This window comes from Pan paniscus, chromosome 13 (genome assembly GCF_029289425.2).
Source record: "Pan paniscus chromosome 13, NHGRI_mPanPan1-v2.0_pri, whole genome shotgun sequence".
In the NCBI taxonomy this organism is placed as follows: Eukaryota; Metazoa; Chordata; class Mammalia; order Primates; family Hominidae; genus Pan; species Pan paniscus.
Window position 1 is genome coordinate 66,032,541 of NC_073262.2, and position 72,089 is coordinate 66,104,629.

The following is a 72,089-nucleotide window of genomic DNA, read 5'->3' on the forward strand; positions in this document are numbered from 1 at the left end:
TCTCCTAATGTGCATGTTACAAAGAGGCCTTTATTAGAGAGGACATGAATGGAGTTCTGAGAAAGACTACAAAAGCCCGACACTGCAATTGGGTATAATGGGGTGCTTTATAGGGAAGGAACACTGTCTTTTGGGTATGAAGCACAGTTTAATACGACATCTATTGCAAGGAAACAAAGGAGTTATGTAGCTCACAAATTAGGGTATTCACATCTAGATATACTAGTGATGGAGTATAGAGAACTTGGAATTCAGTGTAAAATGATCTTGTCATCCAACATAGTACTCAGTGGAATGTGGCATTCCTTGGATGTAAGTTGTGTAGTCATCAAAATAGATTGTACAAATAACAAATAACTGTCACTTTGTGACTCTATAGCAATTAGCAACCAAAGATAGTAATTCTTAGTGGCACTAAAAATAAGATGAGACATCTATGATTAAGCAGGAAGTGACAAATGCAATTCAAGACACTATATATTCCGATTTTCTTAAGTCTCTCGCAGAAAATTAATAGAGGATAATATTTTTAAGAGGAATAAGGGGCATAGCACATACAACATGGAGCCAGTGATTTATTGTTGAAGTTTAAGTGATCACTTCGGACAGTCAAATCTCAAATCTTTACTGTCTGACATGCCATGAAGTGGTGGAGGGAGTGGAAATTGAACAAAGATTCAAGAACACAGCAGCATGCTATAGGAACTCTTTATCTAGTGGACAAGCCAATAGGCAAACTATAGTAATATTCTCCCTCCTTGCTATTGAAATTAGCTAGTTCTATGTTGCTAAATCGACTGAATTATGTTCCATCCTTGATTTACTGTGGTGGTTGCTAACACTTGATACTGTTGACCACACACTCTCATTCCTTGGCTTTCCTACCTTTCACCTTCATAATTTTGCCCCAACTCATTTTAGCCACTTTTACATCCTGATTCTTAGACTCCTTTTCCTCTGCCTACTCATTAAATAGAGGTATTCCTCTAAGTTCTGTCCTCAACCCTTTGCTTGTCCCATTCTAAACTTCTCTGGCTGGGTGACCTCAGCTATTCTTGTGGCTTTAATTATCTATCCTCTGAACCTGACTCTCCAACCCTAGCCCTGATCTCCCCCTCTGAGCCCACAGTTAAGGAAGCCCACACTTTCCTGAAAACCACCCAGATACCCCAGAAGCACTCTAAATTCAGTGGGTCAAAAGCTGAATGCATGTTATCTTCCCCCGTCTCCCACATTGAACCTATTATCTTTCTCCTGTGTTTCCTTATCTTAAAGTGGTATCATCACCCAAACTGTTGCTAAAGTCAGAAAGGTATGAACCATTCTTTTCTTTCATGTCTTACTACCAATCAGTCTCTAATTCTTATCCTAAATCTACAGATTTATCTCCATCTCCATTACTACTGCCTTGGTTCAAACCACCATGATCTATCATTAGGATTGTTGCAATACCCTTCTAGCAGATCTGCTTGTCTCTAGTCATACTTTCTTCAAATACTATCTCCTCAGTGTTCTTTCTAAAATACAGGTCTGGCTACAAATACAGAGGTATAATGTGTTATTTAGGGTGAAGGAGAAAGCTAAGAAGATACATAACATTATGCCTAGTATGATCTTGTGAATATTCATCTAATCCATGAGCAAATCCTGCTGGGTTAAATAATATTTTCTGCATGAATTATTGCAGTAGTTTCTGAATGATCTCATATGTTAGCCCTTATTATCCTAGAGTCTATTTTAAGAGAACAAAGAAATACTGTTAATACTTAAGTCAGATTTTGTTGACCATCTACTCAAAAGCCTCTAGTGCCTTACATTTCAGTCAAAGTAAAATCAAACTCATAATGGCCTAAAAGGACCTACACGACAAAGCCCCCTGTGGTGACCTATCTCACTTCATCCTCTACCATTCTTCCTCTAGTTCATCAGACACTCAAAACTTAGCAACATAAATGAAGAGAATTGTATAGGTTAATGTCAAGGTGATCCTGGGACCACTTCCAGGCTCTGCAGCTAGCCATCTGGCTTGGAACTTTAAGCAAATTATTTTATCTCTCTGAGCATCAGTTTCTTCATGTGTAAAACTAGAATAAAATGCCCATTTCAAAGGGTTGTCAATGGTATGTAACAAGATATATGCCTGCCATGTAAAGGTGATGTAAAATTTTATTCTTTTTCTTTATTCAATCACCTTTAAAACCAATTCAATAAGGAGCTCTTATTTTGAACTAATACACATTCTTCTTGAAAACAAAGAGTCATAATTAATTTATAAAGCTAATGATTTGTATTATAGTCTAAAGTAGGGATCGGATTTCAAAATAAATCTTTGTAGTTTATTTTATCCTCAGAAAAGCCATTGAATTGCCTTCATTTATTACAATATTATTACAATTATAAATTTAAAATGTATATAATTCTGTTATCACTTATAATCTTGTGAGAGTTTTCCCTTTTTAAAAATTTTCTAAAAATTTTAATAAAAGAACAAAATTCTGACATAGCATATTGAATACATATGAATTATATTGGAATTTCTTCAATAGATTGCTAAAATATATTCATTATACCCTGGAATAACTCAATTATTTAGGTTAAGGAATTTGTAGCAATGTCATGAGTTTCATGCCATACATTTAGAGGGAAAGAAGGTAGGGCTGTGTTCAAATCATAACACCAGCCTTTACTAGCTTTGTGACCTTGGGAACATTATTTAACCAATCTGCACCTTAATTTCCTATCTATAAAATGGAGTTAATAAATACTACCCACTTCCTAGGAGAGTTCTAAGGATTAAACAATATATACAAGTAAGAGAACACAATAATGGTAGTTAACGTAGCAGAGGTAATGGTAATAATCATGGTGGTTGTAGTAATATTAATCTCCCTTACAAGAGTAGGATTCTTGAAAAGAATGTTGAATGATCTTGAAAACCCAACAGGTTGGGTTTTGTGCTTTGATTTATTCTGACAATCTCTGTCTTTTAATTGATGTATTTAGACCAATGAGATTTTTCCTTAACATCAGCTATACTCTTTTTTTAAAAACTTTTTTAGTGGTTGCCATACAATTTGCCATATACATTTACAACTAACCCAAGTCCACTTTCAAAAAACACTATACTGCTTCACTGATAGTACAAACACACTATAATAACAAAACAATTTTAATTCCTCCATCCTGTTTTTGTATCATAACTGTCATCCATTCCAGTTATACATAAATATATAGAGATATATAACCATGTATAATTAAGTACATTTTTGCTATTATTATTTTGAACAAACTAATTCTTGGATCAATTAAGAATAAAAATATAAAAGTTTTTGTTTTACCTTCACTTATTTTCCCATACTCTTATTTATGTAGTACAAGTTTCTGGCATACATTACTTTTCTTCTCTCTGAAGTCTCTTTTAACATTTCTTGCAAGCCAGGTCTATTAGCAACAAATTCTCTCATTTTTTTTTTTATCTGAGAAAGTCTTCATTTCTCCTTCACTCTTGAAGGATGACTTTACAGGGTACAGAATTCTAGATGGGTATGTTGTGGTTGTTTTTCTCTCACAATACTGAATATTTCACTACACTCTCTCCTTGCTTGCATGGTTTCTGAGGAGAAGTCTTATGTAATTGTTACCTTTGCTCCTCTCTAGGTAAGGTATTTTATCTTCTGACTTCCTTAAATGCAATGTTCTTTGTCTTTGATGTGATATACCTAGTTGTAGGTTTTGGGTTTTATTGTTTTGTCCTCTTCTTGCCATTTATTCTGCTTGGTGTTTCTTTGAGCTCCCTGGATCTGTGGTTTGTTGTATGATATGAATTTGGGGAAATTCTCAGTAATTAATGCTTTACATATCTCCTCTGTTCCTTTCTCTTCTACTTTTGTTATTACCATTCTAGATATGTTATATCTGTTGTAGTTGTCCCACAGTTCTTGGATATACTCTTTTGGGCTTTTCCCATCTTTTTTCTTCATGCTTTTCCATATTGGAAGTTTCTATTAATATTTCCTCAAGCTCAGACATTTTTCCTCAGCCATATCCACTCTACTAATGAGCCCATCAAAGGCATTCTTCATTTCTGTTACAGTGGGTTTTGTCGTTGTTGTTTTGTTTTGCTTTTAGAGACAGGGTCTCACTCTGTCACCCAGGCTGGAGTGCAGTGGTGCAATCGTAGTTCACTGATGCCTTGAACTCCTGGGCCCAAGTGATCTTCTCGCCTCAGCCTCCCAACGTCCTGGGATTACAGGCATGAGACACCACACCTGGCCTTTTATAGTGATTTTTGTCTTTGGTATTTCTTTTTGGTTCTATCTTGGAATTTCTATCTCTCTGCCTACATTGCCCATCTATTCTTACATGTGTCTGCTTTATCCATTAGAGTCTTTGGCCTATAAGTCATAGTTTTAAAATTCTGAGTCTGATAATTTCAACATCCCCGCCATATCTGAGTCTGGTTCTGTTCTTTCAAATTATATTTTTTGCCTTTTAATATGCCTTGTAAGTTTTTTTTTTTTTTTTTTTTTTTACAGCCAGACTTCTTGTACTGGGTGAAAGGGACTGTGGTACATAGGCATTTAGTGATGTGGTGGTAAGGTATGGAGAGAGGGGGGGTGTTCTATAGTTCTACGATTATGTCTCCGTCTTTTAGTGGGCCTGTGCCCCTGAACTGTGAACTTCACAGGTACTTCTGAGTCAGCCCCAACTTAGATGGGGCAGGATAACTACAGTGGGTAGGAATTGGGTCTTTCCCTTTTTCCTAGTCATTTAGACTCTGACAAAATCCCAATAGTTTGGCTCTGAAAAAATAGTTTCTCTTGAGGGAAGTCCTTGTTAAGAAGAACAGAATGTCCTGTAATATTTCAAAATGATTCCTTCTCTCTTTTCTTGTCTGAAGCATGAGGAAATTTTTCTCCAATATTCACTGTGAGAACCTGGTTAAGTTCCTGGAGGTAAATTCACTCAAGTGTAGGGCCTCTTCTATGACTGGGGTCCCCTGGGTTTTTTTAAATCTCAGGAGTGTCTAATCTTCACCTCTGGCCATTCATCAAGGACAGTTCATGTTGTCTTACCCCCAAAACTAGTTCTTAAGGAGGTTTCTGCTAGGGGGCTTCTGCCCTAGTAGTTGTGATTATCTGTATCTGCCTGTCTGTCTCCAATTTTGGGGGGAGCAGTTTGCCTTGTGACTTCATCTCCTTGATGGACCAAGAGCTGTTATTCCATTTGTTCAGTTTTTTTACTTGTTGTTAGGATGGAGTGATAATTTCTATATCCTTACATGCTAGCCTCGAAACAAACATCACAGCTGGTTTTTTTTTTTTTTTTTTGAGACGGAGTCTCGCTCTGTCACCCAGGCTGGAGTGCAGTGGCGTGATCTCGGCTCACTGCAAGCTCCGCCTCCTGGGTTCACGCCATTCTCCTGCCTCAGCCTCCCGAGTAGCTGGGACTACAGGCGCCTGCCACCACGCCCGGCTAACTTTTTTTGTATTTTTAGTGGAGACGGGGTTTCACCGTGTTAGCCAGGATGGTCTCAATCTCCTGATCTCGTGATCCACCCGCCTCAGCCTCCCAAAGTGCTGGGATTACAGGCGTGAGCCACCACGCCCGGCCCACAGCCGCTTTTTAGATAAACCTCTGGAAACATTTGTTCAAACATTTGTCTCACTCTGTCACCCAGACTGGAGTGCAGTGGCGCGATCTTGGCTCATTGCAACCTCCACCTCCCAGGTCCAAGTGATTCTCCTGCCTCAGCCTCCCAAACAGCTGAGATTACAGATGTGGGCCACCATACTTGGCTAATTTTTGTATTTTTAGTAAAGACAGAGTTTCGCCATGTTGGCCAGGCTGGTCTCGAACTCCTGGCCTCAAGTGATCTATCTGCCTTGGCCTCCCAAAGTGCTGGAATTACAGTCATGAGCCACCGCACCTGGCCTCAATTACATTTCATAAAGATAATTTTAGAAGAAAAAATGTGCTATTGAGTTGTATTTTATTTTAATTTTATCTAGTTGCAGTTTTAATATTTATTGAATAATGATTACAATTTAAATTGATATTTATAACTTTATAATACCAATCTCAGATATAAAGCAAGTCATATCATCATGCCATCATATTCCTTTACTATTGGTCATTTCTTTACTATTTTATTTGAAAACAACAGAAACTTTCTCTCATTATCTTAAACAGACAAGGAATTTATTGGAAGGCTGTAAACACAAATAATATCCAGAAAGACTGGGACACAAGGCCTGGCAAGAATCCAAGACAGGAAAGGCACAGCCCAAATCTTCTATTTCTGTTTAGAATGTCACCTAAGGACACCTAAAAACTACAGAGGATAACACTGCTAAATCCTTAAGTCCACCAGATTTTCTATAAAAATAACCCTGATCAGACTGATTGCCTTTGTCACCTGCTCACAAGATTCAAACTCTCAGGTAGAAACACCTGACTAGGCACACATAGCTCACTTGTCCTCCTCTCTGGAAGGAGGTAGAGGTGAATTATTTGCCAACACTTCTACCATTACCATTGGGTTCCCATGCATTTGATTATGCCTTCCTGTCCCAATTATAGAGACCAGAACTAAGGAGCACAGCCAAAACAACAAATGTCTCTGTACTTTTTTATTTGACCATGGGGAAAAAGTTGGCATTTCTAGTCTAAATAAATAAGATGCTGAAATGTACAGAGTCCACTCTTGGCATAGGATTTGACATAAACAGTATGCATTAAATAAATGTTTGTTGAATTGAATTCTGTGTAAATAGAGGCAGTATTACAAATAATGAAAAATGTTGCAAACTGTGAGCGTCATTTACATTTGCCATTGGAATTTACTATGTGATTTTTATAACAAATTTACCCCAATTGTGCTTAAACTAGTAAAAAACATAAATCTATATTAGTAATAAAAATGAAACTAGCAATTCTCTGAGCTTATACCACCCAGTCATCATGGAGGAAGGTAGCTCAGAAGCCTGCTGAGTGGCATTAACCATTTACACCAAGCTTGTTCAACCCACGGCCTGAGGGCTGCATGTGGCCTAGAACGGCTTTGAATGTAGCCCAACAAAAATGTATAAACTTTCTTAAAACATTATGAGGTATTTTTGCAATTTTTTTAGCTCATCTGCTATGGTTAATGTTCATGTATTTTATGTGTGGTCCAACACAATTCTTCTTCTTCCACTGTGGCCCAGGGAAGCCAAAAGATTGGACACCCCGATCTACACAGAGATAATCAAAGGCTGGTTAACCAAAGATTAAGACATTTCCAAGAGTTTATTGTGGTTGGAAGGACCTCTAGAGTCAGAGGTTTTGGCACAACTTTGAAGTTGCTTATCATAAGCTTTTTAGAAAATATCTGAACTTGTTCGGTCAGAAAATTGGGCTGTAAGCCCCATGATACTACATATTTCTCATAAGGTATCAAGAGTGGATAGGTTTAAATTAGGTTGAAAATTTTGCAAGAATGGCACTTTTTACAGTATTGCAGTATTTCTAACTGCCACCTATCCTAATCCCAGGCCATGCATGTATAGCTTCATGAAATGTGCAGCATCAAATAAATTACCAGGCTTTTTGAACTTTGAAAAGTGACCAAAAAAAAAAAAATAAGAAAACTCTTGACTTGAGAGAGTTAAAGTTTAGATATTCCTTTAAAGTTAAGCCAAATTGCCCAACCCTTATCACAGTGTAGCTACCCAGTGTGAAAGCCTTAAATAAATAAGTTATCTATGTAAGCTTGTCGCTTCAATTTTTATAAGTGTTCTTTTTGTCTCTGGGCCCATATACCATATCACACTTACATCTCTGTCTTTCTATGCTACAGGCTACAAACTGTATTACAGTAGAGTTTCAAAACTGCCAGGCATCATGAGAAAGGTAATATGCACATAAGGGAAAACCACAGGAGTTTATATCTTTCCCTTGTATCTCATTTTCACTGGTTCTTCAAGTTGTTCTGTTTGTACACCCAGCCTATACCATAGGGCAGCACCCTGATGTCTGTCTAAAGAGTCACTTGAAGAACAAATAGCTAACAGCTAGTTTGGACTGTAAATCAATATGCCCCTGCACTAGTAAGGTCTATTTTGCATTTGTTTTTTAACTGGGATTGAAGTTTAAAATAATTTCCATGAGAATAAGAATTAGAAACTCTCATCATTAATCAAATGCATTTAATTATAGGATAATAATTGCTTCCAATAAAAGAAAAATATGAAAATATTTGAACTTTAGCGGAGGATGAGTTGGGAATATTCTATCAAAAGAAGAAAATAAGGATTAATGAATCTAAGATAAGCTAAATTTCAAAAAGAAGAGAAATTGTAGTTATTCATTTCTTGCAAACTTTCTAGTTATTTGTCATGGTGCAAGTAAAAATAAAGGCATGTAGGAAGCATTCAGTAATTTGTATTGAGCACCTATTTTGTGCCAGGAGCTTGTATTCTGTGCTGATGATATGCAAATAAAAAACCAGTCTCCACTTTCAAGAGTTCGCCTTTTACTGTAGGGAAACAAAGATAAATATACAAATAAATAAAACATACTTCATTTTAAAGAATATTTTCTTTATAGGAGGTGTGAATTGTTTTTTTAAAAGCTGATATTATTCAGAATTACATATTTTAATGTTTCCATAGAATTAGCCAAGTATCATTTTATTCAATTTAACTTTGGAGAAAAAAAACAATCTCAAGCTCTACAAATCTAGGTTCCATACCATTTTGCATCATCAGGGCTTGGGGGTTTGTTTGTTTTGGTTTTTACCTGGAAACCAAAAGAGAAATTCCATGTCTCCTCACATTTCAGAAATCTTTTGAGTAACAACAAGATTGTATTTTCATATCTTTCAAGAACAACAACGGTTTAGTTAGTAATAGACAGTTGACTTAGATACAATCCGGTCCTTGCCTGGGAGATTCTATCAATAAAGAGAAAATGAAAGACACTAAGAAAAGGTGTATGACTCACATTTTGGGAAAGTAGCTGTTGTTAGTTTCAATTTTCTTCAATTAGGATGGATGTTAGTAAGGATGTTAACCCTGTCATTCTGGCTTAAGTCCAACTTGGGTAATTACATTCTGCCTACTTAGATTTTCTCTGGGCCCAAAGACATTCTTCATTCCCACTTCACACTGTTTTGTGATATTGCTGCACATAGCTAAATAGATGCCACATTTAACCCTGGGGATGGTGGCATCTCTGTGGTGAAACCTTGATCCTTCTGCAAAGTATCAGTATAAATTCACTTTTAGGGTAAAGGTTTTAGAACACGTAATGTAATAAAGTAAAAGAAGCCATATGGCATTCTTCACTGAAGATACAGGGGAAAAAAAAATCCAATAGAATGAATTGTCTCTGACAGGGTCTCTGCGGTAATGGAAGATTCTTTTAGCTGGGCCTGGCTGCAAATGTAAGATCATTATCATCAGATCTTTAAAATACCAAAAGCAAAATATGAAGAGATTTAAAGTCACCTTTAAAATCACCCCAAAAGTTCAGTCTCAATTATCTACAATCAATGTCATTCTCTTCGACTAGAAATTGGTACCAGAGAATAAATTCTAAAAAGAGGAAATTTTAAAAGTACAATTGATGCTGACAGTTTATCAATGGAAGTGCATTGCTAAACCATGCTCATCTATGCACCAACCCTCTGTTTATTTCTCTGCTCCACCTGCTATGCACTTTTGCCACATTTTTGTAGGGACATCAGACATTGCTCAAGAGTAACCTTTACTACAAATACTTAAAACCCTTCCTTCAGGATTACATTTAGAGATATGCATTGAGCTCCATGTACTGTAAGATGGCAAACATTTTTACAAACATTTAAAATTCCCAAGGAAAACAAGCTTCTCTCTGCAATACCTATGAATAAAGCCACTGAGGTTTTACATTCCTTAAATTTAAACAACTCCATTTTAATGATAATAAATATATGTACACCGTTATACAATTACCCATATAACATGATTATCGATTTTAAGACATATTAAGTAAAGTATTGACAAACTGACAAGAAAAAAACATGAAATGCCAGTAAATAATTGGACAACGGATCAACACAGGTGACTTATAAAAATAAAAAGAGGCTGGGCGCAGTGGCTCACACCTGTAATCCCAGCACTTTGTGAGGCTGAGGTGGGCAGATTGCCTGAGGTCAGGAGTTCAAGACCAGTTTGGCCAACATAGTGAAACCCCATCTCTACTAAAAATACAAAAAAAAAAAAATATATATATATATATATATATCTGGGTGGGCATGGTGACATCCACCTGTAATCCCAGCTACTTGGGAGGTTGAGGCAGAGGAATTGCTTGAACCGGGGAGGTGGAGGTTGCATTGAGCTGAGATCGGGCCACCGCACTCCAGCCTGGGTGACAGAGCGAGACTCCGTCCCCCCAAAAATTAAAAATATAAATAAATTTAAAAAGCACAGGAAATTTATAAAAGTAGAAAAGGATACATATTTAATGTCAGGAATTACAGGTAAATAACTAGCATAAAACATTTTTTGGCAATTAAACTGTCAAACAATGGCAACACTCAATATTGAGGATGCAATGAAGTAAACACTAATACGTTGTTGGTTAGAGCGTGAGTTGGTACAATCCTCTTGGAAAACAATTTGATAACCTTTAACAAGAGCCTGAAAACATCCTTTTCCTAGTAATCCCATCTCTGGGAATCCATTTTAGAAAAATAATCCCTTAACCAGATGAAGTTTTATGGAGAAAGATGTTTATTGTATCAAAACACACAATTGCAATCAATCAATCAATAAGTAAAAGGAACATTAAATGTCCAACAATAGCCTCCAGAGAACTTATATTTATTTGAGGAGATAAACAATAAATAATAAATGCAATATATAAGTTATTTATATAGTATGTTAGAGGATTATAAGTGCTAAAGAAGGAAAAAGAAAAAGTAGGGCAGGGTAGGAGGGAATGGAATTGCTAAGGAGTGGCAGGCTGTGATATTCAGTAAGGTAGTCAAAGTGGGCCTCATTCAAAAGGTGATATTTGAGCAAAGCTTAAATAAAGTAAGAAAGATAGCACCACAAACACCCACGGAAAGAGAATTCCAGGCTAGAGGTAGAGCCACAGCAAAGGCCCTTAGGTAAGAACGTGCCTGTGATGTTCAAGGAACGGCACAAAAGTCAATATTGTCCACACAGAGTGAGCAAAGGGTAAGAGGAGATTAGTAAGGCAAAAGATAGGCAGAGCATGGAGCATCTGGGGCATTGTAATGGCTATACTTACACTTGGAGTGACATGGGGAGCTGGAGATGTGAGTTTTGGGCAGAAGAATGCCATATTATAACAGTGTTGATCTAGCTGCTGTGTTGAAAATAAAATGTTTCGGGCAAGAGCAGAAACAGAGAGGCCTGTTAAATAAGATATTATGGCTATGCAGGCAAGAGATGATGGTGGGTTGTATCAGTATGACAGCAGAGGAAGTGATGAGAAGTGATCCAATTATTAAAATGTTTTACTATTTACAATTTTACAGTTATACCCCAAACCTCAGCATCATGCAGTATACCCATGTAACAAACCTGTACGTGTACTCCCTAAATCTAAAATGAACGTTGAAATTATTATTTAAAAAAATTGGAGACAAAAGTCAACAGAATTTTTTAATGAATTGGATTGGGGGAATGGGATTAAAGGAATCGGAAAAGTGAAACTCATAGATGACTCTAATGTTTTTGACCTGAGCAACTGGGAAATCAAAGTTGAGACCCATCAAGGATGGGAAGGCAGAAGGAACAGGATTCAAAATGAGAGAGATCAGGAATTCTGTTTTAGGCATGTGATGTGAAATGTCTATTAGATATGGACAGGGAGGTGTTGAACAGGTAGTCAAATATATTAGTCTACAATCCACAGCAGAGGCCTAGGCTGGAGATACAAATCTAAGAGTCATCAGCTTACAGTAAGATTATGAAGTGACAACTCTGGATGAGATCACCAGGAAAGTGGGTGTACACAGAAAGGAGAAGTGATCCAATAACAGAACCCTGGGGTTCTCCAGTTCTCCAGTATTAAGAGATAGAGTAGAAGAGGAAGAATCAGAAAGGAGCAATCAATGAGGTAGGAAAGAATGCATGATGTTCCTGAATATGAATGAAGACAGTATATGAAAAAAAGCAGTAATCAACTATATTAAGTGATGGTGATAATTAAGATGAAGACAATTGATAAGGGGGTTTAGTAATGTAGAGGTCACTGGAAACAGATTAAAGCAATGCTTATGAAGTGGTGGAAATGAAATCTTGTTTAGACTGGGTTTAAGATAGTATGGTAAAAGAAGAACTCGGCCATTGATATCAAAGGCAATCACTTCAAGAATAAAGTATTTTTATTGTCTATGAATAGCCCTGTTAGTTACTGTCTTTCATTCTATTTTCTTCTGTTTCAGCTAGATTTGGAAAATGTATGCCTAAGTTGCATAATGGCTCTAACACAATTTTATTTAGCTCCAACATAGAAGTATGTAAAAAAATTTCTGCCTAAATTTCATGCCCTCATGATTAGTAGTTGAATTTACTGCAGTGTCACTCGTATGATCTTAATCAGTATTATTATTAGAAGAAAAACAAATATACAATTGGCTTTGCCCATTCATAAAGCTTGAAGCATTTAACTATTCTTATTTAAATATGCTGGAATCCCATTTCAACATTGAGCCCTGTGTGGAGCTTTGGTATTAGGACTCACTTCTTGGGTTTCACATCCATAGAGGAAGTGTGGCAGAGGAAGGTAAACCCTATTCTGCAGAGGCTGCCCTGAATACCCAGGTATCATCAAGCCAACACAGATGGAGTAGGGGAAATTCTTTGCCAATTCTAAAAAATTAGCATTCTAGGCCAGACGCAGTGGTTCATGCCTGTAATCCCAGCACTTTGGGAGGCTGAGGTGGGCGGATCACCTGAGCTCAGGAGTTCGAGACTGCCTGACCAACATAGTGAAACCCCATCTCTACTAAAAATACAAAAATTAGCCAGGCGTGGTGGTGAGTAATCTCAGCCACTTGGGAGGCTGGGGCAGGAGAATCGTTTGAACCCAGGAGGTGGAGGTTGCAGTGAGCCGAGATCGCACCATTGCACTCCAGCCTGGGCAGCAAGAGCGAAACTCCATTAACAATAAAAAGAAAAAAAATCAGCATTCTTAGGTATGGCACTCTCACCTCAAATTTACCCCACCTAGTGTCCCACCAAATACTTTAAATAGCCTCTAACACTTCAGCAGAGATCAAAAGGAGGCCATTGATTCAGTTCTTAAAAGCAGTGGGGGTATTGCTGGGAATGAGTAGGACAAAGTAGCAAAAAAAAAAAAAAAAAAAAAAAGAAAATTATAAAAGGAAGAAATTTAAAAGAACAAACTAAGGATACTAAAACATTAAAAAAAATTTACCTACTTAACAGCATGGCGTGTGACCAATCCTTCCAAAACTAGCTTATACACCATCACTAGAATTCCTATTCTCCTTATAGCCTCCAGCTCACTTCCTTAAGTCACTAGGAAGATTTTCACAGGCATGATACGATCTTTATTTACTTCTGTTCAAATTTATTCTAAAAGGTATTTGAGGTACCTGAAGTAACATGACAACACCAAGATGGAAATCAAAATAAGGCACAAAACAAACAAAAACACAAAAATAAAGGTATCAGGGCAAAAGGAAAATCATATAAATCATAATTATTCTAATGATAGGTGTTTCATGTGCCATGTACTGTTAGACACTATAAATAAATCATCTTATTTAATCTCAGCTACTCTGTAAGGAAGGTATTTTTAGTTTCTTATTTTCGGATGAGAAAACAAAAACTTAGAAAATTCAACTCACTGGTCTAAGGTCACAGGGCCAGCAAATACCAAGAGTTGAGATTCCGGTCTCTGGTTGGCTGACTCCAAAGTTGATACTCGTAACCATCTAGTGGTTAGGTGGCCTAAAATGTCCATCATAAAGTCTTGTGCAATAAGAGGGTTGGGATGATGTTTGGACTAACATTCCCAGTGGCCAGAGCAATGAGGAAAACAGAACAGCTACAAGATGCAAATTGAGATTAAACAAACAGAACTTTAACTTAGCAAAAACAAAATCTTCACTCCTGTCCCCCCATACATCTCTTCATGTATTCATGAAAAGGGTATGTAGAATGTAGTAGAGTCTATACTCGACAACATCCTGTAGCAAATACAGGATCAGATTCTGTACATTTGTTCATCAGGTGTCATGATGTAAGCCAATGCAAAAATTCAAAACAGAATTCCTAAATATCATTTGTTGTAGGTTGAAGAAGCAGCAAGGAGATAGTGCAAGCTTGTTATGGAGATCTCTGATGCTTTGGCTGGGTCCAAAGGTAACATTTAGAACATCAGAATGTTTCAAGAAGTGAGTCTCAACTGGTAGCACATTTCCTCACCTGCCTGCCCACCCCACTACAACCAGGTAGAATAATCTGAGGAGGGAAGCATGAATCATGAAGAAGCATATTCAGGATTAAAATATTATTTAATATTCATAAAATTTAAAGCACATTCTCATATACTTATAAAACAATACCTATGGAATGTAAAGCTAAGTTTTTAATTGACAGGAATATGCACAAAATATTTACGCTCAATAGAAAAGGTTTTGAGACTCTGGGAATGAATGTTTATTAATGAGAGCTTAGATTTTTAAAACATTGTGAAACACTGATTTTGATTAATAGACAGACCACATAATCTTTGTCTGGTACTCAGTGCAGCAAATATGAGAGTATATTTCTGGTAGGAAGTTGGAATGCTGAAATGTTATGTTGCTGATTAAGAGCAGATATGTATGCTTTAATAATTAGACAAGCTGAAAATAAAGTTTTTCTCCACTCATGAACCTTATTAAGCTTAAGTTGGGCTTGAAGATAAATAAATTGTCACCAATATTCACATAAAATTAGGCAACAAGAATGCCTATGAACAGGACAAAAATTATTTTTAAACAGTCCAGGGTCTTCTCTAAAGACAAGTGAACATTTGCACTCTTGCATATTTTCTCTTTCCAGATTAACATCTTGAGAAGAATAGTCATATTTAGATAGCAGTTCTGTTGATCAATATTTGGGAGCATGACTATTTAAAGAATACTCTGATTTTATAAGACCTCATTGTCACTTAAAAATGCATTTTCTTCCCTAACTTTTCTTTAAACAGAAATTATTCTAAACCTCAATGTCTTCATCCTATTTTGCAGACAGTGTAGTTTTCCATTCTGTACAGTTCATGGAAATAAATCTGGCAAACCTGGGGAAAAATCAGGTAATTTTAAAGAATTTTTTAATGTTTTCTCACAGACATGGACAACTTGAAGTAAAAAACAAGTTCATGAAAGACAATAACATTACCTTAATCTGCTAAGATCTAGGCCAATAGATTTGTTTCTTGATTGTGGTAGTAGTAAACAGACAGTGGCAATGTACCCACAAATCCTTGTGTCTATTTTGTTTGAAGAATGAAACAAAAAAATGCTTGGAAGTTTGGTAATTTCAGCACTAACTCTCTTTCCATAGACCATACATTTCCAGCCCAGAATCCAAAGGCCAATTTTCTTGCTATATACACCATTCTCGCTTTGAATCTTCGCTGATAGTGCCTAAGCCTGAATCTGAGCCTGGTTCCCTGGTCAGAAGTTATAGTTTTACTTCCTTTGGTGAGAATTACACAAGAAAACCACCAGGGTGGATGGTTAGGTGGTATTACTGAGCAAAAAGGTCTCCTGGATCTTACATTTTCTCAGTGGCTCCCTCAGCCATTAGCAGTTGCTCCCACTACACATGCATGTCCACAGCTTCCCATGCTTCTCCAAACAATGGCAGCCTTTACAGAATTCTGTCTCCAGGAATCCTTCACTAAGTGAAATAGACTCCAGGGCCTTCAAATGTAACAATTCAGAAGTAAATCTCAAGTTTTATTTAATTAACAAAATGTATTAAGCATTTATGCTTTACTAAGAACTCCGGGGCAATGCCAGTGTCATATAGTTTTTTGAAGAAGTTGTCACATTACATTTGATTTATAGATAGGAACCAAATTTCTATCAACCACAGTGACACATTTCTAGTCATTCTCCGGTATCTGTTTGGAGACTACACTGGCATTTCCATATCTCCCTCCTGGCACTGATCAAATACAAGTATCAAAACCAGACTTTTTTCTTTTGTCATGCCAGTGGTAACTCGCAACTGTGAAATACCTCTGAGCCAATTATAGTTCACCAACCTAGATTAAAGCTAAATTCATAGTTACTACACACACACACACACACAATTCCCTTCCTAAATACAATTGCTCCTTGTTGTGGCACATGAATTTTTAACATCATGTTAGAATTTTCTAACATCAATATCAAAATTTGTTCTCCCTGTGTTTTTGTCCCAATGCCATATTCTTTCTCTCTCTCTCTCTTTAATTTTTACTTTAAGTTCTGGGATACATGTGCAGAATGTGCAGGTTTGTTACACAGGTGTGTGTGCCATGGTGGTTTGTTGCACCTATTGACCCATCCTCTAAGTTCCCTCCCCTTGCCCCCAACCCCCTGACAGGCCCTGGAGTGTGTTGTTCCCCTCCCTGTGTTCATGTGTTCTCATTGTTCAGCTCCCACTTATGAGTGAGAACAGGCAATGTTTGGTTTTCTGTTCCTGTGTTAGTTTGCTGAGGATGATGGCTTCCCGCTTCATCCATGTCCCTGCAAAGGACATGATCTCATTCCTTTTTATGGCTGCGTAGTATTCTATGGTGTATTTGTGCCACATTTTCTTTATCCAGTCTACCATTGATGGGTATTTGCATCGGTTCCATAACTTTGCTATTGTAAATAGTGCTGCAATAAGCATATGTGCACCTGTGTCTTTATAGTAGAATGATTTATATTCCTTTGGCTATATACCCAGTAATGGGATTGCTGGGTCAAATGGTATTTCTGGTTCTAGATCCTTGAGGAATTGCCATACTGTTTTCCACAATGGTTGAACTAATTTACATTCCCACCAACAGTGTAAAAGCATTCCTATTTCTCCACAGCCTCGCCAGCATCTATTGTTTCTTGACTTTCTAATAATTGTCATTCTGACTGGTGTGAGATGGTATTTCATGGTGATTTTGATTTGCATTTCTCTAATGGCCAGTGACGATGAGCTTTTTTTCATGTTTCTTGGCCACATAAATATCTTCTTTTGAGAAGTGTCTGTTCATATCCTTTGCCCACTTTTTGAGGGGGTTGGTTTTTTTTGTAGATTTGTTTAAGTTCCTTGTAGATTCTGGATATGAGACCTTTGTCAGATGTGTAGCTTGCAAAAATTTTCTCCCATTCTATGGATTGCCTGTTCACTCTGATGATAGTTTATTTTGCTGTGCAGAAGCTCTTTAACTTAATTAGATTCCATTTGTCAATTTTGGCTTTTGTTGTAATTGTTTTTGGCGTTTTTGTCATGAAGTCTTTGCCCATGCCTATGTCCTGAATGGTATTGCCTAGGTTTTCTTCTAGGGTTTTTATGGTTTTGGGTTTTACATTTAAGTCTTTAATCCATTTTGAGTTAATTTTTGTATAAGGTGTAAGGAAGGGGTCCAGTTCCAGTTTTCTGCATATGGCTAGCCAGTTTTCCCAGCACCACTTATTAAATGGGGAATCCTTTCCCTACTGCTTGTTTTTGTCAGGTTTGTCGAAGATCAGATGGTTGTAGATGTGTGGTGTTATTTCTGAAGTCTCTGTTCTGTTCCATTGGTCTATATGTCTCTTTTGGTATCAGTACCATGCTGTTTTGGTTACTGTAGCCTTGTAGTATAGTTTGAAGTCAGGTAGTGTGATGCCCTCAGCTGTGTTCTTTTTGCCTAGGATTGCCTTGCCAATTCCGTATTCTTAAGATCTGTCAACACTTTGCATTATCTTACGATCTAGGAACATGCTTTAGAAATATATTATATATCAACATTTGCCCACCTCCTAGACTTTAGGAGAAACTAAACCATGTTAAGATTTATTGTAGCATCGTCTGATGACACTGAAATCAGAGGCAGACTGCAGAACCAATTGAGAAAATATAATTTTTTACGGAATTTGTTATAACAATAGTGTTGTCTGATGGCAATCCTTTCTCCTCATTCCAGATTCTAATCATTTGATTGTCTCAGTGGGAAAAAGTAAAGACCCATTATGTGGATCAAGGTGTCAATAAACCTCTGCAGTAAGCACCAGTATGCAGTCATGCATCACTTAATTATGGGGATATGTTTTGAGAAATGTGTCCTCAGGAGATTTCTTCATTCTGTGAATGTCAGAGTGTACTTGCATAAACCTAGCTAGGATACCCTACTATACATCTAGGCTATATAGTATGGGCTATTTGCCTCTGTGCTGCAAACCTGTACAGCATGTTACTCTACTGAATACTGTAGGCAACTGCAATGCAATGGAAAGTATTTATGTATCTAAACATATCAAAACATAGAACAGGGACAGTCAAAAGATGATATTGTAGTCTTGGGAACCACCATGATAGATGCAGTCTGTCATTGACTGAAATGTCATTATGCAGCAGTGCATGTCTATATTTGGCTTTTCAATGCATTTCGTCTATGACCAGACACCTCTGCTATCACGTGCCATCTTCTTCACACCTTGCTGAGTATCTTCCAGGAATAATCTAACTCACCTTAGGGTTCTGCTCAAATAACTCCTCTATTCAGCAGCTTTCCTTAAAGGCCAATTCTCCCACAGCTCCTCAAACAAAATTAACTGCTTCTTCTGTATTCGGACAATACATTACATGGAACTCTATTTAGAGCACTTTTTACACTATGTTATGTCTCGCAACCAACACATATCAATATTCTCATGTTCAGGAAGCTCCATGCTGTTGTAATGTGTCTGAAAGTAAGTAGATTTTTTGTTTTTTCCTTGTAGACCATGAGGACAGTACTATGTCTTGTTATCCTGGATTCTTCATTGCCAAGCATCATGCTTACTATAGGCTAGGAGCTCAGTAAACATTTGTTTCTACATTCTCCCTTGCTGGTTTTGCTTACAAGAAAAACAACTGTCTTGTCTGACCTGTATTATTTATTCAGCATCCTCCAAAACTATGGTGCTATATAAACTGAGCAGAGACAGGGCCCAAAATGTAGGAATAATGGAGAAAAAATAGTTATTTCCCAAAATGTAATGGATTATTTAAAAGACCCGTGAAAACAACATATGTGCTTTGTTATTTGTCCTGCATTGTGCAGACTTTCTAGAGCTTCATTTAATTATTTTATAAGAAATATTAGCAAATAACAATTTATAAAAGGAAGAAGTTAGTGAGTTTCAGATCCAAAAAAAAAAAATGAACTGAATTAGTTTATATGATGGCATTCTCTCTTTAAATAAATATTAATTATTGACACCAACCTCTATATTACTGATCTATTACATAACAATGATTACATATATGTGTATGTGCCCACCAAAGATGTAAGTAATACTGATGAACCAGCAGATATGGAACATTTACTAAGGTATAAAATTGAAATTGCTGTGATATTAAAGCCAGAGGTAAAGACACACATGATTAGCCACTTAGAATATTTTTTGTCAGGATTTTTCTACATAAAAACTTTCCCACTGGATTCATTTCTGAATATTCTTTTAGTCGGTAAAAAAGAGAGTAAGAGATCAAAGTTCTTATAAAATACCAAGAATTATCTGTGGCATATATGCCCCCATTAGATTCTGCAAGGTGACTAGATTAGTTATTAACATAGTTCGAAGTGGTGAACCGAGTAGGAGAGGAAGTTCTTTTGCCAATGTGACATGAGCTGAAGCTTTGAAGTCTATATTCTGAAATTCTTCACTCTACAAATTATAAAGTGGTCCTTAAGATATAACTCTATCTATGTGCAGATATATTAGAGTAGAATTCAACACTAACTTTACTTGTCTACAGACTTCAAATATTATAGTTTTATTGTACTTATTTTATGGTAATGAGTATATGTAAATGTTTATAGTGTGTGTGTGTGTATATATATATATATAAACAGGTACATGGTGATAGTATATTTTAATATGCTAATCTTTTTTGTCCAATTCACCAGCCCACAATACTCATAAAAATTGTCAAACTTGGCTGGGCGCGGCGGCTTACGCCTGTAATCTCAGCACTTTGGGAGGCCGAGGCGGGTGGATCACGAGGTCAGGAGATAGAGACCATCCTGGCTAACACGGTGAAACCCCGTCTCTACTAAAAATACAAAAAAATTAGCTGGGCGTGGTGGCAGGCACCTGGAGTCCCAGCTACTCGGGAGGCTGAGGCAAGAGAATGGCATGAACCCGGGAGGCACAGCTTGCAGTGGGCATGAACCCGGGAGGCACAGCTTGCAGTGAGCCGAGATCGTGCCACTGCACTCTAGCCTAGGTGACAGAGCAAGACTCCATCTCAAAAAAAAAAAAAAAAGTTGTCAAACTCTACCAACTTATCAACATCTACATGCAGATTAGTTTTTAAAAATATTTTCTTTTTTTGTATTTTACTTTTCTCTTTTTATTTTATTTTTAAATTCAATTTTTATTTTAATTATAGGTGGTACACATACAGGTTTGTTATATGGGTATATGGCACCCAGGTAGTGAGCATAGTATCCAATAGGTAGTTTTTCAACCCACACCCCTCCTTCCTTACCCCCTCTAGTCACCCGCAGCGTCTACTGTTCCCATGTTTATGTCCACATATACTCAATGTTTAGCTCTCACTTATAAGTGAGAACATGCAGTATTTTGTTTTTATTCCTGCATTAATTCACTTAGAAGAATGGCCTTTAGCTCCAGCCACATTGCTGCCAAGGACAAGATTTCATCCATTTTTATGGCTGCATAGTGTTCCATGATGCATATATATCATGTTTGCTTTATCCAATCCACCACTGATGAGCATCTACATTGATTCTATGTCTTTACTACTGGGAATAGTGCAGTGATGAACATACAAATGCATATTTTTTGGTAAAATTATCTATTTTCCTTTGAATACATAACTAGTAATGGGATTGCTGGGTCAAATGGTAGCTCTATTTAAGTTCTTTAATAAATCTCCAAACTACTTTCCACAGAGGCCGAACTAATTTACATTCCCAACAACAGTGTACAAGCATTCCTTTTTCTCTGCAGCCTCACTAGCATATGCTGTTATTTTGACTAATTAAGAATAGCCATTCTGACTGGTGTGAGGTGGTCTCTCATTGTGGTTTTATTTGCATTTCTCTGATGATTACTGATGATGAACATTTTTTCATGTGTTTATTGGTCACTTGCTTGTTGTCTTTTGAAAAGTGTCTGTTCCTATCCTTTGCTCATTTTTTAATGGGGTTGTTTTGTTTTTGTTTTTCTTGTTGATTTGTTTAAGGTCCTTTTAGATTCTGAATATTAGATCTTTGTCAGATGCATAGTTTGCAAATATTTTCTCCCATTCTATAGGTTGTATGTTTACTCTTTTGATAGTTTCCTTTGCTGTGCAGAAGCTCATTAGTTTAATCAGGTCCCACTTGTCAATTTTTGTTTTTGTTGCAGCTGCTTTTGGGGACTTAGCCAAAAATTCTTTGCCAAGGCCAGTGTCGAGAAGGGTATTTCCTAGGTTGTCTTCTACAATTTTTATCTTTTGAGGCCTTACATTTAAATCTGTAATGCATCTTAAGTTTTGTATGTGGTGTAAGGAAGGGGTCCAGTTTCAATCTTCTGCATATGGCTAGCCAGTTATCCTATCGCTATTTATGAATAAGGAGTCTTTTCTCCGTTGCTTGTTTTTGTTGGTCTTCTCAAAGATCAGATGGTTGGAGGCATGTGCTTTTTTTCTGAGTTTTTGATTCTGTTCCATTGGTCTATGTGTCTGTTTTTGCACCAATAGCATGTTGTTTGGTAACTATAGACTTAACAGCATATTTTGAAGTCAGGCAGTGTGATGCCTCTAATTTGTTCTTTTTGCTTTGGATTGCCTTGACCACTGGGTTTATTTGTTTGTTTGTTTCATATGAATGTTAGAATAGTTTTTTTCTAATTCTGTAAAGAGTAATGTTGGCAGTTTCATAGGAATAGCACTGTGTATATAAATTTCTTTGGGCAGTGTGGCCATTTAAACAATATTGATTCTTCTAATTCATGAGCATGGAACATTTTCCATTTATTTGTGCTGTCTCTGACTTCTTTCAGCAGTCTTTTGTAGTTCTCCCTGTAGAAATCTTTTACCTCATTGTTTAGCGTATTCCTAGATACTTCATTTTATTTGTGGCTATTGTAAATGAGATTGTGTTCTTGATTTGACTCTTGGCCTGGTCACTATTGGTGTATAGAAATACTACTGACTTTCTTACATTGATTTAGTATCCTGATACCTTACCAGAGTTATCAATTCTAGTAGCCTTTTGGTGGAGAATTTAGGGTATTCTAGGTATAGAATCATATGGCCATCAGAGATAGTTTGACTTCTTCTTTTCCTATTTGTATGCCTTTTCTTTCTTTATCTTGCCTGATTACTCTGGATAAAACTTCCGAAAATATGTTCAATTATATAAATAATATAGCATTACTAAAAGTTTTAAAAGTGTATGTAAATGATTACTGTTAATCCTACCAACTCAAATACAATTATCATTTTTGTTCAAGTCCTTCAGGTCTTTTCACCTTATACATGTTGGCATAGTTTTAATCATTGTGTGACTATGCCATTTTTCATTCTTTTCCTCCACTTCAATATTCCCATCTTGCTGTACAGTTTGTAACAATATTTTTTTTTCTGCTATGGTCCTTTTTCTTCTTATTTTCTATTTACTACAAAAGTGCATGGTAGTTGTAAAATGAATAAATAAATAAGAAAATGTATAAAGAAGGAAGTAAAAATCCTTTGAAATTCCGCAATCTGGAAACAAACAACCACAGACAAAACTTTTTTGAATATCTATAATATCTTATGATTTTTAAAGAATGCAGGTAGAATACTGACTTTCTCAGGTTGGTTAATTGAAATGCAGCCTTTAAGGATTTTTTACTTATTACTTGGAATTATGCTGCAAGTACACTTGTGGAGGGATCCCACCAGGCCCACCACCCCAATGAAGAAAGCAAGGGAAGGAAGTGGTTCTTTTTACAGAGAGTTGCTGTGACTCTTACTACATGCATTGAGTAAAACTAAACTTGCTATCCAGGCCCACATAAATGTAAAATGGATTCATGCACAAACCAAAAGGAGGAACTTGGGAGCTGGGTCTGGGAAAAGACAACAAAGTTTGTTAAACCTTAGAAGGAAAATAAAGTGATGAAAAAGCAAGCAGCTGGGAGAAAACACTTTATATGGGTTGGTCAGAAAAGGCCTTGCTGAGGAGGTGACACTGGACCAAGGCCACAATCAGCCATAGGGAAAACCAAGCAATGTCTACTCCAGGACAAGTATAAGGCACACATCTCCAAAGTTCTGGAGCTGAGAAGAAGCTTGAGCTCAGTGAGTGTGAGGTGAGTTGCATGATACGAAGTTAGAGATGGGTTCACAGAAAGAAATTTAGATTTCATTCTCAACGTGGATAGCAATTGAATGAATTTAAGTAGAGGGGTGTGTGTGTGTGTGTGTGGCAAAATCAGAGTTACGATTTTACAAATTCACTTTGTCTGCTTTATGGAAAATGTTTCGTAGTGAACAAAAATAAAAGCAGGGAGACAATTTAGGAAGTTCTACTTGTCAAGAGATGTGGTTTAGACTAGGGTTATAGCAGTGGAGATGCAGGGAAGGGAGCCTGGCTTCTGCAAGATTTTCTAAGTGATTATAGATTTTTATCCCCCTAAAGGTTTTGAAACTCAGAAACCACAGAACAGTACCATTAAAAGAATAACCGAGAAGCTAAGGTTTCTTACAGAAGGTATCAGAGGCTTGGAACATCAAGGAAAGCCCAGATACTATCATGCATAGAAGGATTCTGGACTAACTCATGAAAAGTAAATGAGGCTGCCATGTGGGAGAAATGCAAGGAAATTTTCATGTTTGAAGGCCATGGAATAAAATAAGTAACACACTTTAGTTCTCAAAAAATATTGCACATGTGTGTTTGTGATATTATCCACTGCAGTATTCCCTCAACACCATTTTTTCAGCCCAAATCATTACTATGTTATCAACGTGTCCTCTAAAATAGGACATTGTCACTACTGTGCATTACTTATTGCTTAACAATTGCACTTGCTACAGAGGAAAACTAGGATCCTAATCATGGTGGCTCCGATCATTTGAAGCAATGGGCTAAGAATGTCACTCAAAAGTGTGACCTCATTACTGGAGACTTTGCTCCTAAGTTCAAGGGAAGTTGGGGCTGTGTAGACTAATTTCAAATTAACAAGCAGAATGACAGGGCACCTTTCTAGAGGCTTTACATTGGCAGTGTGGAAGAAAGTTAATATCATTTAGCTCTATTTCAGAAGGTATATTGAACTTGGTTTTTTGAGGCTGATTATACAGTCAAATAACCAGTGTCTTGGCTTCTCTCTTTTCATAATACTAAAAGTAAAGCATTCCACTTTTCTTTAAAAGCCTGATCTGGACTTCATATTTATGTGTGATAGCTCTCTTGGTTGAAATGAACATAGCTCACTCTCTTCACTTAAATATGTTAGCAATTTGTTTTAAGAATACACACAGAAATAGCAAGAAGTTCCACCATATTGCCAGGCCTTGGGGAGACAGGAATGTTTTCACGATCCAAATGTAACTGTAGTTGTCTGAAATCTCTCTAGTAGTTCAGAAGAACTTTACAATGGTCTGCAGAAGTAGGCACTTATTGATCTGTATTTTAATGGCAGTATTACTTTTACATCCCTTCGTTATGCTTATGTCTTTACCCACTGCCAACTGATTATTTTCCTATATATCTGGCTCAGATTTCTGAGAAAGAGAAAATGGCTGGGCCTGCTAATTACTATAGCACATGTCTGGGTAGAGCTTACATTAAAGGACAAATCATAGCCACTAGCTAGTTCATTCTTGGGATTAGAGGTCTACTCTATCCCCGTCAGCTATATGTTCAGGCCCATAGGGTCAAGTACAAAGGTAGCTACAAAGCCTGTTTTTCAGCCAAGGATTTTGGCAGAATGATGGCTATTAAACTGTAGCATACATAAAAATCACCTAAAGGGTTTAATTTCGATGTCAACTCCTGTGACTAAATGGCAGGCATTCCTCTTCAGTAGTTTTGTGGGAACCCAAGAGTCTGCTTTCCTAATACAGCCTTTTCCTTTCAGCTCAAATAAGAAAAATTACAATAAATTATATTAAATAGTTGTGTTTCTAGGTCAAAGCAATTAAATATTAACAAATGCATATGGTTCAACTTAATCAGAAGGTATTACCCACATAAGATTCTTCCTCAGCTGTTCCCTTACCACTCACTCATCTTATTCTTCAATATTTTCAAAACCATTTGTGCCATACTATTACTTATAGATATTTCCCCTTATCTTCAATACTGTAACTCTATACACATACTCACACACGCAACAATGTTCCTGCCCATTTACTTTGCTGAAAATTTAATCCCTCCAAGAATTATTTCAAGAATACTTTTCCTAATTCTAAGCACTTATATGTTATTTGTCATCATGAATGCATTTTTGATGTGTGTTCATTGTATACAATTTCATGGTCTTCAGTTCTTTTCTTTGCATGCAATCTGTGTTTCTGATCATACTTTAAACCTTTTTAAAGGTGTGAACACATTTTCTATTCCTTTGCCAAAATGTAATTCTCCTCACTTCTTGTCATTAGCAGTGTGCCTGTTCAAGAAATGCCATTATTGAGTTGACTTAGGACCAGAGAACCAAAAAGCGATTGAATATTCAAACTTACAACTTTTGTAATTTGTAAACATTTAAACATTATACTACTGGTTAGAAACTATTATGAGAGTTGTAGAGAGAGAAGAGGCTGGAAACACATACCTGTGTTTTTCTTACTATAATTACTGTGATTTTATATAGTTTTGTGATAGTGCGACGTGGATTGGCTATATTGATAGATTTGTTACTTATGATTAGCCTTTCAAATACTATTTGAAAATCATTAGGGTTCAGTACTTGGTGAAGCTTTCAAAACTTCACCTATTTCAGATGATATCGAATTTCTAAATACAGATAATGATTTACTGCTTAAAAATACAATTAGCCTGTAGTTAAATCATGTAGTTCTGGACATTTTCAGTATTCCCTACCTAGGAATTTTCCAATAATATTTTCTAAAGCTGATTTTTTTTAGCAACTCCTGCTTAATCTTTTATGACTAAAGATTATATTATAGAAAATTTTGAGGGTGAATATTTTGGGTTCATGATCACTCCATTTTTCAGACTAGTGCCTAGGGGAAAACATACAGTTAAGTAAACTGTGTGAGTCTGACTGGGGAAAATAAAAATACTTCTGTTCAAACATGGGTTATCTCTTTTCAAGAGAAGCTCAGCTTCCTTATCAAAATTTTAGGTAAATAATGATTATGTTAATGCAAATGCATTTAAGAGCTCTCTAACCATTTGGCAAAACGAGGCTGCCACGTGAAAATAAGCCATTGGCAATATACTGTGCCTTCAGTTAACAGAGCTTCATTTTCCCAAAAGAAAATTCTCAATAAAGAGAATCTGTTGCTCATGGTTTATGAAGTCAACAATATGTGTAGTTTTAAAAAACAATGGCAATTCTTATCTGATGACCATGAAATGCTGCATGTATCATTTAGAACTGGGCATTAGTTCTGTGATTCTTTGATGCTTCATTCCCCTTCTTGACCTCAGCTTAATTTTAACATGGTAGATCTTGCTGATATTTTTAACACTGAGTTTCAGAGATATTAAAAATACTGAAAGCATATAGCCAAGGGGTAAAAGGGGCTACTGTTTAAACAAGGGAATGAACTATTTCCATATTATGTTAGGAAGCAGACCAAGGAAAAAGAGTGGATGTAACAAGGAAGCAGATTTCAGCTAGAGAGAGAAGAGAAACTTAAATAATTCAGGATAATGAATAACAGATTAGATTACCTATCCATGCACATTGTCCCTTCACTTGAATGTTCCATGAAAAGATGAGATGGCTTTTGCTCAAGGATGGCATAAAAAGGAGCTTTGCATTGGGAAGGAGTGTGGACCACTGGATAATCCCTAAAGTTTCTTCTAACTGAGAATCTACAATTTTGTGAGACACCAAGCACAGTCATGTACTTATTCGTAAAAACATCTCTTGATACATTTATCGTTTCCTTCCAAATCTTCCCCTTAATCTTCAACCTAAATTCATAAAACTGGCACAGTTTTGGTACTCTGTTTGATTTGATTTGTTTTGTTTTGTTTTCCTAAGGTCAGACGTAAAAAGTATCCAAGTTGTTCAAATTCTTTCTTCATATTGGTTTTTCATTTACAACTTTTATCCATTTCTACAGTAACATCAGAAGTTATTTCAATTAAATTCAACATATTCTTTCTAAACTCCTAGAAAGTAAATACTGTGCTAGACATTGGGGTTGTGGGGTAGGAAAACATGATTCAAGCTGCATAGTAGGCCTGACCACACTTAAGTAACCAAACTCTAAAGTAGTAACTCTCTACCTGAGCATCCTATCACCTTTCTTGTTTTCTTATAACGTCAAACTGATTTTTCTTGCTGGTTTCTGCCATAGCTTCTCTTTTCATTTTTGTAACTTCTTTAGCACAAAGTTATTTGATATGTGAATCCAGAAGCATGAGAATGTTATGAAATAAATTCTGTAGATACCAAGTAGCATTTTAAAATAAACTAAAATAAGATAGAAATATAAATTGAAATAAAATAGAGTAAACAAGGAAAGAAAAGAAAATATTGGAGTCCAGTGAACATGGTATTTTTGTGAAACTTCTATGTTAGTTGTGTTTGTGCATTTGTGTGTGTGTGTGAGATGGTTACTATACAAATATGTTTATGTGGGATATGTAAATATATCATGGTGCAAAATATACTTCTTAATGTGCATTTCAAAAAGAAAGGTCACAGGGGAAAATAAACGTCTTGTGGGTGGTTGGAAACATTTGATATTTTCAAATTCTTGCCACTTTGGAATATGTACATCCATATAACAAAAAAATCCAACCTCTGTGCCCATAAATGGGATCATGGAGCCAGATAGTAAGCATCTGACTAACTTAGAGAGAAATTTGTTGCAGTACCTGGAGCCATGTCCTTGATTCTGCTTTATTGTGAATCCCATTCCCTGCCCAGAGTTGTCCACATGGTATCTCAGCTGGGTGGAGAAGCCTGGTTCCTGCTGCTTATGGATGTTTGGGAGTTTACTGTACATAGTCATAAAGTATGCACACAGTCAGTGATTTTATACAAGCTCTTCCAGTTGTGAACTCAGCATTTTTCTTCTTTAATTCTTCCCACATTGCCTGGTATAGAGTCTTGGATACAGAAAATGTGCAATAAATCCGTTCTGAAAATAAAGATCACAGGACATTAAAAAGTTTTATGGCCTTAATATTGGCCTTACACCAAAAGTTGATGTGTAAAAGGCTTTATATGTCTATGTTTCTAGGATGTTCACAATAAAATGAGTGGCACCAAGGTGCCATCATTTTTCCAAAAAGGGAATGATACTCAAAATGTGCTCTCCCTCACAAAATTCTCAAAAGACATGCAGAGAAAATACAAATTACTATTTTGATTTAATTTTTTGTTTCCAAGGAAATAGTTAAACTCCAGTTTCAGAATATCCTAAGGAGCCACTGCAAAGGAAATCATGGAGACCACTTGCCAATATGCCCTCACTATGCTTTCCTGCAGGCAGACATGCATGCTGTTTTCATGGTGTTTTACACATCACTTAGCCTCCTGCAGTACCTCCACCTGGTTCAAGCACACTACACATCTAGGACAATATAGCTCAGCAGATCTATCATTTGGGTCAGCCTCCACATGAACATAAGCTTACTCAGGGAAAATTACTATATCTGCTGTTGAATGCAACATTAGTCTCGTGAAATTAAGAAGTGAATGAAAACCTTTGGCTTGTGAGTCAGAAACACCCAATTCCTAATTATTTCTCAGTTATCAAGGTATGTAGTCTCTCTGAGCTTTGATTTTATCAAGGAAATGGGAATAAAATGTCTAATAAATGCATCTGGAGGGACATACGTTATATATGTATGTATAATGTATATCTGTATATATTATATTTGTATTATGTGTATATATGTGTATTATATATATACACATATATAATATAGAACATATATACATATCTAACATATATAATATATAACATATATATGTTAGTTGGTACATGATAGCCTAGACACTTAGCAGTGCCATAGAATATTATTAAATACAGAAGCAAGGCTAAGATGCTTCAGGGACAAGACTTTAAGATTAGTCATGACTTGGAATTTAGCAATGTCTTGAATTTTTTTTCATCCTTTTAAAGATTTTGGTCATGTAAAACACAAAGGTTAGGGATAGGTGATTAAAAAAAAAACAAGAAAAATAACATATAGTTGCCTTTCCAATCTGCTTCACGATATAAATTCGGGCTTTAGGCCAGGTACATATGACATTAAAATTCAAACTAATTCAGTATGCTAGTATTCATAGCATGTCCATATTATTTTTGACTCATTGTTATAGCATCATTTAATATTGTCTGTCATTGGTTTCTTTTTTTTTTTTTGGAGACAGAGTCTCACTCTGTCACCCAGGCTGGAGTGCAGTGGTATGATCTCAGCTCACTGTAACTTCTGCCTCCCAGGTTCAACTTATTCTCATGCCTCAGCCTCCCAAGTAGCTGGGATTACAAGCGCACGCTACTATACCTGGCTGTGTGTGTGTGTGTGTGTGTGTGTTTAGTAGAGATGGGGTTTTGTCATATTGGCCTGGCTGGTCTCGAACTCATCACCTTAAGAGATCCACCTGTCTTGGCCTCCCAAAGTGCTAGGATTATAGGCATGAGCCACCGCACCTGGCCTGTCACTAGTTTCTCTAAACAAAAATGAATATTTCCTCCAGGAGGATGTTAGTTTTTTTTTTCTCTCTCTCTTTGCAAATCATGTCACCCAAGTCTTTCAAATAAGTCTCCAGTGTCTGAGGAACCCCTCAAGACTTATGCTTTTATCCTTTACCTTGAGCACCAACTGTTATCAGAGGTGCTATAGGAACTATGCTCCAAAAACAGTCTCACTCATATCTACTACATCCGAAATGTGTTCCAGACTTTCAGGATCAGTAATGAACTGTCAGCTTAGGCCTGTGCAAGGCAGCTTTATGGCAGCTCTGGGACTCAGACCTCCGGAGGTGGGTTTCATATGGTTCTGGCCCACTTTGGTGGCAGGGCAAATGCTAAGACCACACTTAGACACAGTATCTTCCTGAGAGTGGACCTTTGGGAACCAGTCACTTCCTCAGGTAGAAGGACTTTTAAAAATTTTAGAAGTGTCATTAGCTATGTCTGACCCCTAAAATAAAATAGAATTACTTATACAAAAAGCTACTACCTGTATTTGTGAAATGCATCTTACGTGCTTGGAATAAGTTACACTTGATATACTGACTAATAAAAAGAATTTAGGGTCAATTCAAAATTGACAATTTTTGGAGCCTAAAACCGATGATCTTACCAATCTATATTGTAATTGCTTGTTTATATTCTTTTCTTGCACTATGCTATGAAGCCCTCCAGTGGAGACGAAGTATTCATGTTGTTTTTTTTTATCCTCTGTAACTGTCAAGTTCCAGAGATTCAAAGGAGCTTTGATGGGGCGCTAATGCAACAAAAAGAGTAACACAAAATAAAAATTGGAAAATAGCTTCTGCTTTTAATGGTTCCATGAAAATTATTATAAGCAACTTTTAATGTTAAGCATATTATTTAATTATATTTATTTGTTCACTTAAAACATGTTGTCAGTTTTATATTAAATTTTTGGTTAATCATTATATATTAATGAATTTAATAAGTGACCAGGAAGCCTGAATCTAGAAATAACTCAAGAATTGCACAATTAAAGGAAAACTGAATTTAGAGTTGGGAACCCAAGATCTGGTGCCAGTTATGCCACCTACTCATTGCATAACAATGGAAAGTAATATCTGCTCTTTGAATCTCAATTTTTATATCGGTAAAATAGAGAAAATTATATATTTCCTTGTTTATGACATAGGGCTGCTGTATCAGGTGAGATAACAAATGAGAAATCATGCTTAATTCACCAATAATTACCTATATTTAGCCATAGAGTAAAAATCATGATTTGCAATTAAAGTAAGCTATTTCTTTCACAGTGCCAACAGTCATGTCACAGTATTTTAAGGAATGTTAACTCTCTTCATTTATAATAGAAAATAGTTGTGTTTGCCATAGTGACTAATTGAAATCAAAATAATAAGAAGTGTTAAGGAGATGCTTCTATATCACCCACCCCCAGCAGAAGCAAAATGTTAGAAACCGTCATTGTCTTCCTGCCTATATCACTTTGGTTTCCTCAATAAACATATTGCATGCACTGAAGTAATGCTTTACTTGTAGAAATTTTAGAGAACAAAAATAGACACAGTGCCTTCCTTGGAGACATAAAATGATCCAAATAGCTACAAAAACCACTGATTGACAAGCTGATCAGGAACTTATATAATGGACAGATTAGACAGATAATATAGGAACCAAGAGCAAATCTAAATATGACATAAAGAGCAATAACAAATAATATGACTGAAGTATTTATGGATGACATGACACGATGGAGCTTGTGTGAAAATAATCCAACATCAGTTGCAGAAAAGTGAGTAGGGACAGTTGAAAGAAGATTGTTCATGTGTTGATAATTGTCCAACTTGGGTGATGGAAGTTCATTATATCGTTTAGTTTGTTTGCTTATATATATTTTATTTTTTCAATAATTAAATTTATAAAAATAGAATTAACACAAATTTAAGGAGAATTTCACCCCATGCAACTACTAGAACTAGAATCACTTAAGATTTGCACAAACAAAAATACACATTTTACATACGCTCAAGCACACAATGAAGTAGAGCTATACATATGGTATGGTTGAATTCTCAATTATAGAATGAGGGAAAAATGCCCAAATATAGAGAAACTCCAGACCCTAGAAACCTGTTAAAATGACAGTGAGTAACAAATTTATTTTCCACTGCAATAAGGGCCATGTATAAAACAATGCTGTTGTTGGATGATACAATAATAGAAAAGAGCTAATAAATTGAGATAGAGGGCTTAAAGGGGTCATTCATGTGGGCAGACTCCACTGCGGCTTTTGTCTGATGGAAAATCTTTCCCACTGCTAAATCTGAACACTCCCAAATGGCATCACTCAGGTTTAAAGGACTTGTGTGCATGCATAGTTGATTATAGGCTATTATATTACATTATTTTTAATCTGAAGAAGATTTAAGGAGCTGCTTGCTTCCAAGTGGACAAGAATTTCAAAACTGGAAGACAGTTTATAATGTCAAGGTAACAAAGAACACAAATATCAGGTATGGCTGGCTATCGAATAGTGTTCCTCTCTGTTGCACTTAAACATATTTTAGCATGTACCTTTGAGTCTATCGTTATTGCTGCTAGAGTTTTGGGGGGAGAATTAAAAGAATTGTTCTTTAAGAAGTGAAAGCCTTCATTTTAGAAGATGACAGAAGAAAAGTAACAATATCTCCACAAGCCATCTGCTTCTCATGTTGACTAAGGAGGTATTAGGAGTCAGTGACTAATAACTACAGCGGGGAAGTATGTTCTTAAATATTCTATGGTAAAGTATACCATATTCTGTGAAATAGTAAAAAATAAATGTTGTTTTGACTGTCTAAGGCACACATACACACACCTCCCTGCACCCCTGGCTAATCAATGGCTATTTTAAAATCACAACATAAACACCAAATGCTAGGTAGGAATCACCGATGCTCAGGTGTGGTTTGCAATCCATATGTACCTTATGGTAGAAGCACGTGGTATACATTAAAAGTCTGAGTTGATCCTTACGAAACTATAATTACTTTCTTCCTAGAACTTTCCAGCCATCACAATATTATAATTGGAGAAAAGGGTATGTCCTCTGTAGAACACATGTTAACAGTAGGCATAAAATGTCATTCTACAAAATTTGTCTTTGAGAATGTTCCAATTTTTCACATCTCAGAAAGCAAGGTAGATTCTGGATTCTCACCACAACCAGGCTCTAGTGATCCCAAAGGAATCTATGACTTGAACTGGCTTTATGTGTACAGAGACCATTTAATCTTCTGAAGCTCTTTCTAGGTTATCAACTTCTTGTCAACACTGAACAGTGGCCAAAGTGTATAATACAACCTGAAATGTTGCTCTACTTGAATGCTTACTTAATAACACTATTTCTTCCTTTCTTGTACCTCTGCAAATGTAGTCTTCTATTTCTAATAAAACAAAAATTTACACTACCAAAGAAGGGTTGAAAATCTGAATTTCATGACATTTTTTAAAAATCAGAGCAAAACCAAAGGCATCTGTCTTCATTATTTTACCACATAAAACTAATTAGATTAAATGTTTATAACAAGAAAGTCTTTATTATACAATAGGATTCTAAACCACAATACAGAGGGGATACATTCTGAGTTTGACATTTACAGCTTTTATGTTCAATTTATGTAATTATCTAAAATGCTAAATGTAGTATATTAATGCTCAACAATTTTTTGGTAGAATTTAGTCAGTTACTAAAAATAATTAATGGTCAGCTTCATTAGATATATATGCCATAGGAAAAGAGGGAAACCAATGCCAGAATCTCAAGATAGACAAGCAAGGCCTTACTTTGATTACAATATTTGAGTGTGGTCACAAGCATGACATTCAGAGACTGAGGTGGCCTTCTCTCAGAACACAGTATTTTAAAACGAAGCTTGATCTGAGACAGCTAAGCTGACACATAGCTTACAGATGCTAAATCCTTCAGTCCCTAAATGTTCAGTTATTACAATGGAAGAAAAGCGTGTGCTTCTATGAACTGTAACTGACACTAATTGTATGTGTCTGTATTTTATCCTCACTGGCTCTTCCTGGAGGGAGGGAGGGGGGACCTGTCAGAATATAAAAATTGAAAAGGGGGAAATATTTACTATATTATTTCATGGTAGCCTATCATACTTTCAGAATGTTACAAAGCAGACAAAACTACTCTTTGCTCAGAGATCACATGGTAACAGAGGGGAACATATCTTCCAGAAAGTATCAATATTTTATAAGTTGTTTGTTATATGTAAATCGAAAGAAGAAAAGTAATTCAAGTTTCATATTATCAAAACTTGGTATAGTTTGAACTACTAAGACGGCCTAGGGAGAGGACTTATCTGTGCAAAAAATAAGTAAATTAAAATGCCCTACATCTGAATCAGAAGAAAATAAGTTCGTTTTTCACTTCTACTCAGAAAATATTAATTTCGGCAACCCCATTTGCTGTGCTTTTTCAGCCAATGTGGATTTATATTGGAAAATTAATCAAAGAATTAGGCTCTCCAAATATCCAGTAAACATTTTCTTTAAAGGAAGTGTGTGTGAGCTGCACTTATTAAAATAAGACACACATACGGCTAGAAGTGGTCTCAGAATTTGTCTAATCTCATTCCTTGCTCCACTCCACTACCAGTTTCACAGCTGACAAAACACAAACCCAGAGAATGTTTATGACTGACCCAAGGTCTCAAAGCTAGTACAAAGCCAGTATTAAAGTTGAACTGTGCAAATGTGCATACCCCAAAATGTCTACCCTTTTAATGAGTACGATATTGCCAACACTTTATTAAAATTTTAAAGCATCTTTTAAATTTAACTAAAAACTTAGTAAATTATTTCCAAATGCTCTTATAATTTCCCACAGCTGCCCTTTCCCATCTGTGGACCACTACAAGAAACTTTAGATGTTGGAAGATGTAAATGACACCCAATCTCAGACAACATGAATGGATAGCAAGATAGAATTGTAGAAGTCTTTCTTCTTCCTTATGAAAATTGTGCTGTTTCTATACATACATGACCATGAACATGACTGAGGCTTTAACAAATATTGTCCAGAAGATCTGAAATTGTATTTACTATACAGCTGAAACCTTCACAATAAAGCTTTGCTGATTTTTTAAATTACTGTGAGATTTCCTCCCTAGTTACAGCATATCCACTTCCAAGGTTAAGAAACCACATTGCTTTTAATAAAAATTCACAAAAGAAAGATAGACTTCACATCAAAGTAGCACGCCTTGTAAACCTGGGATATATACAATTTGTTTTTCTAAAGGGCAGTGACCTCATTGAAAGAAAGGTTAAACCAGACTTTAAGATAATATGTTTATGTAAAAATAGTAGAACTGTATATTTTCAGGCCTTATTCATGTTGGGATTTAATCAGAATCTAGAGAAGATTAAGGAAATTTTCATACGTAGAAATGAAAATTGACTAAGAATTACTCTCTCCAAATATTTTATGTGTATACACACACACACACACACACACACACACACATTTCAGATTTCAGGAGGACCATAAGTGGTGGCATTATTTAGCCTGAATAAAGGAATAAAATATCATTCTACATGGGCCTTAACAGCTACATGAAGGACTTCATTATTAGGAAGACATAACCTTTTAAAGCTCACTATAGCTAATGACGACCAAACTAAATAAAAGAGATTAGATTTGTGAATAGAATTCTTTAATTAGACATGGGGAGATTGTAGAATTCTCACTGTGTCAGTGCAGTTTCTCTAAGAAGCAAACAACGTGACAGAATTAGATATGCAAGAGATTTATTGGGGAAAATGCATGCAAATGACAAAGAGGGAACCAAGCAGGAGCAGGCATAGTGAGCTTTCAAGCTATGGTGCAATTCTGACATCGACACATAAAAGGAAGGAGGACTGGGTAGCAGAATCACAGTTCTGAGAGTGTTTCAACCAGGCTGATGAGTCCCAGAGAAATTATTGTTATCAAGGGGGTCCCACATGGCAGGAATGGGCTGGCTCTCATACTCCACCATGCTTAGTCATTGGCTAGGAGCACCCCTGAAGGGTATAGCTTTGGCATGAACATTGAAGCAGATATGAAAGTGTGGCCACTGGAGATTGTCTGCCCACTACTTCCCTTGCAACAACTTCTCTTGAAGGAAGATCTAAGCAGTGCCTCTCCATAGCCACAGCTCTGACTTTTCAGATTTTTAAAAATGTTTTAAATATATAGTGATTTAGTTTTAAAAGTGTCAGGGACTCAGAAAGTGAAAGCAATAACTTTGGTGATCCCTTCCATCACATTCATTTTTGTTTTCAACTTTTATTTGGCAATATGTTTAAACAAACGAGATCCATTTTTAAACTCAATCTCAGTCTTCTTATTTTTTATAAATTAAAAACGTTTTGTTCATTCGTGTTAAGTAAGCATTTCATGACAGCCAGTGGATTAAATTAAAATAAATTTGAACTCTTATTTGAAGATGGATCATCAGCAGAATGCCTTTTATTCTTCTAGATTGATTTAAAGCAAATTGCTCTATGTATTACAGCAATTTTAAATGTATTTAAAGTTTTTTAAAATTGAGAATTATGTGAAATAGTCTAACATTTTAAGTTTAAACGAGGCAATTAGCTGGTTACAACTGGAACTACCAGGCCCTATTTAAAATAATGAGGTCTGACAGTTATGGAATCTGAATTATTCATTGATAACTAGCTTTTCCTCATCTGCAAACCACGGCTAGCATTAATAACAGAGGTGTAAGTGTGATAACCAGAGTCTGACATTAAGAACACACACACAAAAGTGCTAAATTCTTATTTAATTAAAAAGGATCATGATAGCAATATTTTTCCTGAGAGAAAATCATTAGGCAAAATGTGTTTTCTCATATGTTTTATCTTTCCCTTTCTCTAAGGTAGATTTTGCGTAAGGAAATAATTGGTTTTGGTTGCATACAACAAAACAATTTATATTTTAAATATAAAGAAATAAGTTTTTAAATTGTTGAATCTTTAAAATGCAATCCGTTGAGAGTTCTAGGCCCCTAATTTATAATCCCTAGAAACAAGCAAATTATATACTTCAACTTTTTAATTGAAAGAGAAAAGTAGACCATAATAAATTACATGCAAAAAGGCAAATAACTCAATTGATGATCATTTAATTGAAGTGAATACTGTGATCACCATGAGCCAATTTACTTATTGGCAGCACGGTTCAAAAATAATAAAATAAATCAAATTCTTGCTCCCCATAATTTTGCAGCAAAGAAAGAAAACTTGCAAGAGGTCAGTAGGCATAAATCCATATTGTCCTTTACAGTCAGAAATGGTGCAACTAAAGGAGGGACTACCCTCGTATGCATGTGGGCATGGGCAAAGCTAAGAGGCATGATTTTAAACTGTTCCTTTCTGCATTGAAACATCTTTTAAAAAGGAAAATAAGCAAAAACAAAAACAAAAAAGTCCCTCAGTTTGTTACTCTGGTCACTGTGTTTTCCTCTCAACACTGGATCAGAATGAGTAATTCAATATCTAATTTTCCCACACCGATACCGAGGTAGTCTACTAGCTATAATAATCAGGTTGACTATATATCCCACTCTACCTAGGAAAGTCCTGGCTTATGCCCGTTGTTTCAGTGTAATTATTTTAAAATATACAATGAACTTGTTCATTCTCCAAATTATACTGATTTGGCCATCCTAATAACAGTAATAAAAATGTCCACTAATTGAGGACTTACTATGAGGCAGGTTCTGAGCTAGAAGCAAGCCCAGGCATTCATCTTATTATTATATCCATTTCGTAGTCGGAAAAACTGAGCTTTTGAGAGATCAAATAACTAGCCCAAAGTAATACATTTAAGTCAAGAGCCAGGATTCATACTGTGTGCAGCCTGAATATAAATCTATGCTTTTAATCATTATACTATATTCCTACTGCTCTGCAACTTATGAAAATTCATGCCGTACAATAGAAAACTGTAAACTGAGTCATTAACATACTTCAGATACACCCTGACATCATATACATAGCAAATTATATAAAGTATGAGTGGCAAAATAATTTTAAATTGAGGAATTTCCACAAATAAATATATACACCAAAATAGGATGAAGTAAAAGAGCTCAGTTAGATACTAGGGTCAGAAAATCTTATGTTTCAAGTTTTCTCCCTGGTATTCATCAGCAGCACAACCTAGAAAAAGAATAAGTGACTCTAGTTAAGCCTGGAGTTTCCCAAGAGTCCAAGTAAAGAATGTTCCAAAATGGGCTTTTAGGTATGTCTCTGTTACTGGATTTATGGCTCAGTGCCTATGCATTTGTAACACAGTGGTCTCTTTAGTAAGACTTACAAAAGAAGGATTTGAGAGATGGCTTTTTTTATTAGTGCAGATATATACGCCACGACCTGATTTTTTTTTCTGGTACAGATGTCAGTTACAGTATACCTATCATGCTCTGCAGATTGTGTCATTGGTCAAGAAATAGAGAAACCCCAATATAATGATGAATAATCAATGCGTCTGGCCTTTAAGTCCACCCAGAGGAGAAATGAAACACTGATATAGAATCTCTCCCTGAAGGAAGAAAAACACTGAGGGTGGAAAAAGAGGGCAGGATGAGCTACCCTTGGAGGAATATAAATAGTGGAGCTGTCTAGTGTGGGGTTCTGCTTGGTTTGGTATAAAATGTTGTAAGTGAATGATACATGAAGTTTACATCATAGTTTCTTTTTGTAATAAAACCATTAATATAAAATAAAATAAGTAAAATATAAGAATATGATTTTAGTGGGGTTTTTTTTCTTTTTTGACAGCTGCCCTTCTGCCCCCCTTTGTGTCCCAACTGAGCGACACAGCTTGAAGCAGATGAAGGAAGATTTTACCATTGTATGTATTGCTAATGATATCTGGGCAGGGAATTATTATGGTTTATTCCCGTGCTAGAGTCTAGATAGACTATCTTTTAAAAAATTAATCTATATATTTGTTGTTACCTATCTCCCTAATTTTTAATTCTTTTCTCCCTTCTCTCTCTCTCTCTCTATTTCTTCTGTTGACCGCATTTGTCCTCTAAAAGAAAATCTGGCAGAGGTATTTAAAACACCAATACACAATCCCACTGATTATTTTATGCTAATGAATGAACTATCTAGCAATATAATATTTCACTTTTTGTGCCCTCCTGGTGGTAGCATAAGATAAATTCTAGAGTATCTTTAATTAACTAAAAGAAGCAGAAAGAAATCTCTGTGGATTAATAATATTTATGGCCCTAAAATGAACAAAATAACAGATGAAGGTGGGAGGGGTCAACTAAATGGTAGACAAATCTTAGAGAGTTAATTAAAACAAAACTCATGCTTATTTTGTCCTTTTTATCTGCATAAGGTATTGATGCCAGGGAACAACAAATAAGAAATTTTTAACTGTTCTCATTCTTCCTCCCAGCCTATGTAGTCTAAATATTTCACCCTCCTCCTTCCTTCTACCCTCCATACCAACACACATTTTTCTATACGTAAGCAATTAGTCTTAGTCTCAATGCCTTCTTAGAAAACTCCAGACTTTCTTCACAATGATGGTGACAAAGCTCCTCAGGTAGGGGTCCTCAAGATTTGCTTGGGTTTGTAGATTGAAATGAATCACCTACTTGAAATAAATGAAGCTACGTGCATACCAGATGCTTGATTTCCTTGTTTCTGAGGGTTGAGGGAGGACATCATTGAAGATTCTTACAGAAAAAAAATCAAAGCAATTCATAGAAAGAATTTGGCTGTAGTTATTTTTCTAAAGTCATAGTAAAAATCAAGTTGTCATTAACAAACTGGTTATCAGAAATAACTGTTGCAAAGATGAGTCAGAATTCACAGATGGCAGGGGCCCAAGAAATCTGAGGTTGCATAAAAGAAGGAATAGCAAACTGGTCAAAGACTCACTGATGGGATCAGCTATTTGGTCTGTAGTAGCTGTCTTGGTCTTAAGATCAAACAGACAGCATCAATTTAGTTTTTGACTTTGACTAAATAGGGACAAAGACAATGGCAGACACAAAGCAAGTCAATACAAGTCTAGGATAAGACTTATATCCCTTAGTGGAATTGTAAATTAATTTCTATTTTCTTTCAGTGTTTTTGTATTTTCAAAATTTCATATAATAAAATATATTACTTTTATAGTTATTTGTGCTGCTAAAGATATAAAAACAGTAATATAAAGTATCAATATCAAAAATTATTAACAAGTTAAAGAACTGTTCAAGCCTGGTGCTCATAAAGAAACCTGGAGCCCTATACCGGAAAATTAAAATAATGTCATCTTTCAAAAGAGTTGAAATCTTTGCCACCTGCTATAGTTGTCCCGGGAGGCAGGTTAAAATTCCACAATAATTGATAACCCTTTGCTGAATAACAAAGAACACCCAGATTCTTTCCTAGGTTAAACATTAGAGGGGAAAACATCTTTAAATAACCATGATTCTGCCTGGAATAAATCCCGTGTTTTCCACATTAGGCCCAATTCCTAACCTGCAGGGTGGAGCCTCAGTGAGCAACTAGCAGTATGAAGTTGCTACAACTTCTTGCTCCTAGAATCCCCCAAAGACAAGAGCCATTTAAGTTCATCCTTAAATAAATTTGGTTCTCAATTCTATAATAAACATACTTTTCTTCCCCTTTCTAGAGCCCGATGAACTCATGCAATTCAGTGTTTCTCCAGAAAAACTAAGGCTTCCAAGAAAGGTTGTGCAAGTTGTACACAAAGGTACTCAGCCCAGGGGGAATTTGTGGGGCTAACATTGAGTTCACACCTCCCCCCATGAATTTTTGTGCCCTGGCTTGAAGCTACATCATCCTGGGGGAAAGGATGCCTTTCTGTAATTCATCTACCTAGAACGGGTGCTTTTTTGTAATTTATCCTTGGAAAGAGAACCCTTTATTAATTCACAAACAGGTGCTACATGTGCTAGTAGTGATCATGAGATAAATTCATTTGATGCCCTCTTAGTTCTTCACTTTTAGGCATCCCCAAATCTGTACATCTTTCAATTCATTATTTCAATTCCTCAGACCTATGTTCTATGCCCTTGGGGCTTTATTTGGAGACAAGATCTGAAAAATAATTCAGACTAAAGTATTAACAGTTAATAATTTAATGTGTTTGTCCTTCTAGGGAGCCCTTTTGCATTTTAATTGAGGACTTTGACCCAGTTCAAAAACACCAAAAGCCATAGGAAATTTAACTACTGGGATGGCTGGTGAGGAGGATGTCTGCCCTTTAGCCTTCAAATATTACCAACATGAAGACTTGGTCCCTCCAAGTGTTCTTTGTAATGCAACAATATATTTGATTCCTTCCTAAATTTCGTCCAGTGGCTAAGTACTCCAAAATGTTTGGGTTGTGCAATACCATCAGTTGAAGATATTAAAAATGAATGAGTGAATGTCTAACTATATAGAAAAAGACTTTTAAAATATTTCAATTAAAATTCTGAGCAATTACAACTTACATGACTTTAGCCAAGTCACCTTACTTACTTAAACAATATAGGATTATTCTGAGCAATAAATTAGACATTTGTAGCAAACCCTAGCAAAATGGCAGAAAAATAGCAGGCACATAATAGGATGTATGAAATTGGAAGCAGAAACGTTCATAGCTCTGATGGATCCAGTACTACATATATTACTACTAATAATACAAATAACCAAAAAATGTGTCATCAGGTGGGATAATTTTAATGGAAAAAAACACAATTAGTAATACAACAGCAGCCATTTTTAAGGTCTGCTCCTAAATTTATTTCTAGTTCTACTAAGTTAAGATGAAAATCAAAGAATATGGGCATAGGTATGTTTGGAAGCATCACCAACCATTGTAATAGGCTTACCATAGAAAAATATTTCCTTAACATTAGAATTCCTTCTTGGCATCTTCCCTCATGAGACTTGTTATTTCCCTGAATTACTCATTTTAATTGAGAATTATAAAACCACACAGGGGGTATCATCATGCTGAGATCAAAATGACTGAAGTTTTCATAGACTTCTTTTTTTGTGTGGTAGGTTGATGATAGCATGCTCCAGCTTAATTTAATAGATAAAACAGTTCTGTTTCTTAACTACAGAAAAATAGATGAAATAGCATTTGCTTTTCATAGCCAAGGTCTAAATGATTTTATTTCTGATTTTCATTTTCCACTAAAATAGTCACAGAACTTTCATCAATAAAGTGAGCTATTTCTTAACATTATTGTTAGAGTCTAATTTTTAAATTGTGTCTATTAAGTCAAGAAAAACACATTCCCACTCATATTTCCTATGGATGTCTTCATATCCAAAAATTTTCCATGATCCCATTGCCAAATTATACTGTGAAAACCTCATCCTATAAACAGAACAGAAAGTCAATAAAATGTGTAAAGAGAAAAGTTAATGGTCTAACAAGATCAGTTTACATCAAAATATTTAACTCTGACTCAGAATTAACACCTACTATACAGAATACAAACATAAACATTTATATCTTAAAACTAATCTCGCACACAGCATGAGGTTGCCCAAAAATGAGATAGCAAATGAAACTTTAAAAAAAATTACTAGGTATTAAAATCTTGGAATTTCAGACATTTTGAAGAGTGATAAATAAGTAGCAGCTATAGAAATGATGTGGTTCATCCTTTTTATTCTTAAAGGTAAGGAACCTGAGGCCCACGAGTCTAAGTATCTTGCCCCAGATCAAAAAGGGGTGAGTGTCAGAGCCAGAAGACCCCTGGTTCCCTGCTTCTTGTTTGAAGCTTTTTGCAGTACATTGTGAAGCTACTTCAGATCTGGATTCTACTTGAGGAAAGTATATGAAAGGACGTGTTGATGGAAAGTTGAAGTTAAAGGACAGTAGGCAGAAGCCTATCAGAAGGTAAGAAGGAGAAAACAAGCCAGCACAAAAATCCTTCTTCCCCATTCAATCACTGAACTTTTCTCAGACTCCTTTGATTCCTTTTTCTAGTCTTTGCATTTGTACCTCTTTAAAAGCCTTCTCATGACTTTCGAAGAAGTCCCATTCATATTAATTTCCCATTTGTCAAATGGCCCAACTCCTTTAAAATCTTTTTCAAAATGTTATCTTTTATTGTAAACTTACTACAATAATACGAAAATACCTGACATTTATTGAATGGTCTGCCTGTGCTCCGAAGTGAAGACCACAGATTGATGGCCACCTATCACCATCACATAGCTACTCCTCCCTCACAAAGCCAGATATGCACTGTGACTGTATTCTTCCTGTGGCACTGACTGTTCTAAAGAGCGTGGAGTTTGAAGTTAGTCTAAGCTCAAGTCCTGGCTCCACATCTTAATAGTCATGCCTCATTGGGCATGACTATTGACTTTGTTTAGTTTCCATCTGTGAAATGGAAATAGTAATACTAAAGATTTCATTGATTAAGTTAACTCCTGTAAAGCATTTAGAATTGCCGCTGTTTAGTTTAACTATTATCATTAGTTTATATTTAGTTATTCAACTAAATTCCACATCTAGACAGAAAGCTCACTGAAAACAGGAACCATGTTTGACTTACTTTGGTATGTTTAGTTCCTAGCATAGTGTTTACTTAAAAGAGATTGTGATTTGTAATGCAGTCTTTCTGGCATGCTTAACAAACATATTTCCTCTTCCTGGGCATACAGCTAAATTACAGTTCCTGGCCCTTTGCAGCAGGATGAAGCCATGTGACCAGTTCTCACCAATGAAATGTGAACTGAAATGTCACTTGTGACTTCTGGGCTACAGCAGTTAAGAATGAGTATGCTTTCTTCATGTTTGTTTCCTTTCTTTCCAACTTGCTGGTTGGATGTTAAATTCCATGTATTGGAAATGGTAGGGCCTCCATCAGCCTGGCTCTCCAAATAACTTTGGGCCCCCTCCACTCTTTGCAACCTGCACTGCACTATAAGATGAGAAAGGAGAAAACGCCTTTGATATGTTGAGCCACTTAAATTTTGCAATTGTTCATTACAGCAATTAGCCTTCCCTGGTTAGTAAAGTCCCTGTGAGCCAGGTATACTATGTAAAAGAAGAAAAAGGTAAACAGCCATTGAGAAAGGGGTTCTTGTTGTCAGTCTTTCTGGCAGCACTTCTTCCAGAAATCACTTTTTCTTCCCAGAATCACAGGTATAAAGTACGTTAAGCCTCTTAATATATTTTACGAGTGTCCACAGAAAATTTTGTTTGAGCAAAGGTTTTTAAGGTGAGTTTTAAAGCCATTGCATTATAGAATAAAATCTGTTCTTTTCTTTATAATCATAGCATATTTTAGACATTAAATCAATATTAAATAAACAATGCATCAAGCTATAAAGAAACCACAATTTTTCTGCCTGCCTTATTTGAACCTTAAAAAAGACAGACTTTAATGTAAAAGATTTCATCCTAGTATTTTATTATGTAAAAGCACACAAGATTTCTCAGTTGACAACCTGATGACCTGGCATTCAAAGCTCCTCATCTTCTGCCCCACCTTATGTCAATCTTGAAGACAGTATGGTATCATGATTAAGAAGTCAAAGTCCAGCACTCAGTTTCTCAGATCTGAATCCTAACCCTGCCACTAGATCTTTGCATAATCCTGAGCAAGTTATATAGCCTCTCAAGCCTCAGTTTCCTCATCTGCAAAGATAGAAATGTTTAATAAAGTTTTTAAGGGCTTAAATGGATTAAGGCATTGACTGTTCTTACAACAGTGTCTGACACAGTATGATCAGTAATGTTGTGATTACACAACATTCTCTAATCAAATTTTGCATTGTAATTTATGCTTGAGGGACTATGCTGGGTATATAGGAAACACAATTAAATATAATACATAATTTTTGCCCACAAGAACTCATCAGGTCAGGCAGAAAGTCTTAAACTGGGAAAACCTCCGTTTCAGTGGGTGCACAATATATGCTTAATTTAATTGAAATTTTAATAGGAAGGCTTATATTGTGTTTTAAATATATCCTTTGAAAGCAAGCCTCATACCAAACCCCTTTACATAAAATGTTTATGAAGTTAGATTTTTTTAACTACATATTCAGCATTTTACCTGAAGGGAAAAAAGAACTTTTATCTTCAGATATTTAAAAATGTTTAGTATCAGAAGCAGCATTTCAGATAGCAAAAGTAAATATCAATTAGCCATATCCTAAATGTGAATCTTGCTAAAGCTTGTTAATCTTGCTAAGTGTACTCGTTAGATATGCAAACAAGAAATAAACTACATGGTATTTTTCTCCATAAACATTATTTTCAATAGTAAATTTTTAGAGCTCTATTCACTCTAAAATTAAATATGCAAAAGAAGCGCTTTCCCCCATATTTTATTCCTTTAGAATATTTTAATAAAAGATTGACTTCTGCTGTGAACACTTTAATGTTTTTTAACTTCCAATATCTTTCTCTTGATTTTACCTTACTACCTCTGGTTCTATCACCTTGAATCAGAACCTTCTTGTGCTGTTTTTTCAACCTTTCAAATGCTTGTAGACAATGATGGAGGTAGGGAGAAAGCCAGCAAACACAGTTCCAAGACCTCTTTGCCCCACCAGCACGCAACTCATTTAACAGTATACAAATGATTTAACAATAATCCCAGCTGAGTTCCCAGAGGAAATCATTTCCATTCCCACCACTGCTTGCAGATGGAGGTCATGTTTCCCTCTCTCCTTAGTCACTGCTCAGCCAAACTATTCTATTTACATAATTCTCCCAGTAGTGTTAGGTAAACTTTTTGAAATCAGAGCAGTTTATAGAGTTGCACATCCGGAAACGGCTGTGGAACAGGACTGAGGAGATCCTGGGCCAGGGTATGGATGATTGTTTTGTATTTGCCCTGTCCTGGATATTCTCTATTTCCCTTGCAGATTCTGCCTGTGTCCCTGGAGGCTGACTAGAAAAACCTTATTCTCCTACTTTTTCTTGGGTTCAGTGAAACAGAATACCTGAGGGCAGGAAGGAATTGGAGTTGGGATATTCATTCCCCGGCTCCCTCCCTCCTGTGCCTCAGGTTGACAATTACTATACGTACAACTACATCGTGTTTGAGAATTGTCTCAGATCTACCGATATTCCCTTCAGATTCCAGTAACAGTTCCTTCTTCTTCCCTATTTAGGATTAGGTCACAAACATCTCTCCTACCATGGCAAGCCCTGAGGTGGTTCACCATGCCTTGTTAGTTTCCCTTACCCTTGCCCACTTCCTTGTAAAGCGTCCCTTCACTAAAGTATCTTCAATTGCCCCTTACGCATGTGTTCTCATTTTCTTGCTGGGATCCTGGCTGATGTTGGCCTAAAAATGGATTATACTGAGAATATCAGATAGCCTGTGCCAGGTCAAAACTGGTGGGCACTCTAGATTATATCTAAATAACCAAAGAAGAATGGAGTTTTCTTTCTGAGTGCTGAATGTTGCGTTTGCATTACTGGGAATCCATAAGTAAGTGCAAATTTAAGACAAGACTGGTCCAAAAAAAAGCAATTAGAAGCCTGTATTAATCAAGGTTCCACAGGGCAGTAGAACCAATAGGATATATATATATATATATAGAGAGAGAGAGAGAGAGAGAGAGGGATAAGAGGGGATTTATTGGGGAAACCGACTCACACAATTACGGAGGCTGAGAATTCTCATTATAGGTCACCTAAAAGCTGAGAACCAGGGAGGCTGGTAGCATGACTTAGTCCAAGTCCAAAGGCCTCAGAACCAGGGAAGCTGATGGTCTGACTCTCAGTCTAAAGCCAAACGCCTGAGAACATGGGGGTTGGAGGGATGGGGGAGGGGTGCAAGTCTCAGAGTTCAAAGGCTGAAGAACTCAGAGTTCTGATGTACAAGAGCGGTGGACAAAGGGCGTCCTAACTCTAGGAGAGGGAGAACAAATTCACATTTCCTTTGTTTTTTTGTTCTATCTGGGCCTCCAGTTGACTGGACGGTGCCCGCCTATATTGAGGATGAATCTTCTCCACTCAGTGCACTGACTCTCATAACAATCTCCTTTAGAAACACCCTCACAGACATGCCCAGAAATCATGCTTTACCAGCCATCTACGTATCCCTTAATCCAGTCAAGTTGACACCCAAAAGTAACCATCACAAAGTCTATTAACTTCAAAGCTCCTCAGAGAACTTATCATTTCTTTTCAACATGGGTTGAGATTCTTAGACAGTCCCCTCAAATGCCAGCAAATACCTCCATTTGATAAGACCAGCACATGGAAAATGGAAGTGATACTGGGCTGAGAGCTAGAAACCCTGGTTCCAGTACCAACTCTTTCACTAATAAGTTGTATGACCTTGGTTGGTCAAGTCACTTCATTTTGTGGACTTCGGCTTCTTTTGGTCTTCAATAGGACAAAGCTGTGATTCATGGCTTTCCAATTCCTGCCACATTCAGTGTAGGCGCAGTCCTTTCTCTTAACAGTAAAATATACTGGTGAAGTACCAGCCTGATCATATGTGCAAAATTCCGAAGACCACCTTTTCATATAGCCCATAAACCGTTCTACATTGTCTTGAGTTATAGTAAACAAGGGAAGAAGGGGCCTGCCCTGCAAAATGGTCACTGGTGTCTGCTCAGCTTATATAGGCAGTGACTGTGTTTTACCTCTGACCCCTCAAAACTCTGTGATGAGGTGGTGTTTGTGAACTGAGGGTCATGTGCCAATTGGGACTCTCCTGGCCTGGGAAAGGTGGACCAACACTAAAGTAGTATTATCTGATGCCTGCTCGGTGGATCAACCACCTCAGTAACTGATCTAATAGTTCCTTTCCTAATAAGCGAAGCCTTTTCACAACTCTGTGTTTCTCAATGTACTATTCCCACTGTCTAAAATGCCTATGTTCATGTTGGCAAATTCACCTCTACCTTTAAGCCCCATTCAAGTATCACTCCCTCTGTAAAACATTTTCCTGCACCCCCACTTCCTTCTCTCGTCTCCTACAGCACTGCCCTCCTCTGCTCCTCCCATTTCTGCTATCATCCTATCACATTACTTTGTCCTTATCCGCTTACTTATAGCACCCTGCCACCAGTCCCAGTGGAACATGAGTTCTTCTGTCTCACCTGTAGTCCACAACACAGAGTCTAGCATAAAAATCTGTACCATAAATGTTAAACATACTAATTAATAAATGTAACAAATGAAATCACCTTTCCAAAGATAGAACTGAAAAATGTACTTGCTTTGACTTTTTAAAAAATCAGTGACTCTGCTTTAGAATGGATCCACTTTAAAAGGGGAGGTACAGCTTTCCTGGCCAGGAGCAACAACAGCAATAAAACAAGAAACTACAAATGATAAGATGACCTAAAATTCTCCGTGGCAGAAGACAACTGTAATTTTTTTAAAAAAAGCTTTTCTTGTGTGTAGACATAGAGCTGGGAATAAGAAAACTATAAGGGGAAAGAGATGAACTGCATTTAGGAAAATCCTATTTGGTGGTGGTGGTGGTGGTGGAGACAGTGGTTGCTGTTTTTGTTCTCTCAAAGCCTTCCAAAAGTTGAAGAGAATGGACTGAGCTAGAGTGGAAATGAAGTCTGCAGACATCTGTCATTACCTCTGCAAATTTTTTACTAGACCTAGGGTATGCTGCTGCACCTATTCTAGTACAAAATACCCTCAAATAAATAAATTTTTATTGTGGACTTACATGTTCTTAGCTCTAGGAATAAAAACATTATTAAGACATCGTCACTGTCCTTGTCTTTGAGGAGCACATGGTCTAGCTTGGGAAACACACTCATAAATAACTTACTATAGTTCAAAGTGATAAATGTTACAAGAGCAGTACGAAGAATTAGAAACAGATGAAGAAATGATTAATTCTCAGTGATGGCACTGGTCATGAACGTTTTCAGGGGAATGTGAGTTTAGAGCTGGTTGTTGAGGGATAAATACACATTTGCAGGAAGAGAAGGAAACAAAAACAAGATCTGTCAGGGACAGAACAAACCCATAGAGGGAGATATAAAAGTGCACACTGTAAGGTGTAGAAAGAAATATGGCTAGGGATGAGGTTTAGAAAAGTGAGATTGGAATGATGTTGGTGGTCTTTGAACTATGCAAGAATCGTTGACAAAAGCCTTTCTCCATATTAGGCATTTTGTGTTCAAATATGAAAAATACTCTCTCATGTATGAATTAGGATAAAGCAAAAAGTAAATGATTGTTATTTTTCTTGTTTCTGTTTTACTTGTGGTTTCTCTGATTCCTTCAACTCTCCATTAACTGTGGTCTTAATCCCAATCTTTCTCCTTGTCAATACATCCTCTTACCACAATCCGATTCACCACATTAATTATTCATCTGTTAACTATATAAACACAATTTTAAGGTGAAATAAATTGTACATGTGTATGAATCCTCTACTCCCTTGGTGACACTACTTTATGTTTTGGGGGTATGAATCCAAACCATTTTAGTAACAATTTATTTGCTTTCGAGGTTCTTAAGGGTAGGGAGTCAAGTGTTTTGTTTAATAACAAAACCTCCTATGGAAATTCTAAAACCTAATCTAAGAATTTTTCATATGGCTGAATATTGTTTGCTAAGGTCAAAAGGAAGTTTAGAGTTGGATTATTTTAATATTAAATATTTTCAATAAAGATATGCTAGGTCTATTAATAATTTCAAAATGAATTTGTTATTGATATATCTTAAAGTTTTTAAAAAGGAGTCCTCCATTCTGTTAAAACATTTGCTTTCATTTCTTTTGTCTTATCGCTATTATTGCCATTATGTATTTGTAAAGGGGTAGAATAACATTTTATCCCTCCTACTGCCCCTCTTCTAACTACATAGAGTCATAATAAAATGGGAGAAATACTGCTCAGTAGCCTTTTTTGTTTTTGTGTGTGTGTTTTTACTTTTCTGGAATATTTTAAGACTATCAGAAAAAAACTAAGCTGACACTCTGCTCAAATCTTTGCTTTACATTTTATTTTAATGTATTACTGCATGACTTGAAGAAGCAAGCTAAAAATTGTCAGAGTATTGTCAGGGGCAATGCTTGCAAAAACCAATCTAGTTTCACCACCCCTATTAGCTTTTCCACTTTCCATGAAAAAATTATTTCTGTCAATATTTTAATTTCAACTAGACAGGGTGGAAGGAGTGAGTGACATCGAAGCAGATGGTTGTCAGAAAACTGATGACTGCATACAGTGGTGTGATTAAGAATTACGGAATAAATATATGCAGCTAGCTGTAAATACCTGGCATATATACATACATATATATATATATATATATATATCCCTATGGAACTCAATCTTACAGATTATATTATAATTAATAAAATACTTATATTTTGATAGTATATTTTAATAAGTCACTAAACTGTTACATAAATATTGGCTATGCCTATAAGGTCAATGAAAAAGGTGAATATAAATATGACCTTAAAAATCATTATTCAGCTTCCTTATTAACTTTCTAAGCACCTTGAAAGATGTCTGTCAGCTGCTTAAATAAAAAGAAGTGTAATTAGAATCATACAGATTATTTGCCTGTGGTTGTTAGGGTCAGAGAGGACTCCCCCAAATCAGTATCTATGCCACGTTGCATAATCAAATCAATATAAAATTTTGCTGTTTTTGAATAGCTTGGTTTTAGGGGTCAAACATTGGTGTGGGCAAGGAATGTCTATGCATAAGTCCTCAAACTTTTTGTCTATGACCCATGTTGTGGGTTGAACAGTATGATCCTAAAAAGATGTTGAAGTTCTGACTCCCAGTGTCTGTGACTGCGGCCTTATTAAGAAATAGAATCTTTGCAGATGATCAAGAAAAAGTGAGGTCATTAGGGTGGGCCTTAATCTAATACAACTGTGTCCTGATAAAAAGGAAATACTGAGACACAGAAAGACATACACACAGGGAGAATGCCATGTGAATATGAAGGCAGAATTTCGGGTGACGCATCTATAAATCAAGAAATGCCAGTGATTGCCAGCAAACTACCAGGCAGTAGGAAACAGGCATGGAATATATCCTCCCTCACAGTCTCAGAACCCAGCCCTGATGATACCTTGATCTCAAACTTCTAACCACCAGAACTATTTAATCCTGATGCATAAGCCACCCAGGTTTTAGTACTTTGTTATGGAAGCCCTAACAAACTAATACAACCCACAATCAGAAATGCATTGTAATCCACAATATCCACATATATAAAACATACATATAGCAAAGTTTTTACAAAACAGTATTTGCCATTACTACATGTGATATACTCTGACATTTTCTATTCTACATATTTTTAAATTTTTGCTGGACTACAACTCACAAAATTTATTTTTAAAAGATCAAGACCCACAATTTGGAAAATATTAGCCTAATACGAAAACAATATTGAGCTGCCTTTAGTTTTATTTAGGTCCCTTTTATTTGCTGTGATTGAAACAGATCTGAGAAAAGACGAAGTTTTAACAGAGCATGATATGCATCGCTAATGAAAAACATGAAATCTACAAAACATTCACATGTCAAAACTATTTACTAGAGTCCTTTAAAATCAGCACTAAAACTCCGGGCCCAAACTGATAAGCAGGATTCTAAGTAGTCCTCAAGTTGTATATTGTTCTGATGTCAGCAGGTACAGTCCAAAGAATAATTTTTACCCCAATCATTTTGGCTGCAGTTTACCTTGAACAGTGTTGAGCAGATTTAAGTAGGTTAAAGTCTGTGAACAGTGGTTAAATCACTAATTGAATTTTAGTAATCTCTTGATCAGAGGCGATCTTACTTTTTAGCTCACAACTGAAGAGGTGTGGCCTCATTGGAGCCTCTATTTCTGAATTTGAAGCCCTCTGTATCCTATCTAGCTCTTTCCTCTCTCAATTCTTTGTACTTTACAATTATTTTTACTCCTTTCTAGGGTAAGCCAAATATTGCTGCATAATAAAAAACACAAAATATTAGTGGCATACAATAATAATAAGCATTTATTTTTCGCACATCTTCAGGGAGGCTAGGGTATTTCAGCTGGGCTTACTCACATGTCTGCAGATTGTTGAGGGGTCTGTTGAAGTAAGCTTGTCTAGGCAGAATAGCTTTAAGCTGTGAGGCTAGTTGACCCAGGTCTACTCCATATGGGTCCAATCTGGGGCTCCTACTGCAGCCCATTCTGAAGCAGCAGCTCCCCAGGGGATGGTCTTCTTATGGCGATGGTAGAAACACAGGGGGTACACCTAACCACACAAACACATTTTATGTCCCTTCTTGCATTGCTTCTGCTGACATCCCATAGCCAAAGTAGATCATTTAGCTGATCCAAAAGTCAAGAGTGGGAGAAACTGCACAGTCACATGCTTTAAAATGTGAGAACTATGAGTGATGAAGTGGGCAAACAGTTCAACCTACCACAACCCCTTTCCCTGTAGGCTTGTTTTAGAGAAAAATATTAATTTTTCCAGACTCCTAAGAAAACAAATATGTGTATAAACCCAAGTGGGAGAAACAATGACATAAGTGACTTTCTCAGTGACTTTTTCCTGCTGATACATTGTCGTGGGATATAGAAGGTTTGTGTTGGCAAGGATGTTGGAATTTAGCCTAAGAATATTTTTAACTAAATTTTTTATTTGAGATTTTTTTTGGAGGGTGAGTTACAATGTTGCACGTATCCCACATGTATACCTTAGTGAAATTTTCTTAAATCTGAATAACGTTCCAAACTCCTCTTTATGGATTGCTTTCTGAGACTTCAGAGAATCGTCATTTTAATTAGGATTTTAGAAGAGAGGGTAATTTAGCAGTAGAACAGGCCTTGGTAAATTTGCAGTGTTTGGGGCTTGGGGAAGGCTATACAAGAGTATCAAGTTTAGGGCATCAGAAGAGTGAAGGCTGTAGGTAAGTCAATTGTGCAAAAGAAACACAGTGAGCAATTTTGCCTGACAAAAATTTAATTAACTTAGCTACCATGACCATGTTTTTGATAACAAAAATTAAAGTGTTTCCTATAGCAGACCTTTATATTTAAAAATATTTGAAGATACTTTATGCATCTCTTTTAAAAATGTGTGAGAATCACATTTTAGAAATCAAATCCAATTTAGGGGGCTTTAATTAAAATATCAAGGATGTTCATCCATTTCTGATTGATTTTGATTGGCATCAATTCTCATTGTGTTAGTTTTAAAGTTCTCTGAAACTCCTCTTCCCTGCCAAATAAACAAACACTGCATAAAGCAGCACTTTAAAACCACAGAAGGGAGCGGTTGCTGTTTAAAGGAGATATGAGAATCTTTTTTTCTCTCTATCAAGAGTCTCTGGCCATTGGGGGAAATAAATTAAGAGTGCATTACAAAAAGCAAGAATTTACATTTAAAACATGTATTAGAGAAAAAAATTAAGATATTCAAGAAATCTGCTTATTATAATTAAAATGAAAGTTTTAATTTTAGTCCAGTATCTAAAACCCACAAAACTCAATTCTATGTCAATATGAGTTAAAGGAGAGAAGAATAAACAATAACAACTAAAACAGAGACGGATGAGGAAAGAAAGACCAAAAACAGAGTCAAGAACAGGAAAGGAAGCAGACACAGAAGAGATGAGAGTGGGGTACACTCAAAATGAGGAAGGAATAAAAAAAATTAAAATTTGGCCATAGTTGAAGAGAAGAGAATCTATAAGGAATAGAGAAAGAGAGTAAAGAGAGTTTAAGGGTGTTAAGGACCTACCAGTGTCTAGAAAGTGATAAAGGTATTACTTCATATTAGATGCTGTAAAATAAATATGTATGTTTTCATTTCCAAGTAACAACTCAAATCTTAGTAAAAGAATAAATGACAAGTTAAGGGGTTGGGAATAGATTAACACGTATATGATTAATTAAAATAAGCAAAAAAAAAAGAATAAAGAACAGATGGGACAAATAGAAAATGATAGGTGTAAACACCAATGTAACAGCAACTAACTTAAATCTAAACAAACTCAAAACTTCAATTAGAAGACTGACTAGATTAAAAAATGAAACTCAAACTTGGAGTACTTACTAAAAACTGAACTTTAGTAAGGATGTAGAAAAATATAAAAGGATGGGGAAAAGATGTATCATGTTCACACTGACTGAATGCAAGCTGGTGATGACACACTGTTATCATGTGGAATAAATTTTAAGATAAGAAATAATATTAGGAACAAATAGAAATATTTATTAAACATATAGAAGCCAACCCATCAGGTCAATATAACTATTCTAAAGTTGTATGCCTCTAATAACATTCCTTCAAAACGTATAAAGCAAGAATTGACTGAATTAAAAGAAGAAACAGGAAAAGCCACATTCATCATGGAACATAAGCACATTTAAATTCATAAAATGAACATATGAAAATACAGCATGAATACAGAACATGTGAACAAGATTAACAACATTGACTTAATTGACATATATAGAACACTGAACCCAACAACAATAGATATGTGTTATTCTCAAGTGAACTTTTTAAAAACTTACCCTCTTCTGGGCCATTTAACAAGTCTCAACCAATGTTAAGAATTAAGTCATTAGAATATATTATTTGACCAAGCTTAAAATCATTAATAATAAAAGATAAATAGAAAATTTTCAACTGCCTGACAATTATGCAAAATAATTCTAAATTTTATGTATGCCAAAAAAGAAACACAGTGAAACTTCAAAATATTTTGAGATAAAACATATGAAAATATGATACAACAAATGTAAAATCTTGGTAAATCTCACTTTATATAAATGGATAGCCTTGAATACATACATAAGAAAAGAAGAAATGCTAAAAAACAATGATTTAAGAACTCGTCTCAAGAATGTTTTTTGAAAAAACAAGACCAGGGCCGGGCATGGTGCCTCACGCCTGTAATCCCAGCACTTTGGGAGGCTGAGGCAGGCGGATCACAAGTTCAGGAGATCAAGACCATCCTAGCCAACATGGTGAAATCCCGTCTGTACTGAAAATGCAAAAAATTAGCCGGGCATGGTGGCGGGTGCCTGTAATCCCAGCTACTTGGGAGGGTGAGGCAGGAGAATCTGTTGAACCAGGGAGTTGGAGGTTGCAGTGAGCTGAGATCGCGCCACTGCACTCCAGCCTGGTGGCAGAGTGAGACTCAGTCTCCAAAAAAAAAAAAAAAAAAATTAAAATTAAAAAAAAGACCAAAGAGAGTAGAAAAAGAAATTAAAATAATATTATAGAAAATATGTGCATTGAAAATCAATAAAGCCAAAAGTTTATTCTCCAAAATATAAATAAAATTAGTAAAATTCTAGCAACACTGGTTAAGAAAAACAGAGAAAATGCACAGAATATTAATATCAAGAATCAAAAAGGAGACATCATTTTGGATCCTACAAACATTTAAAAGAGAAAAAGACATCATAAGCAATGCCATGTCAATAAATTTTAGAATGTTGATGAAATAACAAACTCCTTGAAAACTATAACTTACTGAAACTGATGCAGTTGGAAAAATAAAACTTGAATTTATCGTTATCTTCCAGAAACACTTCTAGAGAAAGAAAGAGAGAGAGAGAGAGAGATGGGGAGAGAGAGAGACAGACAGAGAGAGAAGGAAGGAAGGAAGGGAGGGAGGGAGGGAGGGAAAGAAAGAGAGAGAGGAAAGAAAGAAAGAAAAAGAAAGAAAGTAAGAAAGAAAGGAAAGAAAGAAAGAAGCAAGGAAGGAAGGAAGGAAGGGAAGGAAGGCAGGAGTACTTCCCAAATCATTTTATAATGCCTGCAAAATCTTGACAAGGCATGACGCAATGGGCAGAATATGATCTACTAAAAATGCCCATGCTCTAATCCCTGGAACCTGTGAATATGCTACAGTATGTGGTGAAACAATCTTTGCAGATGTGATTAAGGTTAAGGATGTTGAGATGAGGAGATTATCCTGGATTATCTGGGCAGGCACATTCTAATCTCATGAAGCTTTAAAAGTAAAAGAAAGCCAGACATAGTGGCTCTTGTATTCTTGAGAGGCTGAGGACAGAGGATTGTTGAGCTAAGTAGTTCAAGGCTGCAGTCAGCTATGAACAGGCCACTGTACCCCAGCCTGTGCAACAGAGCCAGACCCCATCTCTAAAAATAAATATTTAAAAAAATTGAAGAATAGAAGAGGGAGGCAGAAGAGTGAGTCAGACAGACGAGACCAGGACAAGGACTTGACATGCTTTGAAGATGAGGAAGTGGGTCATTATCTAAGGAATATGGTGACCTCTAGAAGCTGGGATAAACTCTGACTTTATAGACACCAGAAAATGAGGACATCAGTCTCATAGCTGCATGGAACTGAATTCTGCCAGCAACCCAAATGAGCAGGAAACAGATTCCCCCCTAGAGCCTCTAAAACACAGATTGTTGATGTCTGGATTTTAGTCTGGAGATACTGTACTAATCTTTTCCTTCACACCTTGGTTTTATTGAGGTATAATTTAGAAAGAAAAATTGCGTATATTTAAGGGGTACAATGTGATCATTTGACAAGTGCATACATTGTGAAATAAACATCACCACAATCAAGTTATCATTCCATTACCTCATATAGTTACATGTGTATGTGTGCTGTGGGGGAGGGGGGAACACTTAAGATCAACTCTCTCAACAAATTTCAAGTATACAATAAAATATTATTAACTATAGTCACTATGTTGTATATTATGCCCCCCAGAATGTATTCATCTTTTAATTGAAAATTTGTACCGTTTGACAAGCATGTCTCCATTTCTCCCCCCATATTACAGCCCCTGGCAAATACCATAATACTCTCTGCTTTTATGAGCTAGACTTTTTTAGCTTCCACATATAAGTGAGATCATATAGTATTTGACTTTCTATGTCTGGTGTATTTCATTTAGCCTAATGTCCTCTATGTCCATCTATGTTGTCACAAATGGCAGTATTTCCTTCTTTCCTATGGCTGAATAATATTCCATTAAATATTTATAGACACCACATTTTCTTTATCTATTATCCATCATTGCTTCCACATCTTCGCTATTATAAATAGTGCTGCAACGAACATGGGAATATAGATATCTTTTTGAGATACTAATTTCATACCCTTTGGATATATACCCAGAAGTGGGTGTGCTGAACTTCTGACCCACAGACCTAATGAAGACTTCTAGAATGTCTTCATTAAACATGATGCATGAAATATATATTATGAAGGTGCATGTATAAAGAACTATAAGATAGTAAAATTTGTGTGGTTTTAGGCCTCTGCATTGGTGGTAAATTTATTCCAATAGCAATAGGAAATTAATACATATGACAAGAAAGGCAAGTTACAAGCCAATCTTTGTCATAGATGAAAAAATCCTAAAGAAAACATTTACCAATCAGGCCAGGTGCAGTGTCTCACACCTGTAGTCCTAGCACTTTGAGAGGCCAAGGCAGGAGGAGGTCAGGAGTTCTAGACCAGCCTGGCCAACATGGAGAAACCCCGTCTCTACTGAAAATATAAAAATTAGCTGGGCATGGTGGTGGGTGCCTATTATCCCAGCTACTCTGGAGGCTGAGGCCGGAGAATTGCTTGAATCCAGGGGATGGAGGTTGCATCACGCCATTGCACTCCAGTCGGGACCAAACACTAAAACTCTGTCTCAAAAAAAAAAAAAAAAGAAAGAAAGAAAGAAAGAAAATATTTGCCAATCAAATCCAGTGATATATAAGAAGATAGTATAGCACAACCAATTTGAGTTATGGGATGCAAAAATAATTTAATATACTATACTACACTGATAGAATAAGGGAAAAAATCATATGACTATTTTAATATACTATATAATAACATATTAAAGAGGAAAATTAGATGGTTATTTCAATATACATTCATGACAAAACTCAACTGTATATTGACAGCGGAAAAGAAATCCTGACCTTCACTTCATATCATACTCCAAAATCATTTCCACATAAATTGTAGACTCAAAAGTGAAAGGAAAAACAATATAGCAATCTCGAAGATGACACAGGAGAAAATCTTCATACCTTTGGGGTAGACAAATAAATCTAAGTCAGCCCAACAAAATGTACTAGCTATAAGAGAAAAGATAAACACATTTCACTTTGTTAAAAGCAGAGACTTCTAGAATGTCTTCATTAAATGTGATGCATGAAATATGTTATGAAGACACATGTATAAAAGATGTTTCCAAGAAGGCTCAAAACAAATAAATAAAATTAGGAAATTTTTATTTATGAATAGATATAAAAAGAACAAAATGGAAGCCACATTTTTATCAGCTTGTACTTCAAAATATGTAACTTATAAAATCAATAGAAAAATAACCCCATAGAAAATAGAAATATGGGCAAAAAATTCAACAGACACTTTCCAAAACAGGAAATTCATTTGACCAATGAAATATGAAGAAAAAAAATCTACCAAAACCAGCCCTCAGCTTCTTTAGAGAAGTGAAAATAAAATCTACCATATACCACTACACACTCAACAGTAGAACAGTTAAAATTTTGAAGATTAAAAATATGAAAGTAATAGTAAATGTTTGTAATTCCCATATTCTGCCAGTGGGAGTGAAAGTTTTAAAAATTGTTTAGCAGTATCTATTAATGCTGAGCATACACATTAACAACCCAGGAATTCCACCTTGGATTTATATCCAACAGAAAGACATACATATGAGAGCTAAATACATGTACAAGAATGTTCACAGCAGATTTATTCATAATACCCCCAAACCGAAAATAACCCAGAGGTCCATCCCCTTTAGAATGGATAAATAATTTGTGGTATTTTCATGCAATGAGAATGGACATATACTGACAGACTTTGCAAGATGAATCAGTCTCATAAACACAAATCAGACACAACTTCCAGTCATAGAAATTCCAATCATAGGAAGTTCCAAAACAGCAAACTAATCAATGGTGATACATGTCAGGATAGTGATTATTATTATTGGGAGAGTAGTGAACAAGGAAGCAGGAGGGATTCCATAACTTCTCTTCTATTTCTTGATCTAGGTGGTTGGTTACAAGGCTGTGTTTATTTTGTGAAAAATCTGAATGTGATTCACTTTTCTGCATATTTATTATAATTCAATAAAACATTTACTTAAAAATTAAAACTGTTAAAGAAACCTGCATATTATTGCGTTACGAGAAGCACTAAAATATAAATTAAGAAATCACCCATCTTCACTTCTACCCACACATATTTACCACCCACAACGTAGTAAATCTAACAGCAGTGTTTAATATATGTGACAGTTTCTATGTGTTGGGATAAAAGCAGTCCATGAATTAGTACATTGCTTTCCTCAAGCTATTCTATGAATAAGTATCATTATTATCCTCTTTATACCTATGGTCAAACTCAGGTTTAAAGCAACTATGTAATTTGTTCAAGGGACAAAGCCCAAGTTATGTTAATACACTTCTACCAACTTTGCTCAATGCTCAAGCTGATGGTTCTAACAAACTGTTCACAGCGAGAGCAATTGGCTAGGAGTGAAATATTGTGGAAGATAAAAATCCCTGGTCCTAAAAAGAGATGGAGAAAGGGGGATAAGTTTTGCTTCAGTTCTAATTGCATCTAGAGTCTTGGGCATAAAAACTACCATGTTTGGTGTTTCAAATGTGAGATCAGAGGAAAATGGGCAAAACAATCAATTTGGTTTCCCCCGTTTATTCGCCTCCTGGGTTTTGCCTACTGATGAGTACTGGAGGCACAATTTAGTCTCTCTGAATAACTAAATCATATCTAAGATACACGTCTGTCTGTTCTAGCACTCTACGGTTTTTCAGTTCTCGGAAATGACATACATGTGAGAGATACTATAATGTTTTTCCTAAGCAAGAGAGCAAACAACCACTACGATGAGAATGTTGAAATTCAGTATTTTCTGTTTTCCCCTGTGGTGAAGAAATGGTGTGCCTTGAATGGCAAAATAGTTTCAGGGCTGTGTTTTGTATGCTACCATAACCTCAAGATTCCAGGATTTGCACATGCTGATTCATACACATCTTTGCTAAGGATTCTGTAACAGGTGTATAGTCTTGGAACACATTCATAAGGTGATATCGTGAAATAAGACTGATGAGAAAAAATGGCTGCCATTTCTTCAATAGAGTAAGTCCTTAATAACACAAGGGATGCCATAATCCCTGAAATATCATCTCATTGCAGGCCAAAATCTAATTTCCTTCCTATTTTCAAATTATAGACACTGATGAAATAAAATGAGCAAGAGAGTACAAGACAGAGAATTTAATTTACTTAGAATAAAACAGAATTAAAATAATCTCAACAATTTTAATCTACAAAAGTTCTCCAACAGTGTGGAAGGAGTTTGCCAAGAAAAATAATGTCATTTAGAACCAATTCACGTTTGACACCATTCTGGGAGCTCTTTCAAAGAAACAAATTTCCTTGAAAAAAATAAGGTTGGATTGAAGAAGAAAACATACTGAAATGATTAGGAGTTAGCATAGTCATTTTGAAGGCAGAAAATAAAATGGAAACATAGCGTCCAGTGTTGACAAAATCGTAGCGTCCATCCTTGACAAAATATACAAAAGTCTAGGATTACTTTTTGGCATTTTCAAATCCTTACTATGACAGTAATTTTAAGGCTTGATATTTTTAAATGAAAAATAATTTTAAATTCTTAAACATAGATAATGCTAACGCTGTTGCTGTTTATTACACAGAACTGAAAACCAAACTGAAACAGGTGTAGAATTCACCTTGTTAGAACTGAAGCTGAAGTTGTGATATTAAAAGAAATTGCAGAGATTTTTTTAGAAGAAAGCATCAGATATTAAAACATGTTCCCAGTGACAAATAAGGCCCCACATCCACACTTGATGTTGAAAAGAAAAAAAAAAAACTAATTCTGTGAAACTACTGAATGATTCACTTACATTATGATACGACTATGGTATAACTAGATAACTTTTTTAGTTAAATGAGAACAATTGATTTTGAGAAACAGAGCAGCTTTTCAGGTTCTTCATAGACAGTACTTACCTCATTAGACTGATAAGAGGGTTAAATGAGATCATCCATGTAAAGTGCTTAACACCTTGCAAGCCACATAGTAAGCACTAAATAAACTTTAAGTTCATTATTAAGGTTTTACTTGTTTCCTCATAGCAAGGATTTAAGAGCAAAGAAGTAAAACATACACACTAGTGTGTATTTAGCTGCTTTTAATATACTAATGCAATTCCATCGGGGAAAAATTCATGCTTTTATTTGATAGAATTGATTATGCTAGGGCCAAAATTAGACTCTAGGAAGTACATTGTTAAAGAACATGTTGTGTGATCAGTGAAGGAAGACATTTATTGAGAACCTACTATGTGAAGAATTTTCTTCCAGGTGCTGCTTTAGCAACTCAAAACTCAGAATCTGCAATTCATCACTTTTTAGAACATTACATAACTGAGAATTTTGAGACCCTCTGAGAAAATACATTTCTTCAATATTTTTTCTAACCACCACCACCATCACCTTTTATGATGGCTGAATTTAAGAAGGAAATTCTCATTTTAAACACTGTGCTTTTATAGTAACTTATCAAACAGTGTCCTTTAGCTGTTGTTCTGAGACAGCCACTCTATTAAAATCCTGATGTAAACAAGTGGGGAAGGTGAACTAGAAGTGCAGGTATTTGCACGGCATTACTGTCAGGTAAAATTTTAAAAATAGGTTTTATGAACCCATTATTTGAAGTCAAGGCTTTTGACTACAGCATCTGAAATCATTTAAGGAGACAAAATGTTTTGTCAAAACATACTGCTGGGAGTCAGTGTGTAGCGTCTTTTTATGTAATTCAATTTAGTTCTGTTGTTTGCATGAAAGAGAAATTCTAGCTGGGCAGCCACAGTGAGCCAGTAAAAAGTGACAATATGGTGAGTATCAGAGGCAATTAAAATTAAATGCTTTTTGTCTTCATTTTATTTCTTAATAAATGGGTAATTGTATTGTGGTGTACCTGGTGACAGGCTAAATTAAGAAGATACTGGGCATCTTCGCTAGCTTCTGTCTATCAAATTTAAATGCATAGTTGAATTCTGCATCACATGGAGGGAAATCCTAGGCAAGTTTTCTTTCCAAAATATTTTTCTGAGAAATTAGGTCGCCAAGATCTCAGGCGGAGCTATTTTGATAAAGTGGGGGGGACCTACTTTAGAAACAGCAAATAATGGGTTATGATAAAGAGGAACTTCTCTGAGTAAAAAAGTGTATAGAGCCAAGTCTTAAAGAGCTGGTGCTAGTGGTAATGTTAAACATCATCAGTATAAATGATCTGGTAGATGAAGAACTCAGAATTCTCTGAGTTTGCAGTGAAAAATTCCTCTGTCTAGCATAGCATCCAATTTGAGAACAGATAATATCTCATGAATTAATACAAATGGAAAAAAGTATGAGGAAATGAGTAACTTTGATATTTGGATACCAATTTATTAAATAATTCATACAAGGCTTTATCAAATGCCTACTATATGGGAAACACTTTACAAGAATGTGTGAATAAATGCAAAATTAAATGTGAGATCCCTGCCTTCAAGCAATGTATAGTCTGGCAGAAAAGAAAGACTCATAAATAAATTATTGTTAAGGGAAGGTTGAGGGATTAGAGTAACAGCATGAAAGTTTGCAGTGGGAACTCAAAAGTTTCTCAATCTATCTCAAAACGATTTTATGAATGTCTTTTAAAAGGTGAGGACATGCTCACCACATCAAATCACAGCTATAGAAGACATTGCTTGCAAAGCTTTGTTCCAAGAAGAAGACATGGGAGGTAGACATGGAATTTGGGGAAGAAAAATAAGTAACATGGAAATGGGACTGGGGGAAACTACAGTGTTTGGGGTTGGGAATTTATTAGGGATAATGCAGGAGGTTATGACAAAGGCCAGATTAAGCTAAAAAGTTTGGCTTTCAATTCCTAAATAATGTGCAGCCATTGATTAAAGCAGAGGAGAAAAATCAGATTAGCATATTAGAAACATTATTCTGGCAATAAATAATGTAGAGTATTAATTAAAGCAAAATATGATCTAATACAGGAAAACCAGCTATAAACTACTGTAATTAGAGACAGAAAACCTACACTAAAAAAGTAGACAGTAGGTATAGAGAAGAAGACATAGGAAGGAGAGACATTTCAACACAGAATTTACAGCACTGGTGGAAGGTAATATTAAAGAGTTACATTGGTAGTGATTGCTAAGCTTGGGACCTTAGTGACCAAGGAGATGGTGCCATTTTTTTTTACCAAAATTGCATGAATAATACAAATAGTAATAGCTAGCATGGAGAGCTTAGCCATATATTAACTCATTCAATTTTCATGACATCTAAGTAAAGTAGGCACAACTGGTATTAGTCTAAGTGTGAAAAAAAATAAGAGTCTTGGACTGGTTAAGTAAATTGCCAAAAAGTCTGTCAGGTAGTATGTGATAAAACCTGCACTCAAACTCAGAAATGCTTGATGAAAAGTAAATGATTTTAAGTATTATTATACATCTAAGAAAATGAAGAGGAGTTATCTTTGACATACTGAGTTTGAGATGTCTGTTGAGATATTCTGTAGACAGGTGAATAGAAAGGGCCGGAGTTCTCAGCATGAGATTGGTAATTGAAGGCACAAGGTAATCACAGAGAACAAAAAGAAAAGAATCACAGGCAGAAGGCAATAATTGTATATTTAAAAGGCAGGCAGTAGATGAGGAGCACCTAAAGGTGTCTGAAAGATGTAAAGAGAATCAGCAGAAAGTGGAATCACAGAGGTCAATTCTATGTTACCCTGTGCTCACATCTATTTCCATGTTCCCAATTCCCACCAGTTGTTCAAAACTTGAGTCAAATGCTACCTCCCCCAGGAAGTCCTCTCTGATATTCTTATTCAAAATTAATCTTTTTCCTGGTCTCTTTACCCCTTGGTCTGTGTGTCTCACAATTTTCACCACTTTCTTTCCTTGTACTATGTTGATATATATGTATATTATTTCTATTCAACCCATAGTTTCATTGAAGGCAGAATCAATGTTTCTCAGCTTTTATCTCCTCATAATATACATAGAAGATCAATGGCAATTTGTTGGGTGTATGGATTAATGGATAGTCTTGACAAAATGCTAATGAAATTTGGGGCATCAAGGAAAGTATTAGAGAAACAAAATAGCCAGCACCATGTTAGTTCCATATAATGAAACCATAATGCCTATACAACAAAACACAATGGAAAATTTCTATTACAGTATTTCACACAGGATATTATTGGATCAGAAAATGTCTACAGGAGGAAAGATGGAGAATAGAAATACTTAAAGCTTTTTTCACCGTGAGTGATGTAGAGGCAGTAGAGAGTAGTTGATAATAACTCAGGATTTTGCATCAGAAAATCTTAATTTCAACTTTGCCATATGCCAACTTTCTAACTTTGGTCATTATTTAACTCTCTGAAGTTATCCTATTCTGCAAAATGGGGGTAAAAAGATGTGATGTATAGAGATGTAGTAAGGACTAAATTAAGTAATATATGTCAAACACTTAGCATTATGCCTGACCCATTCAATAAACCTAGTCACATTGTTGTTACTGCTGCTGCTGCTGCAGTTGTTGATAAATATTTAATAAGAAACAATTAGAATAAATACAAGAATGTTTTTACTTTATCCATCAGATAATAGGCTTCTACAATTCATTATCACTAATATGTGGTGTTAAAAGCAGGAAATAAAAAATGACTTTAGAAAAGACATGACTGATCATAATCCAGAGACTAAGTGGGTCTCATGGCCTTACTGGAATAGCAGACTATTCCAATTAATATAAACTTAACCCTAAAATTCTGGGCTATTAGGGCATCTGTTCCATTATTTAATAAATACTTTTGTGCAAGTGCTATGCTACTTGACTAATTGTATTTTTTAAATGGGAATGTAAATAAATAAATAAATAAATAGGGAGCAAATCTCCCATGCAGAAGAATTACAAATAATTTATGTAGATACTCCACCCTTAAGAAGGTGGATCATGACTCCCTACTACTTAAGTGCAGGCTGTGCATAGTGACTTTCTTCCAAAAAATATAGTGTGAAAAAAGAAGAGAGGAAAGGAGTAACCACAAAGTGGAGAAACCTGAGAAATGCTACCCCAGCCGTGTGATCAAGTTCACATCCACACTGATAAGTCATATTTATGGTATGTGTCCTCGATATGATGTGAATGGCACTCTGCCTCTGTGGTCTTTCTCCCCAAAACTCAAAGGTCCATTCTAACCATGAGAAAAAACATTAAAAAATCTCAGCTGAGAGACATTCTACAAAACACCTGACCAATAATCCTCAAAACTGTCAGGGTCACTAAAAAAAAAGAACGTCTGAGAAACCATCACAACCAAGTGAAACCTAAGGAGACATGATGACTGAATGTAATGTTGAATCCTGGTCGGGACAGTAGAACAGAAAAAGGACCTTAGGCATAACTGAGGACACTGGAATAAAGTATGGACTTCAGTTCATAATATTGCATCAATATTGGTTCATTAGTTGTGACAAATGTACCATACTAATGTAGGAGTTCAATAACAGGAAAAACTCACTGTGGGGTATATGGGAACTTGCTGTACTATTTCACATTATGTATATGTTGAACTGTTCTAAATATATAAGTTTATTTTTAAAAAATTAAGGAAATCTGTATAAAATATGCACTTCAGTTAATAATAAAATGTCAATATTCATTTATTAAGCATCGCAAATGTACCATGGTCATATAAGACATTAATGATTTGGGAAACTGGGTATAAAGTGTATGAGAACTCTCTGCACTATCTTTGCAGTTTTCCTGTAAGTTTAAAACTTCCCTAAAATAAAGTTTATTTTTAAAAATACGAATGCAAGAAAAGCATTTTATTTAAAATGTTTTTCTTTTCATTTTTCTCAATTGTTATTTCAAAAGATATATCCTACTTGGAGATTTCAGATTTTGTGGCTTTTTATATCTCTACATTTTTTATACAGGTGGAGAAAATAAAAACATTAAATGATTCACATGCATATTCAAGGAAGTATTTTTATTTCCTGTTGTATAAATCTGTAAAACACTCCAGTTTATTCAAGTAGATCACCACAACTGATTTGAAATAGAAACATCAGACATAAAGGAGATAGTCTTTCTACATAATTATAGGAAGGCCATTTTCTCTTTTACAATTTTTAGGTTCAACAAGACTGTCTATATCAGATACCATAACATTGAGATGGGTGAATGACAATTTCAGTTTAGGATGCTGTGAACTGCAGCATTACCAAAGAAGTCACTTACTTTTTTCTCACTTCCATTTGCATGTTTACTACTGTACTTTGTAAATGGTTTAGCCTTGACATGAGAATTCAGAGGTGGGTTTTCTTCAGATTTTTCATTTATTTATTTATTTATTTTTTGAGCATAGAAGAATGTGAAGCATATATATTTCCTTTGGACAAGAATTTCATTCCTCCATGTTAGAAGCTGCCAATATAACCTTGGCATTGAAATTTGTCAGACTACAGTCTTTGCAAACTCTGTATCTCAGAGAAGTGTTTATTTCCTAAAAGAATATAAAAAAAAAGCAAAACTGTTACCTAAGAAAAAATCATTCATAAAACTATAGATAACAACATCAATTTGTGAAATTTTAACAATAATTTTAAATAGAATCTTATTTTCTCCACTTTACTCAGTGCTCCAAATGTCCACACAATCAAATATGCTGGGTAAATCTTGGTTCCAACGGTCATTACTACTTATATGGCAGCCTTAGTGTAGATGCTCCTAACTTCGCTTCTTTCCCCCAAAATGTCATTTTGTATAGCATTTGGCTCAGTTCAAGAATTAACTATCATGAAAAGGTACCAGAGAGAAAGAGAGAGAGAGAATATAAGATTATATATTATTTATATACATAGCACTTAGGAAATGACTGTCTTAACACAAACATTTGAATGTAGAAATACCATATTCTGTTCACACTTGTAGGATGCCTTCAGAGTATCCATTTTCTCTTTCAATCAGATACCCATTTGGGGATTCTGCAGTTTCAGGGAAGCACATGTGATCCAGCCTAAGCCAACAAGAGTATTGCATCTCGTTGACCACAGTGATTGATTCAGGGGCACACATCAACTTAAACTGGTTCATTCAGAGCACTTCTCAAAACTTTCACAAAAAATACTGAGATCAAGACAGTCTTTCTCTTGTGGATTGTGAATAAGGAAGCATTTTTCTCTGATGTTGCTGGCATCCATCTAGGGAAAACAGAGCATTGAGGCTGAAGGAAATTGGGTTCTTGGTGACATCATTGAACCAACAAATCAAGCCTTCCCTGAAGCAAGTACTATTTCTAGTCTTTTTAATTATGTGAGCCAGTAAATTATTTTTATTGTTTCTACCAGTTTAGGTTAGGGTGATACTTGCAACCAATGGCATACTAAATAATACAACACTCTTGAATTTTTTAAGAAATGGTGTTAGTATACCTTAACTGTCAAGAACCCAGAGTCGGTAGCCAAACGAACTGGGTTCAAGTCTCCACTTTCTCACGTATTAACTGTCTAAACTAGGTTGCATTTACATCACCTTTATGAGTCAATTTCCCCATGTGAATAAAGGTGGTAATACAGATTGCTTCTTCATAGGATGATTGAGAGATTTATAGGAGTCAGTACACATAGAATACAGTACTTGACACAAAGTATGTGCCCAGTAAGTGTTTGCTATTATTAAATTCTAAGCTAATGCTGCTTGACAAAAATAAAACAGGTTTATTATATAGTCTGTGAGGTCTAAATTTACAGATGGTCTGATGTAGGAAATGGTTGGCATTAACAAATAATAAACATGACTTAACTTCATTCTCTAGAAAATCATGTAAGTAAATACAAAATAAACCAAACCCTCCGGAGATGTAATCCATTTCTACTCTTTAACTTACAAAATACTGCATTAACTATTTCAAAGAACATGATTACATTTTAGATATTTATATATTAGGCAACTGTCTGAAGTACTGATTTTTAACAGCCTGGATGAATTAATTGTTATAGTTTCCAAGGAGTCTTAAGTTACATTGGTGTTCAAACTTGTTTGCATGATAGAAAGGACACTTGGTGATTATGATGTTGTTTTCAGAACACCATAAAATAAAAATGTATTATACCCAAATAAATCATAATTTTGAAATTATTGAAAATAAGCTACAAGTGTAAACAACCAGTATCAGGCATTAAACATTTAAGAAAAATAAGCTGGAAAAAAACAAAAGTGACAAAATTCTAAGCACTAACTTAATTATTTTCTAGAAACCGGGAAACATTGCCTGTATTTTATTTCAGTGGCAAGACCCATTCAGCGCTGCTTAACACACACGCCAGGAACATAGTTTAAGAATAATGACAGAGACAAAACTGTGCACTTAATACAGTTCTTTGCACATAGAGGGCACATAATAGATGTTTTTGATTGGATGACTAGGAGAATCTAGTTTAACATTTATTCTTCATCTAACAACGGCAACTTGCAAAGTACCCACAGAGATGATGTACTTTCAAATATTACACATGGCCCACTGAGTACAATTGTAGTGGTGCCCTTTCATAATATCTTCCATTATAATCTTCTATCAATGCTGAATGAAATATTAAAGTGAAGTATGCATGTGGTGATTAGCGATCTAGCCTTTCATTTCCTGAAGATCTGGGAGTGATTTGACTACTTCTACCAATCCAAAAGGGGGGATTAGATATTGCAGGCTGAAATAAATCACTGTACAATATTCTTGAGCATTTTCAACATGTCTTCCGAATAGGAACAAATCCAAATTACGTATTTGTAGAAGATAATATTTTCCTGATGTGGTACATTTAGATTTCTTAAATCCTGTGCTTAATATTATAAAAAAGCCTGTGAGCAACGAGTTCAGAATCTTCAGTGTGTTTATTGCTGACAGATGATGCTCAGCCTCATGGTAATTGTTGATGCACTAAAGTGTAACTGAGATAAGTTTCCAGTAAAATGTGCTGAAGATTGCAGATTTAAAAATAAAATTACAGCATAACCTTTTGCATTTGTTGTTTTACATTACTATAGGAAACTGAAATCAGATCTACCTGATTAAAAGATAATTGCTCTTTTATCAATATTGATAACAGAGTACAAATTTCATGTTCAAATTCCAAATTAAATTGTTTAACAACATACCCTAACACAGATAATTGACAGATATTTTACCAGCAGACAGGGTAACTATGAAGGCATGAGGAAGCAAAACATCTGTGGTTGAATTTGAAATCACTAACACCATAAATTAACTGAAAATCTTAAGTGTAACTGCCAATGGTTACCAAAATAGAGATTGTAGAAAGGTATTCATACCCAAAGACTCCTATACAGGCACTCAACTATTAAATCTAAAATTAAGGCTAAAAGGCCAGGCGTGGTGGCTCACGCCTGTAATCCCAGCACTTTGGGAGGCCGATGTGGGTGGATCATGAGGTCAGGAGATCGAGACCACCCTGGCTAACAAAGTGAAACCCCATCTCTACTAAAAATACAAAAAATTAGCCAGGCTTGGTAGCACTGGCTTGTAGTCCCAGCTACTTGGGAGGCTGAGGCAGGAGAATCGCTTGAACTCGGGAGATGGAGGTTGCAGTGAGCCAAGATCGGGCCACTGCACTCCAGCCTGGGCGACAGAGCAAGAGTCTATCTCAAAATAAATAAATAAATAAGACTAAAATATTTATTTTATCTTTGATTGGTCTCTAATAAGCAACAAAGGCAGTAACAAAACAAATTTGTATTTGTCTTTTAAATGATTGTGCTCAAGAATTACATGGTGAAAGTACACAATGTTAAATGGCATCACGTCTCCAAGGTCACATTGGATGTAGATTTCATTTGACCTATTCAGTGAATGAACATGGAAGCATCTACTTATTGGGTGAAAATTATCTGTGTTAATTTTGAACTATTGAAAATGACAGTGATAGATAAAAAGAACTGTGTGTTTGCTTAAGTGATTGATTCACTTAATCTTTACTATACAATATGTAACATTATGCATGTGTCACTTATGAATTTAATACAGTGCTTAAAGGTATTTAGAAGAATTGTTTAAATAACTTAATACAAGTAAAGTATTTAGAACGATAGTCCCCAGCCCTGAAAGCATATTAGAATCACTGGGAGCTTTTTAAAAACACTGATGCCTAGGCCCTACCCAAAATCAATTGAATCAGAATTTCTGAAGGTCATCTCTCATACCCAGTCAACAGCCTTCAAAGGCTCTACACTTTTACTTCATATCTCACTTTCCAGTGACTTCTAGTGTCCTTTTACTCTGGGCCTTCTGGAACTTATGGTTCATCATCAACAAAATCTCTTATCCTCAACTTCTTCTACTAAGCCCTTATAGCACTATTTGGTGAGTTAGAAAATGGTGCTTCTCCTTAAGACACTTTACTTCCAGCTGATGGAAAACTGCCAGACTAAATACACAAAGCTTCCAGTGAATTCCACACTATGTATGAAGCCTCCTTAGATGTGGCACTCCTATGCAGTACGAGCCCTTTCCTTTAAAGCTTCACGGAAGACTTACTCTGTAGAGGACTCTTTTTCACCTCGGCCCTTTTATGTTTTCTCCCCACCTCTGTCATACCTTCGAGCCTAAAGGTATAGTAAGTGCTTTCCATGATATTTATTACTTCTTTCTGACCAATCTCTCCTCTCTAAAAAGCCCAAATTTTGAATCTCCTATGAGACTATACCACTTACTACCAGTCCTTGTTGCTTTGTGTCACACATCATTCCTGGAAGATTTTCTGTGCCAGTTTTTCTCTGGCACTTTCTTACACTACTCCTGCAGTGATTTCAATGATCACATATCTTGATTATTCCAGAATTCAGAATTCCATTTCCCATGACATCTTTCTTTCCAGTGGTCTTGTCATCTACTTTTCCTTACTTCCTAGAATAAATTCTAGACTTTGTCATCACAGTAACTGCAACCTTCCTCACTGTGTCTTATTCCCTGAGATTCCCACCTCTCCTCCTTTTCCAGTTTAAATCCATGGTCAATTTTCATAATTACTCACTTGCATACGCATTCAACCTCCTTGCCCCTCTCTTCCTTCATTGTACAACCATGTCAAAGGTTCACCCCTGGCCAAATAAAATATCCTCTTACCCTGTACCTGCACCCATACAGCCAAATGTGGTTGAAACAAAAAATACTATCACGGTAAGCATTTTTTGTCAATTAACCTCAAATGTAACCCTTTTTTGAGGCAGGGTCTCACTCTCTTGCTCAGGCTGGAGTAAAGTGGCATGACCACAGCTCACTGTGGCCTTGACCTCCCAGGCTTAAGTGATCCTCCCACCTCAGCCTTCTGACTAGCTAGGACTACAGGTGCGCGCCACCATGCCCGGTTAACTGTACCCTTAATACTACCTGCAGTCATAACACATTCTCCTAATCAATTCATTTTTCCTACTCTAATAGATAACTAATACTTTCCTCTTCCTCCTTAAACCTTTAATTATTCCTCCTCCTTCTTCAACTTCAGCTTTTTAGTTCCCTAAGTGGACACAAGTAACAAAGGAGAACCATCCAAATCCCCATCAAAAAATGAATCAACTCAATTTTCATCTGTGCCTGCATATCTTGCCTAGTCTGAAAACTAAGGTCAACCCCATGATATGTGTCTCTTCTTGCTTATTCAAGGACATGTTCTAGCAATTTTCTCATTCCTCTCTTGTATCCTCTCAACCTTTCCCAGCAAAACATAAATTAGCTATAAAGTACATTTAATTTAAATTTGGACTATAGATTATATAATTACATCAATGTTAAATTTCCTAATTTTGGTCATTATATTATGGTTATGTGAAAGAATGTCTTTGTTCTTATAAAATATGCAATGAAGTATTCAGAAAGGGGGACATGGTAGCTTTAACTAATAT